Source organism: Quercus lobata, chromosome 6 (genome assembly GCF_001633185.2).
Source record: "Quercus lobata isolate SW786 chromosome 6, ValleyOak3.0 Primary Assembly, whole genome shotgun sequence".
Taxonomy (NCBI): Eukaryota; Viridiplantae; Streptophyta; class Magnoliopsida; order Fagales; family Fagaceae; genus Quercus; species Quercus lobata.
In genome coordinates, this window is record NC_044909.1 from 49,277,291 (window position 1) to 49,349,006 (window position 71,716).

Below are 71,716 nucleotides of genomic sequence, written 5' to 3' on the forward strand. Positions count from 1 at the left end.
AGCGGCAATGTATTGGCAACCACCTTTGGGTCAAATAATATATTATGGACTAATGGTATGTACAGGGAAGATATCAAAAGTTTAAATTTCCATTCTCCACTTATATTTATCTAATGTTGATTGACTTTTCGAGATTAATTTTGCTTCCAATTTTGCTCCTAAACTCAAATTTTGACTCAACTCCTCTATATATATAAATAAAATAATATAATCTTCATGTAAAATCTTTTTTTTTTTTTTTTTGAATCTAATATGTATATCCTAATTTATTTTTTATACTTAGGTTTTTTTTTTTTTTTTTTTGATATTTTCAACCATGGTTATTAGGATGTGTTTGGATATCACTTATTTTGCTAAAACTAAAAAATTATTGTTGAGATAAAGGTAAAAGTTAGTTGAAATAGTACAGTGGGGCCCATAAATAATATCAAAAAGTGCAGTAGGGCTCATAAATAGTAGTAAAAATAAGCTGAATAGTAAAATAATTTTCATTTATAATCTCAATCCAAATGCACGCTTAGTATCCCGATCTACATCTTAGGATCTCATCCTTAAACCGTCCTAGATTTCACTAGAATCTCTACTAAGGTCAAATCCATGTGGGATCCCGATCCAGATCTTAGAATTTTATAGGATTCCGATCCATAGCGATACTGAAGATTCTATGATAAAAAGGAAAAAAAAAATTTTGGGCCTCCAAATGCCCCAAATTGATATAAAAAATATAATAAACAAATTAGCCAACGACCTTAGAGCATCCACACCAGTTCATGTAAATTAATCATCTATTTTACACGGAAAAAGCTACTTTTTCTATTTTACATTATCACATCTCTAAAACACCCATATCAGTTCATATATTTTACAAATCTATTCTAATTAAATAATATTATTTATTATTTTTTTATTATTAGATATTAAAACTGTTTTTCTCTCTTTCCTCACCCATTCTCTCTTTCCCTCAACCACTCAGCTCACCCGTTTCTCTCTTTCCACTCCCAGCTTGCCCGTTTCTCTCTTTCCCTCACCCATTCCCAGCTCGCCGACCCAGCCGATCCAGCTCACTCCCAGCTCGCTGCCGTCGCTACCTCAGCCACCAGTCGATTCGGCCTCCCTTTCGCTTTCACCCTCCCGACCCTTCGCCTCCCATTTCCAACCGACGACAGCAATGGAAGATCCGGCGATAGCAATGGAAGACCCAACGGCAGCAGTGGTAGCAGATCGGGCGGCAGATCCGGCTCCGTTGGGCTGGGTTTTCCGGTGGGTGTGTACTGTTTTTGGGTTGGGTTTCCCGGTGAGTTTTAATTGATTTTGAGTTGGGTTGATTTTTGGGTTTTTGTTGATTTTGGGTTGGGTTGATTTTTGGGTTTCTGCTGATTTTGGGATATTTTTCTGTGCTAGGTTGCGGTGTTTGGTGGTGGCACTGGGTTTGGTGGTTGGGTTTGTTGTAGTTTGGTGGTGGCGCTGGCGCTGGCGCTGGGATAGTCTTCTTCCTTGCCGCGCTAGTTTGTTGCGGTTTGATAGAGGAGAGAGAAAAAAAGAATAAAAAATTATTTACACATTGAACAGTAACCGTGCATATATGCACGGTTACTGTTCATATACACATCCGAGTGTATATTTTACACATCTTTACACCCACTGATGTGGGTGTTTTTTTGCCTAAAATGTGTAAAACTTGCACCTTTTTCTATTTTAGAGGACTTTACATGAGCTGATAAGGATGCTCTTAGCCCAAAATTGATAAAACTTTAAATACAAACTTCCTTTCTTTTTTTTTCTTTTTTTTTGCTAGGTGAAAATGATTAAAAAAAAAAGTTCATACTATTAGTGATGAATTTGAGTTTGGTGATGCCAATGAAAATGTAGTGGATGAACCCCCAAATGCAATATTAAGAGATTTTGATGATTATCTAATGGATGATATGGGTCATGTGGCTACTAACAATGATGATAATGTTATTTATAATGATCAACTGCACTGTTGCAAAGACCTATTGCAACAAATTATAGCAACAATATTTTTTGTTGCAATAAAATATTATTATTATTATTAAAAATATTTTATTGCAACAAAACTCTATTGCAATGAAAATTTTGTTGCAATAGTCTATTGCCACAGACTTTATCGCAATAATGGGCAACAAAATTTTTTCATTGCAATTGAAGTTTATTGCAACAAAAAATTTCATTACAATAAGGCTTTTTTCTTGTAGTAATTTGTAATTTGGTACTTTATTAGTAATTTCACTAATTTGTGTCAAAAATTACCTTTTTTTCAATATTTCTTTAATGTATATTATGAATTATAATTATGGATATTTTTTAGTACTTTTTTTTAATCGAAAAGTAGGATCTTACGATCCTTGTGCTGATACTATGATTTGATCCCTAAATCCTCTCACCGATCTCGTGTAGGATCTCGATTCTTATGTCGATCCTATGATCTGATCCCTAAACCCTCTCACCGATCTCGTGTAAGATCTTGATCTCAATCCTGATAACTTTGGTTTCAACTTATGATGTTCGCTACTGATGATAACTTTTTATTATCTGACCAAGACACCAATAAATTTTTATACCTAAGTTGTTAAAATTAAGTATAGTAATATATTTGAAGAGTTATATATTACATCATTGTCTTGATTGTTTTAAATAATTACGTTGAATTATTGATTTTGTCTTTAATACTACTTTTCAAATTACATTGTCAAATATTATTACCAACAAATTACCTCCATTTAATGCTTTGTCATATTATAAATGTACACCTAAACAACCACCAAAGTCAAATAGACATTTAATACAAATAATAAATTTCCATGTTACTATAATAATTCATTAAAAACCAAAGAATTTATTTTTTCAATTAATTAATATTAAAAAAATAATATTTTTCACCATTTTTCATTACATGATTAGAATAACATTATTTTCACATAAGTCTATTTACTGAAATCATTTTTACTTTTTCACCAATCACAACATATCATATGTAAAAAATTGTGAAAATAATGGAGTTCTACACTTACTAAATTCTTTGGGTCATAATCCAAAATTTTACTCAATTAATTTTTTTTTTACCCAAAAAAAAAAAAAAAAACTCTTAAAAAACCATGGGCTAGGCTAATAAAACACAATGAAGCCCGACCCAAAATATCTAGGCCCAAAAATTAATAACAACTCATATTGACCCCTGCACAGCTTGGCAACCCACGTGATCTGTGGCGCCAGCAGCAAACAATGGGTAGTGTCAAACCTTGTTTTTATATTTTATCCATTTATTATTGTTATTTTTTTCTTTCTTCAATCTCTTCGTCCACTCTCTCTCTCTTACAGTCTCGAACGAAACCCTCATTTCCTCTTTCAACTCACAAAGAGAGAAAAAAAAACCATCCGAACTAACTTTCCAAACAAACCCTAACGATTCCAACACATAAAATTAAAAAACAAAACACAAAGCTCGTCTCTACGAGTCGACGATGGAGAGCGAATCGCTGAGTTGAAACTCCGCCGAGTTGAAAGATCTGAGAGTTCTGAGAGATAGAGAGATATATATAATTTTTTTCGAAGAAAACAACAAAGAAAAAGTCATCGCTCGGTTTTTGCAACGCGCTCTCATGGGTGCTGCGGGCTCGAAGCTCGAGAAAGCTCTCGGAGACCAGTTCCCTGAAGGCGAGCGCTACTTCGGTCTCGAAAATTTCGGCAACACTTGCTATTGCAACAGCGTTTTGCAGGTTCAATCCGAATCGTTTTGCTTCTTTTTTATAATTTTTTTTTTCGTTTTGATTTTGTGGTTAGGGTTTCAATTTCTAATGGAATTTGTATTTCATCGCGAGCTTGAATTTTTCTTGTTGGGTTGCCTTATTTGCAAAGTCAATTTTGGTTTAGGGTTTTCTTTTTCAGGAAATTTGAGTTGTTTGTTTACTCATTTGTGTGAATTAGTTCTTGTTCGTGCAAATTTGTGTAGCTGAAATGATTAGTTACTCTTTTCAAGTTCTTGGTGTGTTGGATGGTGGTGTTAGAACTATTTGGAAATATCGTCCGGGTTTGATTGCGTGCTTTGCTTGGTTTCTCTGGCAATTTGTATTTAGAATTAGAGGAGTGAGAGGAATTATGCTTTTGGAGTTATGTCAAGATATTTAAAGAAATCTTTTTATATCTTTCAACTACTTTTTGTGGGTATGTATGGTTCAATGGTTATTTTTATGGTGGGCATGATTACTTGAAATGTGCTTTAGGCACTCGTTTACTTTGTGTTTGGTTGCTTGAGGCAGTGTTGATGAAAGACATGAGGTTCATTCAAATACAAGTCTATATTGTATCTTTGGTTCCTATGTGCTTGAGCTTTGTAATTTAAAAGATTGATTTTTCTGCTCTCCAAGTATACCATTGGCGTACACAGGTGTTTCCTTTTTGATCAATAAAATTTCGTTATAAAAAAAAGTTCCTATGTGGGATCTTCAATGATTGACGTGTCTGTGCACGCTCTTGTTGGTCATATTTAGTGGCACACTTAGTGTTTTGATTTGATATTTTGATAACGTATCGCAAATACTGTTGCTAAGGATGGATGCCAAAGAATTTTATTATATTTGATTGTCATTTTTTGCGTGCAGGCACTTTACTTTTGTGTCCCATTTCGCGAGCAACTTCTGGATTATTATGCAAATAACAAAAGCATTGGTGATGTGGAAGAAAATCTGTTAACATGCTTGGCAGACCTATTTTCACAGGTGAATATCAGTATGTATTTTGTGTGTGTGTGTGTGTGAGAGAGAGAGAGAGAGAGAGAGAGAGGGAGGTTTATGTACAAGATTTCAATAAATAGAAAAAGGATGCCCCTCCCCCCTCTTAAATAAATAAATAAATAAAAAACCAAGACACACGTATGTATGTAGGATTTCTTAAGAAATAATATGTATAATTTGAAAAAGTTGGTAAACTAGCTTGTTTCTTTGCGATGTGATATGATTGGTATTGTGGAAGAGCATGGCTCAGACTAGATAGTAAAATCTTACCTAGAAATAGTGGGAAATCATGTTTTAGTGGTCTTTATTATGTTATATATTATTCTTGCAAGTTTTTCTTCCTGTGCATTTGTTGGAATACAATTTCCATAAGTTATTTCTGCTATTTCAGGCACTATTTTGGCATTTACTTATATTTGATTGGCAGGTTTTACTGTTGTATCTTGCTTCCTTTGTTGATAGCCTCATCTGTCTTATAGATGTCTATATATTTTGTGTTTTTAGAATTAACATAAAATGTTTAAGGGACTTATTTTGGGACATCACTTTTAGGTTTTCATGCATCTGATAAAATTTTTTAGAAGATTTTTGTTTTGTATTGTTAAATATTCACTGCAGTTTTAAGTATCCATGCTCCCTCTGTGTCATTTAAAAGTTTTAACTAGAATCTTTTTTCCTTATGCCATGACAAATATATGCAGTTTACTTGTTAATTTTTTCTGTCATGATAGTGGGGCCAACAGTTCATTGTTGCCTTTGTGTAGATAAGTTCTCAGAAGAAGAAAACAGGCGTGATTGCTCCAAAGCGCTTTGTACAGAGATTGAAGAAACAAAATGAGCTTTTCCGTAGCTATATGCACCAGGTATGTATCTAATAGAAATATGAAGGAAAATGATCTTTGAATTGGGAAAGTAACATATATAGAAATTTCTTCTTAAAATATAAAGAATCTAATTTCTGAAAAATACAGGAAATTGAATTTTTTCTGCAACTAACCAAAGCATTAGTCCCAAACTTTGGGGTTGACTATGAATCCTTAACAAATTAATCAAGAAAATTGTCAGCTAGATGTTCAGAAAAGTGATTACTAGTAATTTAATTGCAGTGCTTGTTCAACAAGGGTTTTTTTTGTAAGGGAGTGGAAGGATGACAAGAAATGCATGTGTATGCACCTCTGTTTGCTAATGTGCACACACACATGCATACTGCAATTTTTTAGTGTGGAGTGTATTTAGAGATGCCAACTTATGGAATATTTGAGATGCTAACTTATGGAATATTTCGAGCAGTTTAGAGAAGCTGAATTTTTTCTATATTTTATATATCATTACTTGGGGATTGTAATGTATACTTGGTTTTGATCAATCTCTTTATCAGAATAACTAGATTTTATGATTGGAATGCCAGTTTTTGGATTTTTTTTTTTTTTTTTTTTTTTTTTTTTTTTGCATTGGTGGCAATCTAATAACAGTTGGATCGTGTTACCAATAAAAAAAATTAATTGGATTGTGGAGATTCAGATGACAAATTGAGAATCCTGGTACTTTAGAGATGTTAGATGTATAATATTGTAGACTGGGATTGATTATCCTTATTTTGCGCTTTTTCCAGTGTGCAGAGGCATGTTGCATCTTGGCTTATACTATATTGTAATGAAGTCTGGGGCTTCCTTACCCTTTTTAAAAAATATACATATATCTTAGGTGAAAGATTGAGAATGTGATCATGCATAGACATCTGATAACACGTTGTAGGGTATGAGATGATGTTTACCAAATGGGACAAAATACGTAATCTTATAGAAAGTTGATGTTCCATGGTTTAATATCAACATCTGTCTCATTTTTGCATCTATGCTAAACCTTTCTCTTCAATGGTTCAAATTATATTGGTTGAATTTCTTCAATATTCTATAATACAAAATTTATAAGATTAAGAACAGATTTTCTTTACTATATTATGTACATAACGTATATATTTTCTTTTTGTAGGATGCCCATGAGTTTTTGAATTTTTTGCTGAATGAACTTGTTGACATACTGGAGAAAGAGGCCCAAGTTGTGAAAAGTGATCCAGAAACTTCATCACCTTCTGATAAAATTGCAAATGGGCCAAAGAATGCACAGGCTAATGGTGCTCTAAAGGAGCCTTTAGTTACCTGGGTGCACAAAAATTTTCAGGTGACTTAGCTCTGCCATATCATATGTTATTTCAATAAAGTTATTTGCTTTTGGTAAATTGCCAGGGAAGATGAATGACAAAATTACTCCAAAAAAAAAACCAGTTTTTGTGTTCTTCCTATATTGCATGCATTTCTCTTCATATCAATTACTACTGATAGTTTATTTGATGATCAGTTATATGATTGATATGTTGCTGACTCATGGTGATTTCACAGTTGGTCCAATTTTTTATTTCTGTATTCTCTTTTCCTGTTTTATTCTTGTCACCAATGAGCACCCTGCCCCCATTAACAAAGGAAAAAAAAGGAGAGAGAAATGGAGGACATCCTACTGTCTGTGAAGCATATTTGTTCTCCTTTATTTATTGTTTAGCAGTGATGGTGTAAATACTTTTCTCTTCGCTGACTCTTGTTAGATTCTCATAACTTTCTATGGCTATTTGAGTCAGGGAATACTCACCAATGAAACAAGGTGCCTGCGATGTGAGACAGTGACAGCAAGGGATGAAACTTTTTTTGACTTGAGCCTCGATATTGAACAGAATAGTTCAATTACAAGTTGTTTGAAAAACTTCAGCTCAACAGAGACATTGAATGCCGAGGACAAATTTTTCTGTGACAAATGCTGTAGGTAGGCAGCTTTCATTATTCTGTCCCCTCCTTCCTTTTCTCTTTTCTGTTCACCTTGTTATTAGTTGTATGATATGAATACCATATGATATGTGCTTCGATTACATGTTTCTCATAGTGATTTGGATTGTACATTTTATTGAACTATTGTATACTTAAGCTGCCATTTTTCTCAGCTTGACACTCAGTGCTTGCCCTTAGGTCTTAGCTTACCAAAGCACTACAAAATGGAATAGCAATCATATGAAAAGTTCTGTTAATTTGTCTATGGTATGTGTGTGCTAATAGATTTTATTGATTGCTTATTTAGCTAAAATATTTGTTGTTTCTTTGCCTGGTATAGCAATCATGTAAAGGTTATCAATTTATTGACACCATAATCTGTTGATGGCAACTTCCAATCAGAGGTAAGGGTTCAAGATATATGGGCACCATAGGTTAAAAGTAATGAATTCACATTATTCTTTTACAATTCTCTTGTCCTCTATCGCCACAAAGCTCTTTTGCTTTGATATGTGAAAACAATTATTGACTTGATTCCTAAAAGTAGGTGATGATTTTCACATTTATGAAGGTGATTGACACCATGTGGTTATGGTTCTATCCTCTGATGATTTAATATTGTCTTGTGCATTCAAATTCAATGAGTGCAGCCAACTCTACTAGTTTCTCTTGGGTTAATTATTTTGTATTAAAGCAACACTCAAAACATTTTATGCCATAAAGGGTCTTCTAGAAATTATTCTATAATAAATATTATATAAAATATTTGTTATATTTTATAATACCTTTTCGGCTGATTAGTGAAAATGGATCTCATTCTCATGCAGTTTGCAAGAAGCACAGAAGAGGATGAAGATAAAGAAACCACCTCACATTTTAGTCATCCATCTGAAGCGGTTCAAATACATTGAGCAGCTGGGTCGGTACAAGAAACTGTCATACCGGGTTGTCTTCCCACTTGAGCTGAAGCTGAGCAACACAATGGAAGATGCAGATTCTGAGTATTCCCTGTTTGCAGTAGTTGTTCATGTTGGAAGTGGGCCCAACCATGGACACTATGTAAGCCTTGTGAAAAGCCATAACCATTGGTTGTTTTTCGATGATGAAAACGTGGAGATGATTGATGAGTCCGCTGTGCAGACATTCTTTGGGTCAGCGCAGGAATATTCGAGTAATACAGACCATGGGTACATTTTATTCTATGAGTGCCTGGGCAGCACCAGTAACAAGAGCTGAGAAGAGGGACTTTTGAATTTACCAAGGTTAGATAATTTAATTATTTGGACTCATTTTTCTTCTGTTTTTATTTTATGTTTATTATTTTTTTCCCTTTTTCAACCTATGGGAAGGAGATGTCAAATATCAATGAGATATTATGGGTTGTGAAAAATGTATACTTAGGTGGTTGCCATGTACAGTGGATGGTGGAAGCACACCGTCCTTTGGTTTTTCACAATAAGAAGAAAAAGAGCAGTGTATATGGTGTGAGAGAGTTTCACAGAGAAAGTTTGTATTCTTCATGACTAAGAATGTTTAATTGACATCAGAAATGCAATGCAATCGGTTCTGCTCACGACGGTTCTGTAACATTGTATGCTTTGTTTTCCTCTTTTTTTGAGTTTTTAGGTTGTTGGAGGCAGATATTAGTAGTAATATTTGGTCATCACAATAATTACTTTTACAAAAAAAGAAATGTCATCACAGTAAAGCTTATATTGTGCCCTTGAATTTTGGTTATCTTCTACCCACTTTAGTTCCTTGCAAGTTCTCTCTCAGTCTGTCTCTCTCTCTCTCTCTCTCTCGCTCTCTCTCTCTCTCTTGTAATGGATATGTGTAACATCATTTTTATATGTATATGTGGTCCACCTATATGGATCTGCATGCTTGTATTATAAACTATTAAAGATACCTTTTGCCAAAAAAAGAAAAATTCCTTCAGTAATAGATGGGGTTATCTTATATGTCCTATTTTATTTTAGGCGGAAATACTATTTTTGTTCCCATATTTTCATCCTATTTTCACTCTGGTCTTTACTTTTTATTTTTACTGCTTTTAGTTTCCAAAATCAAAAGCCGTTCCATTTTTACTTCTTTTAGTTTCCAAAATCAAAAGCCGTTCCATTTTGGTTCCTACTGTTATCTCACTAATGGGAAAAAGCCTATGTGGCAAATGGAGTGCACTGTTAGCACATTAAAAGTTGAGGTGACCATTAAAATAATTATAATAAACGTTATTTGGCATTAAAAAATGTCACGTCAGCATCCAAAAGTTTAAAAACTAATTTATCAATTTTAACTAAAAAAATTAAAAAAATTAAAAAAAGAATTAAAAATCAAAAACCACATGAATCAAGATCTAAGTGCATCTTGAACAACTTCATCACCTAAAGGTGATTCTTCAATCATTGCAACTGCTTCCTCATTAGGATTTTCATAGCCCACCCAATCATCCATTTCGGGCTAGTTACCGTTCAAAATTTGCTCCTCACCACATGAAGTGAGATCCATAACAATATCTTTCTTGATATCCTTATGCCTCTGCTTTTGATGGCGAGCTCAATCGGTGATACTGTTATACTTGTACAACTTTTGTTACCGGGTCGATTCTTGAGTGAGTCACTTTTAATCTCGATCTGGAGCTATTGGTTTGAGAAGTTACTATCATTGAAAGTGAACGCGAAATCAACATCTATAAAAGCCAATACACCACCTCTGGTGAAACTCCGATTCCATCCCCATTTTCAGGTCAAACATATCCGTACCCATATCCAAGTTCCTCATCCCCTCTCTCTCTCTCTCTCTCTCCAAGAGCAAACAACAAAGACAAAAGAAAGAGAGAACAACAAAAATACCAACCCATATGTTTCTCAAAAGAAAAAAGGTTTGGATCTAAGGTTTGTGTCTGGTTTCTCAGAAAATAAGAAAATTTGGGTTTTGAGTTTTGTGTTTAGGGGTCGAAAATCTGGGTTTGATTTTTATGTTTGATGCTTTGGTGATGGGGGGGTTTGAAATATGGTTTTGAGTTTTGTGTTTCAGCCAATCTGGGTTTGAATTCAAATTTTTTGGGTTTTAAATTTTGTGTTCATCTTCTCTAAATCCATGATTGATGACCCATGGCCGAAACCCCATGGTTGAAGATCCATGGCCGGAACCCACCTTGACCGAGATCTCATCTTCTCTCTCTCTAAACCTAGATGGTCATTGTGGTTTGGTGTATTTTATTGATGAGGATTGGCTTTGAGTTTTGATATTTGTAGTATTGTGTTTTTGATCTAACCGTGTATTAGATTTTGTTTGTTTTATTTATTTATTTTTTGGATTAAGTGTTTTGGGTTTTGTTAGTGTTGAGGGCCATTTGTGAAAGCTCAGGCAGACAAAAAGAAAGCCCAATAATAAGGGCAATAATGAATTGACAAAATAGATAGCAAAAAACTATTAGATCCAAGCGACAGGAATAATGAATCACAGGCCTAACAAATAAACAAATGGGTCTTGAAAACGCAAGTGGGCTCAAAAAAGCCCGGAAAGAAAGAAATGGCATCCCATGGGCAGTGTATGAGGTAGAAAAGCGAGAAAGAGCCGCCACAGGCCTAAGGCAATGCAAACTAAGAGAATAAGGGGTTTATGGCAGGCCCATGAACCCCAAGGATGAGAATAAGGTTATTGGGTCAGGGAAGCCCAATGAAGTTAGTAAAAAGCCCATGGGAGTCTGGAATTAGCAAATGGGCCGAGGAAACCCAAAGAAAGCAAAAGGGCCGTGGATGCCCAATGGAAAACCCAAAGGGACATAGGAGCCCACAAGTAAAAGCAAAATAGTGTCCATGATAAGCTATTGAGAGAAGGAATAAACGGCTGGTCCAAAAGAGACCCAGCAGGATTAAGTTATTACGGCAGGAATAACAGTACAACGTTGCAAGAAATAAAGAAAATCGAGAGTGAACCAAAGAAATGTAAGGCCTATCATCAGACAAAGCCCAGCTCTTAAATGGAGCGGGAAACCAAAGAAAAGCCTACATAAAAGGTCAGAAAACACAGACACAGAGTCTCCAGATCATGGCAAACGCATAAGCAGCAGGCAGACTCTTGGACGTATCTTAAAGGGAAGCACGCGCAAGGTCCAGACACCACCAGCCTGTACCCAGCCAATATAAGACATGTTGGGGCCATGGACCAGAGGTAAGAGGTAAAGGGGGTATGGTTTGGTGGTCGGGAGAGGGGAAAAAATCTATTTTGCGGCTCCTGCTCAAGCCCTTTTGTGAGGTACGTCCTGTTGGGATGACAGACCACCCAAAAGAGGTAAGGTTAAGGGGAGAACCGTTAGGTGCATGCCTTAAGGGAAAGAGAGAGAAAGCATTTATGCCGTGGCAGGAAAAAGTGCTACAGTGGATTGAGGAATGAAACAAACCTTGCCTTTGTCTAGCAAGGGTGAGTGTCACACACCTTTGGTGGTCAGCAGGTACGCACAGACCAGAAAAAGGCGGTTAAGGGGCAAAGTGATAAAAACTGACCACGGCAGGCACTATAAAAGGACCCTTGCCGTACCCTGAAAAGAGGGTTGAAAAATAGAGTATTCATGGAGTAAAAAGAAAACAGAGTAAATGAAAAGAAAAGAGATAAGAAAGAAAACAGAGAAAAAAAGAGAGGAAATTGAGGAAAAAAGAGAGATAATACAATGCGCATGCACCAGTAGGTCGGTTTCCCTCTCTCCCCCTTCTAATTCTACTCTCTTCCAAAACGTAACAAGGATTCCTTTTGGGCAATAACAATTCAGGTCCGACTCCCTCAAAACCATTAATCCCCACGACAGGATCTTTTCATGGGAGATTATTTGCATTGAGAGGAGGCGTTTTCCCCTCATTAGCTTTGCTTCGACGGACCAAACTTAAAACTTGATTTATGCCCATTCTTGATTAGTTCATATTGTTTTCTTTCTCCCTTACTTTCTCTATAAATGACATTATCACGACTGTAATCATGTTTTATAAGTAGGAATTACTTGGCCATTTTATTTAAATAGTCAGAGTGCTCTATTTTGGTTATTATTATTATACTTGCCTGCCATAACTCATCTGAAACAGTTCTGCTTGCCGTAAGCCTACTCCTGGCAGACAAGGCATAGTTTGTGCACAAACCGGCCCAAGTTAAGTTACAATTAAACCGGTTCCAACTCCCTTACTCAGAAACATTCGGGCCCATTACCGCAGGAGGCAGCCTAGCCTAACGCACAATACGCTAAAAAGGCCCCTACAGTTAGTTGATTGTGTTATAGTATTTGAGTTTAATCATGGTTTTGTATATGTTTTTGCTTGTTTAGATGCTAAGAAAATGCAATAAAAGAGAAGAAAATCTTGAATTTCTTATTTTCTAGGCAACCATGTTCTTGGGGGAAGAACATGAAGAACAATTATTATTTAAATAATTGAATGATAACTAAAATTTTATTTTATTTTAAAATAATGAAAGAAAAGGAAAAATAATGATGTGTCTTTTTTAATATCTAAAATGTTGAGCTGTGTATTCTGTTTGTCACGTAAGCTATTTTTCGTTAGTGAGATGACGGTAAGAACCAAAATGGAACGGCTTTTGATTTTGGGGACTAAAAATAGTAAAAATAAAAAGTAGGAACCAAAGTGAAAATGGGATGAAAATTTAAGGACGAAAATAATATTTTTGCCTTTATTTTAAAACTACTTGGGTTCGAATGTTGTAATTGTTGCAAGTTTTCTCCTTAACCCTATGTTTGGATGAAGGGAGATGAGAGGAGAGCCCATCTCCCTCCATTACAAACATCCCTAAGGCTTTTAGCCTTCAGGGTTGTGTTCGTTTTGATGGCCTTTTTTTCCCAGCTTGTGTTGATCCAGTGCTTAAAACAATTTTAGCGTAAAAGCGAACCGAAAAGAGCCTCATTTAAACCGGTTTTGCTATAAGCCTTGATTATTTCTAATCAATTTTATAATGTTTTGACACTCTTAACAAGGCACTGCAATAAGATGAATCATTTTTGAGTTTCAGAATTGGTCGCTAATTATTAAATGGCGGCAGGAAATTCCTTACAGAAACGTTAATGAGATGTCGAATTTACAGTGTGAAGTCTTTCAGCATCTCTGTAGATCAGAACCAAAAAACATTATTAGTTTAATAAAAGAGAATGCATTCAGTTGCAAATTTTTAGATTTATTGGAAAATTATTTAATAGATATGACGCATGATCCCAAAAGGATAGAGGTTTAAAATTTAAACTGTCAGTGTCAAAATGGAGGCCAAATGTTCGAACTTTTTGTTTTTTTTTTTTAAACCGACCAAGGAAAAATGGAAACATAGCTACCAATAAGGTGCTATGGACTACTATGGAGGCCTGTCAATCCATCCTTGACAAGATTCGGACTAGATAGGATGGCGGAGAACTCACACAACTGAGAGGACGCATCCAAACGACCTTGAATCAATCTTTCTTCTTTTCTCTTTTCCCTCTTCTCTCTCTCTCTCTCTCTCTCTCTCTCTCTCTTTTTTTTTTTTTTTTTGATGCGGCAAGTTATTGATTTTCACATTAATCCACCACCATTGGCACTACCTTCTAAAGGTTATGTTTTTATTTAACCAAAAATTGCTATTAGAATGCTATTAATATAATAATATTATACATTTTTTTTCTTTCCTCTATATTCCTTTTCGTTATACAAGAATTTTTACAAGAGACGAGAATGAACAAATATTTATACAAGAATTTTAGCAAACCTAATTGATAAATAACATTCCCACTGCCACTAATAACAAATATTTTACAAGAGAAGAGAATGAACCAGAGGTTCAGGCTGAAGGCATGTTAGTGCCTTCATCCAGGAATGCTTCAATATCAATCAGGTCATTATAATCAGCCATTTCATCTGAACTGCTTGGAACCCCATCACCCACAACCTGCAAAATCAACAGCAATGAGATAGAAAGACTTCGACTATAAAACCAATCAGATGAAGAATATTACAATATACCAACAAACTCCATTCTATTTTAGTGGTCCATTGAAGATGAAATCCCAAGTGGACAGCATGCTGCATGCCTACTGCTATAGGGTAACAAGTGATATTAATGCTGCATTCCCAGGATTAATGGCGTATGGTCAACACTAGCATTGATTTACAAGTATTTTATCCCGCTTAGAGTTCAACCTAGTCCATTCATCCTCGGTTGTGTCATTCACTTAAAAACTAATCTAACCAAAAAAATGTTAAACTGGAACCATTGCGAAGCTCACTATGCTAAAATGATTTGATTCAGAGCTATTTCAGTTAAAAGGAAAACAGATTATGTTCCTAAAGGAAACACAATGGAATATTATTATAACATGGAAAATTGAGAAGAAAAAATGGAGAGAGAGAGAGGAGAATATCAAAATAGTAATAACGTACCATGGATCCCTGAATATTAGTCAGAACGTTCAGCAGCCTATGGTATTGATCTCTTGCCTCTGCAGACTGAGCCATGGACTTCACTGTAGCATGTGCTTTTTGCAGCCTCTCTTCTGTTTGCTTTCGGCCTTCTTTCAGGAAGTCATAGTCATCCTCTGAAGATTTATCTTGCATTTTGTGGCCCTCAGCAAGTGCTTCTGCTTTAAACCCACGCAAGCCACCACTTTTTCGTTTCCAACGCAAAATTACCTTTTCTACAATCCCTACTGACCAGATAATTTTTATATAGTTCTTCCTGACCTGGTGTTGTCTTGCTTGTGCCTTTCATTATGAAAGCTAAATAATTAGTATTCATGAACTTGGCTCAACTGAGGAAAAAAAATGCTAGTAAAACAAACACAAGAATAAATGATAAGAGTAAAATAGGAGCCTCAAAATCAAGCATGCAAAAGAAATAGTGACAATGCACCTGAATTTCAACCATTCTCTGCTTGATTATCAAAAATTCTCTTCTACCCTTCCAGCTGCGGAACTTACTTTGTATCCGGATTGCAGCAGCATGCACAGGTAGATCATGTTTTCTTGATTTGTTTGTCCTAAGAGCAAGAAGTGAAAGAGCTTGTGCATCTGACATTCCAAATTTATCATCACCATACTCTTTTAACTGCTTTTTTTGAAAGGACTTCACCCTGTAATCTTCATGAATACGAGCAAAAGCTTGGCTGGCATTACAGACAGCAGCTAATGAATCCTTCAATGAATATGGTAAATCCCCATCACTGACTGGAGTTGCACTTTGTTCTGAAACTGTTTCTACTGCTTTTGCTCCAGAAATCCCTGCAGCATTGCCTTCCCCAGTTTCCAGCGTAAGAGATGAAAGGTGGCTGTTCAGATGAGATTCTGCAAGATAACCAGCAATTCCTTTGTGTCCATTGGCAGAAGCTAGGTCAGCAGCTGTTCTGCCTGAAGGATATTTGGAACATGGATCAACTAATGCAGCAGGATCCGCACCAAGAGAGACAAGGAAAGCAACTGTGCGCTCTCTGATAAAGCATGTTCAAACAAGAAGTCAACAGAAAGGTAAAGAGAAGGAAAAGGAATATCACTTTCTTTTCAGGTGTATCCTTGTCAATTAGCCATTTTTAAACCTAAATTGAGTTTATAAGGATTTCAATTTCCCTCTCATGTACAGAGAAGGCTTTCATGGCATACATAGTTCTCTGCAATATATTCATTATATGAAATAGGTGTTTTTCCCTTTTCTTCTAATATGAGATTCAGCCTGAATGTGGTGTCCTCTAAACCGGAAGGCAGATCAAAGAATAGAACAGAAGTATCCAAGGAAAAGTTTACTACAAAGAAGCAAGCAAGAAATCGTAAGTGCTCACCTGCCACAAAATGCTGCCCAATGAAGTGCAGTCCATCCATTCACATCACGGAAATTGACACTGACACCTGCAATAATAGTTGGTTCTAGGGCCCAATCATAGCCAAGAGAAGCTGCTAAATGTAGCACACCTTGGCCACCCTCATCTAATACAGAAGGGCCTTTTCCATCTTCTGCTTCTTTCTGAAGGAGCCATACATGCAACTTCTCTTTCAGTAGCTTTTTAAGGAGCTTTTCCTGTACTTTTTTAGAAGAGAAATCCTTCTCAGAAGCAAGCTCTAATATTTGATGCCATTCTTTTTTTTGATTAATAATAACATTTAGCATTTGATCCCTTTCTTCATCTTCCCCTTCTAACAATGAACTGATTTTACTCCTTACTTCAGATTTCTTGCTCACACTAATGAAATCAGCACTTGGAGGGCAGACAGAGGTCAGAGACAATAGTTTTTCAAATCGCAAAAGAAAAATACCACTCACTTTGCCACTATAATTATCTGTAGTATCTGCATATTTATTATGTTTGAATAGGCATTCAACTTCATCACTCATCATCCATTGGTTTAAAATGGCAAAATCTATTTTTCCCTCTAGGGCCGTTTTGCATCCATGATCTGCATCTGAAAGCTGTACTTGAAGGTTATTTTGCATAGGATGAATTTCTTGATTATCAGTCTGTAGAAGGCAAGACTTCTGAAAGTTGAATTGTTCATCCAAATTAACATCTTGTTCATGAAACAAAGAAGTGGCACCATACTCTGATTCTGCATGCACATTCTGATTTAAGGGCCATTTACCTTCAGAAGTCTGTTTACAAGGAAAATTAAAACCTCAACACAAATAGTTGAACTTGGACAAGAAAACAGTTTATGGCCCTATGAACTCTTAAACCAACATATTAATAATTATGCACTCTGCTAGTTAATTAAAAGGTAATTACTATGTTACAACAAAAAATTTAGGAATTTAAGCCACCAGCCAGAAACTCAGTCAATTAACTACATCAATATTAACTAATAGCAGTTACACCATTGCCCCAATGTTATATATATATAGTGAGAGAGAAATATAGTAAAGACTTCAAAGTGATGTAGGATAAATTGGGGGAATCGTCTACTTGGGAGGAATTGTGAACTTTCGGTTTAGAACCTTTAGAATGAAGAATTAGAGTTCAAGAATGACTATGGTTTTTGTAAGGAATATAAAAGAATTGATTTAGGGTTACAAAGAGATAAGAAGAAACAGAATTCGAGTCTGCACATAATCTGTGAACAGTATCATGAACAGCACATATATACTGTTGTGTGAACGGTACCCATGAGTGGTACTAATAGCGACAGAATATTAAAGAGAAAGGAAAGAGATATAAGAAAAGAAGAAAAATAACAATAAGGCCAACACTGTGCGATACTTTATTGATCAATTTTACTTATATTGACCCTAAATCTAACTTTTCCTAATAGAACTAGAACCCCTCCCTTAACAAATAAATCAAACCCTGATTGAATTGAACCAAAGACCAGTTATAAAGATCTATAAACTAAATAAGACTTACTTATTAATAAAAAAAACTCAAGGCCCACAGCAATGGCCCATAACTAATAATTATAGAATTACTAGAATACCTAGACCCTAGGAAAACCTAATAAATTACTAACAACCTAATTAACTACCATGGACACTTCTTGGAATTTACCTTAACCTTATGGTGTGAAAATACATGCAAAACAACAAAAAAGCAAGCACAAGACACACAAACTCCATGGGATGCCAACCAAGCCTAACTCCATGGGCAATGCCAACCAAAATTCACTGTTAATAATGGGAATTACAATCACACAAACTCTCACAAAAAACTCTCAACAATAAACTAACCCAAAATCACAATACATCCAAAGGTAAGGTGCTCTGACACTAACTCACTAGGCAAAGCTAGCCTCTACCTCTCTCACAAGACAAACCTTTGCGCCTAACTATCCACACAATAAAGCTACTCTACCACTTCTTTTATAAGGGTGGGGCACACCTCCTTGCTAATTCTCTTTTAAAATGTGGGACTATTTTTTTAATAGAGCAAGTCACCTCCTTATTATTCCTCTAACCAAAGTGGGATTTCAAAACGAATGAGGAATTCTCTAAACACTCCTATCATTGGCTGGACTCAACACCTTAGATTTCCAAACAATATATTGTTTCTCTCATCATGGTTCTTCTATCATCAATAACATAGATTTTCACCTAATCAACCTCAACATGCTTAAACTTAACTAACATGGTAAGTATTACAAATAAATGACTCAATTTTGTGATAGATAATGTACAGGTGCCAAATCTAAATATGCATCATCATCTATACTTTGATAAAATAACTATGCACAAATCTCATAAGCATCTAAAAGTGCACCAACAAAATCTAAGAAAGGATGCAACTTTCCATCAATGAGGCATCAACATTTTTTTGGGGGGGCCCCCCGGGGGGGTGGGGGGGGGGGTTGCTAAGTAAGTCATCACCACAATTTAAGACTAGTAGATAGAATTCTTAATATATGTTATAATCATAAAATTCCAAGCAATAACTCTAAATGCATCATCCCATATCTTGATTGAAACTTCCTTGTTCAGCTTGTAAAATAAAAATAAAATTAATTTTCCAAACATAACATGATACTCGACAACAAACATGATAAAGTGTTAACAATTTCACACAAAAAAAAAAAAAAAAGAAAAGAAGAAGCAAAAATAAACATACATGATACCAATGATACATAATTTTTTTTTTTTACTTGCAACAAGTGGGAGGGGGAATTCAAACCCAAGTTCTCTTCTTGGGGGAGACCAAGCATTACTATTGAGTATTGAGCCATAGGGCTCTTGGCACATACTCTAAATAGTAAATAACTCTGTACCTGCCACTCATTTTGGATTTGAGGGTGACTACTGAATTCCCATCTCTCAACAAAGTTGCTGGTGAAATGCTGCCTTAGTACCAGATTTTCTCGTTCAAGAAGGAATCCATTGGTATCAGGTTGTGTTTCAGGAAATGATGGCCAAAATGGCACAGCTTGATTGCCAGAAGTACCATTTCCCAAGTCATCATCTGACGGTGGAGAATCAAGGATTTGCCTCATATTGTTGCTGTATTTTGCTTTATCTGCTTGAGCAAGTGAGCCAAAATCCACCCCCAAAACGGTTGAGAATTCTCCTTGATAATAATCTGCTTATTGGTTAGAGTATAACGATGAAGTTTGTGTGCCATGTCATTTAACAATCAGTGATATTAAAATCCCTTATGTATTGATGATGCAAAATAGATTGAAAAACAAAGCAAACAACTTTACTTGGAATTGATGCAGGCAGAAAAGGATCAGAGAGTCCAGGATTCATCTTCTCCACCATGGGTTGTTGGAATTCGAAGGACAAATGGAATCCAGAACTTGCTTGGTGATTACAGACTGCACATTTCACATTAAGTTGCAAAGATGTAGGAAAACAAGATTTTGAACATGCTGAAAATAAATGATCAATGGATACATCATCCTCAAACCTGTATAGAATCTTCTCTGTGAGGTAACTTTAGCAGCTTATAGCTAAAACATAAACCCAGGCATAAATACAACAAATCTACCTGATTCAGCATCCATGTGTTCTAATGCCTGAGCACTGTTGAGGCCTGTTATATCTATAGTTTGTGAAGTTACTTGGGAATTATTCGGATGAAAACAAGAGGACACATAGCCATCCATCTCCGAATTGGGTTCAGTTTCTTGGAAATAGGGAAAAGCTTCTTTAGTCTCTTTAATACAGCTATCATTTGTCCTATTGCCCTGAACTAGTTGGAAAACACAGAAAAAATAAAACCCAATATATAAAAAGTTTGAGATAAATTAAAATTTAATATGTAACAGAAATAATCAGGAGATTAAAATCTGTTTCCAAACAATCAATAAGGAGCTTCAAAGCTGAACTTAAGTAACAATGAGCTTCAAAGCTGAACTTAAGTAACAATGAGCATACGACACCAATAACAACAAATATGACAAGAACTGCATGAGCATCCTATTTAAGATCACTAGCACACATGAACTTAAGAATTGAATGCATGATATAAGCATCAAGAACAGTATTACCTCCATGTATTGTAACTTTTGTTAGGATTTTTAGTGCTGGCTAATTCCATGACGAATTTATTTGTAATTTTGGGTTTTGTAATTCTAATATGAACAGTTGCAACGAGGGCTAAAGGCTGAATCTTCTTTTCACTATGCCAAACTAAAGATCTTGGACCGGTCAAAGTTCAATCGTTTGAGATTGGTGATTCAGACAAAAACTCTTGGTAGACTCTCGATTGACTGAACCTTATAATAGAAATTCTGAGATTTGCTTCCAGAGCTGTGTTTGTACCCACTGCAAGCCTAAAACCTACTTGTATTTAAACCCTATATCAACCCCAATTTCCAGAGAACAAAGATGGCCATAGAAAAAAAATAAAAACCTAGAGAGAGCTATTCTTTTTCTTCCACCCTCTCCCATTGAACATCTTTGAGGGGTTGATTATTCCAAACACATAGATCACCATACTTGTATTGGACTTCCTGTTTGAAACTAGATCGAGACAAATCTTCAAGAAGCCTTGGAGTGATTGAGTGATTGATTTTGTGGTCAGTGGATTGACTTCATCAAGTGGATTTCAAAGCACAAGGTAGGAGTCTGCACTTGCTAGCAGGAGCAGGAAGCTCTGGTACGGTGTCTATCTACTTGTATGGGAAGTCTATATAGTATAGTATGTATTGCAAGAACCTTCATAGTGATTTGATGAATTGGGCTTGGCCCTGGAGTGTTTTACCTTTTAGGTTTTCACTTCCTGAACAAATCCTTGTGTGTGTGTTTGTTCTCTACTATTGTGCATGCTATTATTCATATTGACTACTGTGCTTGAATATTGACTAATTAACTACCCAGGGCACAATTGAATTAATTGGTTAAAATTAGTAGCAAGCCATACTAGGGTTCTAAACAACATTTTTCAATTGGTATTAGAGCTTTGCTTCAATGCTGTAGGATTAATTTCCTTGTGTGACCCTTGATCCTAGTTTTGTCATGGATAAAGTCAAGAGTCATTATACTCATGATAGTGATGATGTTATTTGAAACAATTCTATAGGAGTTCCTAGAATTGCTGGTAACAATCTCTTTAGCAAAATTATCAAATCCAAGAAAGACTATAAGAAATCACTTAGAAATTGAGCAAGATTGAACTTGAAATAGGGGTTTTACATGTAAAACTTGATGAATCCAATAAGTTGATTATAATTAAAAAAATGTTGAAAAGTACTTGGAAAAATTAAAGTAGTTTGAATATATTAAGGAGACCTTACGTGTCAAACTTGAAGAAACCAACAAGTTGGTAGATGGAGTCAAGAGTAAGAAATTGAGAATTTCTCCCTTAGGGTTAAGGTCGAGTTTTTGGAAGAAGAACTTGCTGAATATAATTCCAAATTGGAAAAAGTATCTAATTCCAAGATTGATGTAGAGCCCGACTCTGATAAAACCAACCTAGGACATATGAAGATAGGGTCTTCCATTCCAACAAAGCCTTCTGGCTCTAAAGGAAAAAATGTGTACATTCCTCCATTTAAGATGAATCATAAAGAAGAGGTAAAAGACTAATTTTGCTAGGTTAGACAAACATAAGAGACCAAGTGCCACACCTTGAGGATGACAAATTTTGCTAGGTTAGACAAAGAATAATTTCTCTGGACCCTACTTATGGAAACTCTATAAATTCTTATATACTTGACTTCCATGAGGCTTAAGGAGGCAGAAACTAAGTGCCACGCTGAGAAAATTATAGCCTCCATCAGTGAGTACAAAAGAGAGAATCATTCTAGTTTATATTCATACTTGTGATCCAAGAGGTTGAAACCACAGAGTCTTCATCAACTCATTGGCTATCAAACCTTCAAGGAGGTGCCTTGAAGTAGGTTAGAGGTGCTGATTCATTGACATGGACAGTTCATTCGTGAAAGGGTCCATATATGATAAGTTTAGACTCTTTATAGTTCTTAAGCTACTATGATTCACAACAATGAGTTTGTCTACTAAGTTGAAGTCTCATAGAGTCTAGACAGCAAAAGTTCTGTTTTAAATTGTAAACTCCTTCTCATATAATGGAGTGCCTTAATTGGGATACATTACCCCTGAAGTAGTTTTTACTTTGAAGACGTTCTCTATTGATTTTCCACTTCGTCACCATATCGTTATCTAATGTTTTTATTGCTTTTATTGTTGCGCTTACATATTTGGTGACTTGCTGTTTTTCATGGTTTATATCACTAGAATTGTGATCACATAATTGATATAATTGGTAATAAATTGACAATTTTCTATTGCGTAATAAGAATTGGGGTTAAAATCGGATTTAACAAGAAGTACCGCTTGAGTTTGAGCTCATTTGCATCCAAGTTGAAATATTATTTGGAATTACCTAAGAATTTTTTATCATTAAAAACCTGAGGCTCTTTAGAAGAGTCTCTCGCGGTGAAAGTTTGAAATACCACCATAACACATAAACCACAACCACCAACGTGGATCAAAGAAGCTGTGTAACGGAAAATGTTAGATTATATATATCTTAGAATAATCATTTACATACTAGGAAATAATTTTTAACCTAAATAATTTAAGTTATTCTTACAATTTACCTATTTTTGACTTATTGGATAAAAAGGGTAAATGGATAAGGGGTTACCTTTACTTCCCGATAGTGGACAAGAACCACATGAGAGAGCTCCCTGCAGTAGTACTAGTAGTGAGTTTGGTAAAAAGACATAAGAGAAACACTCAGCCACAAGCCATTCCAAGAATAGAAAGTATAGGAAACAAAAGTTGCAATAACTTCAGCAAGCCATATGGCGTTTAGTTAGAGTCAATAAGATTACCAGCTGAAAAAGACTGGTTGATAACTAGAAGTGAAAATATTGCTAATTCCTTCACTCACAAACCTACAAGTACAAGTTGATGAAAAGTAGAGAACAGAGACTTGTGAAACTCCTCCCCTCCCCTCAAATTTTAAAAACATAGTAAAATTTTAGCATAATATTTTCATACATAACTTAATTTTTTGTTTCTCCAAAAAAAAAAAAACATTTAGGAGAATTTAATATTTTCCTTAACTCACATACCTACTTTTATTTTTTTCTTTTCTTTTAACAATTTCAAATTTTTTTTTTTCATACATAACTTAATAATTTTAGGAGCATTTAAAACATATGTTATAAAAACTAAATAAATAAAAAAGAGTAAAATTTTTTTAAAAAAAACGCATTCCCCAGTATTAGGTCCACGCTGAAGTGATCCTTCCAAGCAATAAATCGTTGTCATTTATGCAAATGCGATGTCACTCGATTAATTTATTTATTTTTATTTCTCCTATTTTACACCCTTTAATAACTGCCTCCATACCTTCACTACTTCTTAAAATCAATTTTCATAAATTAAAAATAAATAACCACTCACCACAAATTTCTCTCTCCTATCTAACTCTCTGCCATGCACATCTGTTCAACTCCTCCGTTGCCTCTTCGTCACTCCGCCGCCGAGTCCGTACGTAACTCGGACGAGTCACCAATCGAGTCCGATTCCGAGTTCTCCCTGCCCGGGTCTGGTCCATCCGAACCTCTTCACTTAGACGGGCCAAGGTTCGATACATAACAGCAATGGGGAAGAACAAGAACAAGATTGGAGAAATACACTTTTGTATTGGTTTCCTAAGATCGATCAAGATCCAGCTTTGAAGTTTCCAAACGCAACAGCAGTTCAAAACTACGTCGTTTCTCCTCCTCTCCTCTTCGATTTCATCCGATGGTTTTTATTTTATTTTTTTAAAATCGGGTTTTAAGAAGTAGTGATTCCAACCGTTAACGGTTAACCGTTAACCCGTACAGAAAACGGGTATGGGTGATGGGAATCACAAGCTCCTGTTTTAAGTCTACGAGACTTGTGTTTCTGAGTCCCACACAAATTGGTGTGTCCTGCTCCTTAATGGGAATTGCAAAATTAATATTAATTTCAATTTAACATATAAAGTCGTCAATCGTATTTGAATGGGTCAATTATTATTTTTAATTAGTGTTGATCAATTATGTTTCTATTTTAGGTAAATTAATTATAATATCAGTATTTTAGTATTGAGTTTTTTTTTTTTTGGAAAGAGTTTCTACCTATGGCGTGAATTGAACTACAAATCTCTTATACAATTATCAGAGACTTTACCAATTGAGCTAACTGGAACCCACATTTTAGTATTGAGTTTAAATTAGAACCATTAACAATTTATTGTGAAAGTGTTGTAAAAGTACAAACTTTTAGAGATATTACTCACTCTTTTTTGATGTTGAATCCAAACAAGAACCGGAGAAGTGATTGGTTGACAATTTTACCCATTATTATTTAATTGTTGAATCATTTTGATTTTTTCCAAAGTCAAATTTGATATTAGAGCAAAAATCCGTTCTTAATTTTTTAAAATCCTTTGGGCAACCAAAACTGTAATTTACTAAAAAAATTAATTATTTATAACGTCAACGATATGACTATCAATTTATCTGGTTGAATTAGAGAACCAAAAATCACTCCCTTTTTCATTTCTTTGATAAATCATGTTAGGTGACTCCCAACATCAAACGTACCTAAAAAAAAGCCAAAACAAAACAAAAAAGAAAGAGACCCTACAGCCATTGAACACCCACCATCACACCAACAACAAGAGAGTCAACCAACCCAATGCAATCCCAACCTCATCAACTATAAACCCATACCCACCGCCCACCAGCCATATTGCACCTTGCCCAAACTGACAACCCACCAATAGCTGCACCAAACCGCCAGTCTTTACTCTTATCACCACTTGACCCAATTCTCAACAAAAATGTATGCTTTCATATAAAATAAAATGAAGGAAGATAATACATATGACCTATCCTGATTAATTTGTCAAGCATTCATAGCCAATCTAAAAATTTTGAGATTAAGGTTTTGTTATCCTTATATACGAAATAAAAATTAGGAAAAAATCTCAAAATAAAATGCAACAACAGTTACATAATTTTCTTAAAAAAAAAAGGCTTCAGTCCCCATACTTGATACTAACAACAAAGTTTAAACAAGTCCAAAAAGTGGGAACCCAAGATAAGCTATAATATTCTAAGATCAATTGAATGAATGTTTCATTATCTTTAATCTTCAATTAACAGAACAAAGAAGATCGACATTTACATCATCTAGTTTTCTATGACACATTGATAGGAGCTTTATTTGTTGTTGATGATGGCATGAGTAATGAGAGTGCTTGTGCAACATTGGGCCAGTCACTTGGCTTCATGTTTTCTCAACACACTCATAGCTTCTCATGCCAAATTAGTAATGCTCCTAAGGGCTCTTTGAGGGGGAGCTGCCCAATCTCCCTGCTCGGGTTGGATCGATGAGCAGGATGAAAAGGCAGCATGTGGAGCAAGGAGCATGTGGAGGCACCTTGCTCCACATGATGCCTCAAGGCCATGGCAAAGGAGGGCCATGGTGGGCAGAGATGGATTTTGATGTTGGGCAGCAGCAATTGGTGCTGACCCTATGTGGTGGTGCATGGCATTGGTGGCTTAGTTGTTGGTTTCATGTGCGTAGGCTTAGTAACTTAAGTGCAAGGTAGGGTCGGGTTGCTGTGATGATCAAATGCTGTGTGCAAAGCATTGGGCTAGTGGGTGTTGGTTGAAGGCAGACAAATGCTAGTAGGCTAATGACAATTACTTTGTGTGCTACATGTGGGCATGCTATGTAGGCTGTATTGCTAATGGGAGAGGCCTTGAGCATGGGTCAAGCCTCCCAAAATGTGTAAGAACATGTTGTGTGGGCTGCTAGATGGTGGGCAGAAGCCCCATGACTTGCTGAGACATGGGTTGTGCATGTGCAGCATGTGCAGTGGTAGTTCCTGGCTTTCCTGATGACCAGACCTGCTATATAGGGGCTAGAAATGTGGAAAGCAGGCCAAGACAATATCAGTTGAAGGTGTCCTAAGTCAGAACACAAGTGGCAAGTTGTCTAAGACCTAGGTAGTTACTAGGCAGTAACTGCCATAGCAATTAATTCTGTATATTTAACCCTATGGCTGTTGGGGGTATCAATAGTAGAGTGTATTTTGGCCTTGGAAAAATTCTGTGTAATTCTCTAGGCTTGTAAAAGGTTTCCTTTGTACTTGAGATTAAGTAATAAAGATTGGGGGTGGGTTTCCTGTAAATATTGTGTATGCTATGTGTGTATACGTCCCTATATAATCTGTTCTAAGTATTATTGCAGTATGTATGTATGTGTGGTGCTGGCTAAGACTAAGTCACGAACTTAGGGCCATCACAGGCAAAAAATTTGAGTGAAAAATTTGACCCTGTGACACACTGATGCACACACAAATCATATAGTGCAAAAAAGCTAAAATTGAAACAAAAAACTTGGTAAGCAACACACAAATAACTCTCGAGACACTTACCCTTGGAGCAACCAATAACTGCGTCTTTGTAAATTTTTATTTTCTTCACAGCGGGCATAGTAGCAGTTCAACACCTCAATGCCTCCCACCTGAAAGGAAGTAAAATTTTCTCTACACAATTAATTATGAAGCACAAAGAATCTTTTAACATATATCACCCCCTAATTGAGAAAAAAACATAAGCATATGATTTAGTAAACAGCCCAGAGCAGCATGATTAATGTCTTTCCTCGAGCATGATGTCTATTTCCTACCTTGAGCTTCTCATGAGCTTCCATCACAGTCTTTCCATCCTGTTTCTTCGTCCAATTATAGCCATCTTTTCTGAAGCATCTCAGCTCCTTCCGGTTAAAAAGAAAAAATGAACCACCTGAAATTGGAAATACATGTTACGTGAATATATGTTCTAAAGTATACTTCAGAAAAATTAAGGAAAAAAAAGTTCAAACAGTGCCTAATTTTTGGAGTAGATGATGTCATGAAATGTACCTAATATTACAAGAAATGTTAATATTTAGAAGCTAATATAATCTATGTTTTATAGCAGAAGCTTTGGTACCAATGTGTTCAAGTTCAAGCTTGAGATTAGCAGAAGTACACTTAAATAAAATATTAAATCAAACATCCACACAAGACAACAAGATTTAATGTAGTTCGGCAACTCCATGCCATCAATCATGGGATGGGGATGCAAAATACCTGAACATTTGCAAACCACATTAAAAAAACCAATCACAAACTTCAACACAAACCCTCACCAACATAAACCAACCCTCCCATTGCACCCAACTGAAGACTCAATCTCAACTTATAAACTTAATACTTTAACGAGCTCAAATCTTATTACATCTAAATTACACACAACTCACTTAGGCAAGCATCTTTCATCCCTAAAAGCTACCATACATCTTTTAGATTCCAAACGATACTACATTATGCATATGTTTCAACACGGCATATTTTTGCCTTAATAGCAATACCTATATAAAGCTCCAATTGTAATTCATTACCCTCTTCTTAGCAATGTGGAATTGCCACCATTATATAGGATGCTTGCACCTCCTTCATCACCTATTCTTCAATGAAAATTTCCTAAATTTGAAAATTGAGGTAATTTTTCCAACATTCTACATGTGCCTCTGGCCCTCTTGAACACCAGTTATAGTCAACAAAGGAGACTCAAGGTCATTACAAACAAAAAAGGAAAAGAGAGGAAACTAAATTATAAGGATAACTAAGAAGTGAGACATGCTTCTTAGTTCAACAACAGGGTGTTCTGCGCAAGCCACAAGACCTTTGATGTGAAAGAAAAAAAAAAAAAGGTGCTGCAATTCTTTATAAAGCTGAACTAGCGAAACGATAAACAAACTCCAGAGGAATGAATGATAAATCACAAATCAACACCATACTTCAGGCCTAGGTCTGAAACCAGCATTCACCATAATGGGTTTCTGGAAGACTTTGGGCTACACATATCCAAAAAAATCATAAGTTGGGAAAATAATGTCTGGTGCAAATAGAAATTATCACTTTTAATTGTTAAATTCAATGGGAGAAAAATTGGACATGGTAAGTAGCAGAAGAATGAGAAAATAGATTTCATTCACAAGAAGCCTGCAACAGAAAGGTTTAGAAAACTGATAACAATAGGGTAATGAAACATATACTATAGATGATACCAGAGAATATGATACCAAAGAACTGATTAACCTCACAGATTTTGAGGAATTATCATAAATTAAACCAGTTGCAACAGAAACTGGAACTCAGCTTTTTTTCTTTCATTCCTTCCTTATTAGTGAAACATAGTCTCAGATATAAAAGAGGGAGGGGTTTGAAATAAGAAAAACAAAAAGTTCATCCAGATATCCAGGTCAATAATAGCAAACCAAACAATGCAGTTAAGAGTCATACTTGGAGGCATATGCGCCGGTTCTGCAGCAAGAGGAAAGTTCTTATAATTTTGAAGAATTCCACAAATTTCAGCTGTACGTAGCCATCGTTTTTGTGCTTCTGTGACTATATGGTTAGCATCTGCATACCACCGAATCATAGTCATAAAAAAATCCATATAGTTAATTCTATCCTTGGGAAACATCACAATATGTGCAGCTTCAAAGTAACAAGTAGAAATAATTTTACACAAATATTACTTAAACCGTCAAATTTATGCCGATGCACCTTCCATTTTTTCAAAACAACTAATATAGGGCCTTGTAAGAAAGGGTCAACTGTCAAGGACTACTATAGACTAAATGGCGTGACACTCTTTACACTGTCAAATCTAGAAAATAAAATCTTAATTGTGAAATGGAGATGATCTTGTTCCCATTTTCCAAGCATCACTAAACATTAAACAAGACCAAGATTATCTGTGAACTCAGATAGCTCGATTTTGAGCATTACTCAAGCATTGATAAATAACACTCCTTAGTCCTTATGATCATATCTAGAAAGTGGAAACCTTCACAAATATAACCCCAATAAATCTCAACTCATTTAAAATCCCAGCACACAACTTCCACCTATAAATAGTTAACAATCAAAATTCAACACTAATTCCAAAGTTTTTCAAAATACAGAGATAGCATAATAATCAGAAGGAGAAGAATATCTGATATGGATTAAGAAATGATATTGATGACAAGAAGTTTTGCTTTTGCTCTCATACCATGTCAAAATATAGGAAGTAATAAATAGTAACTGTTTATATAAAATAAAAAAAAAATAAAAAAAATAAAAAAAAAACTAAACTTACTCATTCCTGAATAGTTACAAAAATCATATGTGGAAAGTACAAATCACACGTAGAAAACAAAATACAAAGACTAATATACAAGACTACAATACAAATTCTAATACCCCACAACACAAAGTACAAGCATTTCCGTAGTGAGTCTCATTAAAACATGCAAAATCCATGATAAATAAAACAAAATAAAATCAAAACAAAAACAAAAACAGTTAAAACCCCACAATTCTACAAAACACCAAAGAAGCAAACAATTCTTGATAATAATAAAAATATATATATATTTAAAAAAAAAAAAAAACCTCACTTATTAGTGGGTTACCAAGACCACTTAGACCAGAGTGCCTGCCCTTCGCCATGAACTCGTTATGGGTCACTCACCACCCGACTCAATACTCAGAAATCAATCTTCAGAAAACACTACTATTTGTGACAGATAAAATAGTTCTTGGATTTGAAATAGGGTTGAGATTTAAAAAGCGACTTTTGATTACAGAAAAAGTATGTGAAGGGTGAGTGATTGTCCAAAATTTGACACTAGTTTAGGATATTTCAATAGAGAGGTGTGAGAGAATTATTCGGACAGTAAAACATTAACAAACAACCTCCAGTTATTGCCAAAGATGGTTAAGAACATCTTTATGATGAAACGTCAGGAATTTGCTATGACTTATATATAAGTAGAAAAAGCTTTCTTCCGCGTCTTTTTTTTTTCAAATATATATATTTTTGGTTGAGAAGTGACGGAGAAGTTTCGTTTTTCCGCGTAATACTTTTTACGTCGGCAAAAATCTTTCTTTTAAGCTATGACCAACTGACCTGAATCAAATATTTAACGGTTGCTCTTATCGAAAAATAAAAATATTTAACGGTTGGAAAAGTGGAAGACTTGGACTTGATAAAAATTAAAAAAAAAAAAAAAGTTTCATGTTTGGTTGTTTATTTACCTTCATTTTAGACTTATTTAATAAATAAACCGAGCCTAAGCAAAAAAAATAAAAAATAAAAAAAGTTCATAAATAGACTCGTGAACAATAGGGCTCAATAAAAAAAAAAAAATTTTAAAAAAACTAAGATTGGTTTATGGGCTTGGTAATAAATTTGGTATAAGTTCGAAAAATTAGCTCATATCTTACTAAGCCTTTAATTTAGTAGATATTGAGAACACTCATCCGAATCAAATGAGCTTAATAATATGCTTAATATGAACTTGGGTAATGTATTTGTATTGGATTTTGATTTCAATAGCTTGATATTGAGCTTAAGTTTGAATTTGATATTTAGCTCAAGCTCGACTTGACTAATAAATCAAGCCAAGTCAAGTCGAGTTCAAACATTTAGACTTTCTAATGAGCTCTAGCTCAAACATTGTTTGTAGGAATGCTTCAAACTCAAATTAAGTTTGAACATTTTACATTTGTTGTCGAAGTGAGTTTGAACTTTCAATACTTGACAAAACATGACATGTTTACAACCCTACCATCAAGTGTCAAGTCACGAATGATAGGTTTTTAATATAAATAAATAAAGAGTTGGGAATGATAGTTTGATAAAGTAATATTAGTGGTGATTCACATCATAACCAATAAAAATATTTCAACTTAAATGTTGTAAAAAAAATGATATAAAAATCATTATATGCATAATAACTTGAATCTTTAATCCATAGAATTACGTTATAGTAATATAAGATTACGGCATTTGATTCATTAGTTAGATTTCCATTATTATCCAAAAATGAAAAATGTAGCATTCATAGATTTGGATGATAATATGTTCAGGAATAATTACAATTATAGTAATAAATTGATTGAAAATAGTCTCAATACCTAAAAATATCAAAATTTCCCCTGGACCTCAAAATTGACTAAAAATAATCCCAAAACTTATAAAATGACACAAATATCTTTGAGTGTTCAAATTGACTAAAGTACCCTCACAACATCCAAAACTATCAATATATTTTAATACCATTGTTACCTCAGCTAATGAAGAAACTATAAGATCCCTATGGTAGATAAGTGACGTGGTCCATTATTCCACTAAAAAACTCCCACGTTTAAAATTATTGAGTTAGAAATTTTTTTAAACGGAAACTGATTATTGACTTAACAATTTTAAACAAGTGAAAGTTTTTTAATAGAATGGTAGACAAGTAACTTAATTCATCATAAAGACGGAATAATTTCTCCTGCTAATATGAATTCTTGACTCTACAAGAGTCAAGGTATACTAGGAAGTTGAGTTCCAAGAAATTTGCCACCTCACAAATATCTTCTTCTTTTTTATAATTATTTAATTTTTAAAATCAACAAAGGAAAATTGGCAACATAAACTACCAAAAAGATGCCATGGACTAAGGAGGCCTGGTAAAACCATCCTTTTTTTTTCTCTTTTTTTTCTGATACCATGATAAAAGAGTTCACAACACTAGAAAGTGGCAGATATCGATCCAGGAAACAAAAGATGCTCAACAAAAACAGGAAACCAATTTCACAATCCATCCTAACTGCTAATGTAATCGAAAGACTGCATTGGGTTTTTAGAAGCATAAACTAGCTTTGTCCTGGATACTTCTCAGAATTTTTATTGGGAACTGCTTTAACGCAGAGTCTCAACTCTCAATCCTTACTCCATGTTGCCCCAGGTGCTACATTCTCAGAGAATAGCTTGGCTTTTGCCATTGGCTTTGCTTTCTTCTCTGCCATGATTGTTCTTTCTCTTTACTACTGGTTAAAATGATGATTTGACTAAACCCCATATTTGTCTTCGAGGACTGCTTCCCCTATTGCCATTTTTCCTGCGCTCTTTGATTCTCATCCAGTTTAGTACTGCTGCATCCCTCAAAAATTCTTTGACCTGATCTAGTGATGGCTTCATAACCTTTTTTTTTTTTACAATTTATTGATATGGCAGTTTATTTTTATTATTATTATTTTTTAACCAAATTGCTAAAGTGTTCATTAATTAGAATGCTATTATTATTATTATTATTATTATACATAATTGATTTGATGATGCAAAGGGTGTTCACACCACAAGTTCACAACCTTGCAGACGCAGCGGCAGCAATAAGGCAAGATAGCAAAGATGCTTTATAAGATTAAGTTTTGTTAAATGAATTAGTAGGATTTTTTTATTTATACAAGTATTTTTAGCAAACCCAATTTGATAATACCACTCCTACTGCCACTAATAACATTATTTTACAAGAGAAGAGAATGAACCAGAGGTTCAGGCTGAAGGCATGTAAGTGTCATCCTCCAAGAATGCTTCAAAATCAATCATTTCATCATTATAATCAGCCGTTTCTTCTGAACTGCTTGGAACTCCATCACCCACAACCTGCAAAATCAACAGAGTGTACAGAAAGACTTTGAATATAAAACAGATTAGAAGAGGTATATTACAATATACCAACAAACTCCATCCTATTTTAGTGATCCATTGTAGATGAGCTCCCAAGTCAACAACATGCTGAGCGCCTACTACTATAGGGTAACAAGTGATATTACATTTTCAGGGTTAATGGCATATATAGTCAACACAAGCATTAAATAACAAGTACTTCAATATTTTGAGATTCTAGATAATATTTTTCCAGCTTAGAGTTCAACCTAGTCCATCCATCCTAGGTTCTCACTGGACTAATAAGTACTAATCTAACCAAAAGAATGTGAACAGGAGGCATTGCAAAACTCACTATGCTAAAAGTCCCCATGGACTGATAAAATGAGTTGATCCAGAACTATTACAGTTAAAAGAAACACAGATTATGTTCCAAAAGGAAACACAATGGAAAGATATTGTTACGTGAAAGATTGAGAAGAAAAAATTCAGAGAAAGAAAGGAGAAAATCAAAATAATAAAGTACCTTGGATCCCTGAATATCAGTCACAACGTTCAGCAGCCTACGATATTGATCTCTTGCATCTGGATACTGAGCCATGGACTTCACCCTAGCAAGCGCTTTTTGCAGCCTCTGCTCAGTTTGCTTTCTACCTTCTTTCAGGAAATCATAGTCATCCTCTGAAGATTTATCTTGCATTCTGTGGCCCTCGGTAAGTGCTTCAGATTTAAATCCACGCAAACCACTTCCTTTTCGTCTCCAACGCAAAATAATCTTCTCTATAATTCCCACCGACCAGGTAAACTTTTTATAGTTCTTCCTGACCTGGTGGCCTCTTACATGGGCCTTTCATAATGAAAGCTAATAGTTAGATTTCATGAACAGGGCTCAACTGAGGGAAAAAGATAGTAAAATAAATACAAGGAAGAATAACTGCTAAGAGTAAAACAGGAGCCAATAAATCAAGCATACATAAGCAATAATGGCAATGCACCTGAATTTTAACAATTCGCTGCCTGATTATCAAAAATTCTCTTCTACCCTTCCAGCTGCGGAACTTATTTTGGATCCGTACTGCAGCAGTATGCACAGGCAGATCATGTAGTCTTGATTTGTTTGTCTTAAGAGCAAGAAGTGAAAGAGCTTGTTCATCTGACATTCCAAATGTATCATCACCATACTCTTTTAACTGCTTTTTATTAAAGGACTCCACCCTGAAAACTTGATAAATACGAGCAAAAGTTTGGGTGGCATTACAGACAGCAGCTAGTGAATCCTTCAATGATAATCCATATGGTAAATCCCCATCACTGACTGGAGTTGCACTTCGTTCTGAAACTTTTTGCACTGCTTTAGCCCCAGAAATCTCTGCCGCATCACCTTCCCCGGTGTCCAACTTAAGAGATGAAAGGTGGGTACTCAGATGAGATTCTGCAAGATAACCAGCAATTCCTTTGTGTCCATTGGCAGAAGCTAGGTCAGCAGCTGTTCTGCCTGAAGGATATTTGGGACTTGGATCAGTTAATGCACCAGGAGCCGCACCAAGAGAGACAAGGGAAGCAACCGTTCGCTCTCTGATAAAGAAAGTTCAAACAAGAAGTTAACAGGAAGGAGAAGAAAAGGAAAAAGTTAAAAGTGATTATTAGAATTTGACAAGAAGTTCAAGGGAACAATTGCTGTTCAGGTGTATCCTGGTCAGGTAAGCCATTCATCAACCTAAACCAGGTTTATATGGAATTTAATTTTCCTCTCATAGAGAAGGTTTTCTTGACATACATAGTTTTCCTGCAATATCTACACATGAAATAAGTGCTTTTCCCTTCTCCTATGAGATTCAGCCTAGAATGTAGTGCCTTCTACACCGGAAGCAGAGGAAAGAATAGGCTAAGGCAAAGCCTACTACAAAGAAGCAAGAAAGAAATCTTAAGTGCTCACCTGCCACAAAATGCCGCCCAATGAAGTGCAGTCCATCCATTCACATCACGGAAATTGACACTAACACCTGCAATAATTGTTGGTTCTAGGGCCCAATCATAGCCAAGAGCAGCTGCAAAATGCAGTACACCTTGGCCATCCTCATCTACAACAGAAGGGCCTTTTCCATCTTCTGCTGCTTTCTGCAGGAGCCATACATGCAACTTCTCTTTCAGTAGCTTTTCAAGAAGCTTGTCCTGTACTTTTTCAGGAGAGAAATCCTTCTCAGAAGCGAGCTTTAACATTTGATCACATTCATCATTGTCCCCTTCTAGCAATGAACTGATTTTACTGCTTACTTGGGATTTCTCACTTCCAATGACAGAATCAGTAGAAAGAGGGCCGGCAGAGGTCAAAGACAAAAAATTTTTAAATCGCATAAGAAGTTCATCATTTGTGTTGTCACTATAATCTATAATATCCACATCTTTAATAAGGCTGACTCGGTACTCAAATTCTCGCACTTCACTACACGCTACCCTATTGGAACAAGTCACATAAAAAGGAACCCTTGCAGCCTTATGTACTGGAGTATGACATCGTATAACACCGTCTGCTATAACCTCAGCTGGAACTTCCACTTCCCCAAACATACAGGACCACTTGCAATTTTCTATTTCTTGTTGACTCTTCAAGAACCTTCCAGTAATCAGGACCTGTATAGGTTTTGGGGGAAGAAAAAAAAAAAACAACCAGACCAAGTGAAATGATAAATAAGACGACAAACAGATGACGAATTTGAAAGCTTAGTTGATATAACTGCATTACAGAAGAAAGATTAAATCCTAGAATACCTTAACTTTTGAGCCCTCGTATGCCCAATTTGGTGAGAAATCAATAATACTGAAAAGCTGGTCCTGGGATAGAGAGGGACCAAGAGTATAGTTATCCAAGTGCACTTGAGGAGAAATATTGGACTCATCAGCCCTATTTTCACTTTCAACAGTATCCCAATAGACCTCAGAACTGGACTGCGTATGTGACTCATTTACGTCTCCAAGTTCCTTGCTCATCCATCGGTTGAAACTGTCAAGCTTCTTCAGATTTTCTTCCCTTAGAGAGCCATCTAACTGAGTTTTCTTTATAGTGAAAGAGGAGTTGGGTTTTCCCTCTAGGGCCATATTGATCTCTGGATTTGATTTCAGATAATATCCATGATCTGCATCTGAAAGCTGTACTTGAAGGTTACTTTGAATAGGATCATTTTCTAGCTTATCAGTCTTTGGAAGGAAAGGCTCCCGAGAATTGAGTAGTTTGACCCAATTACCATCTTGTTCATTAAACCTAGAAGTGACACCATACACTGATTCTGCATGCACATTCTGATCCAAGTGCCATTTGCCTTCAGAAGCCTGAACACAAATAGTTGGATTTGACAAGAAAACTGCTTATGGCCCTATAAACTCTTAAACCAACATATAAAGAATTATTTACTATGCTAGATAGTAAAAATGGAACTACCGCATGTACAACACAAATTTAGGAATTTAAGTCACCAGCAAGAAACTTTCAGTCTGCAATTACAACTTGATTATTAACTAATAGCAGCTACACCCTTGCCTCAATGTCATATATTCCGAAAGAGACACATAGTAAAGACTTAAAGATTATAAGATTTTCACATAATCAACCTCAGCATGTTTAAACTTGAGTAAATTGGGAAGCATAACAACCAAATGATTCAATTTTGTAATAGACAAGATACCGATGCCAAATTTTAATATGCATCATTATCTATTCTTTGATAAATTTTACTATGACAGATCCTAAAAATTGATGCAGGAAGTGCAAAGTAGTATTCATTTTTGATAGCTAATACAATATATATATATATATATATATATAATTTGGTTTTTTTCAATTTTGGAGTCAATTGTAATTTTCTGTCAATTTCTTTTTTCTTTCTATTCTAGTAGTTAATTAGGTTATTAGTATTTTATTTTATTAGGATTTCCCAAGTCAATTAGAATTAGGGTTTCTTATGTCAGTTAAAATTAGTGTTTAGTAACCTATATAAGCAAAGAATTATACTCCTATGAAGGGGGATTATTTTGATGAATAAAATTGAAATTGTCACAATAGTTTGGTGGCGACGCTAGCCAACCCTTGGTGTTGACTCCTAGGTTTTCTATCTTTATTTTCCTTGTTCTTTAATTTCTGTTGCATTGTTTTGGTTTGTCCTGTGTCAAAAATGTACCAGCAAAATCAGTATTACTTGCATTGACAACAATTTGTTGTTGGAAGTATCTAAAAAGAAAGAACCTAGAAAATGTCGTCAATAAATATATTATAATCATAATATTCCAAGCAATAACGCAAAATGCATCATACCATATTTCAATTGAAACTCCCTTATCCAGCTTGTAACATAAAATAAAATGATTTTCTAAACATGCTACGATCCTCAAAAACTACCATGATGAATTGCTAACCATTTCAACACTATTTTAGCAAAAACAAACAAACATTATACCAATGCTACATAATATATTGCTTACAACAAGTGGGGGAGTGGGGTTCAAACCTAGGTTCTCTCCATGAGGGAGACCAGGCATTAGCTCTTGGCACACACTATAAATAGTAAATAACTCTGTACCTGCCATTCTTTTTGGGCCTGAGAGTGACTTCCAATCTCCCGCTTCTCACCTAAGTTGCTAGTGAAATGCTGCCCCAGTATTGGGTTTTCTTGTTTAGAAAGGACTCCACTGGTATCAGGTTTTGTTTCCAAAAATGATGGCTCAAAAGTCACAGCTTGAGTGCCAGAAGTATTATTTCCCAAGACATCCTCCCACAATGGAAAATCAAGGATTTTTAGTGCAGCATTGTTGCCGTCTTTCGCCTTATCTGCTTGAGTAAGTGAAGCAAAATCCACTCCTGATATGGTTGAAAATTTTCCTTGATAATCATCTGTTAATTGTTTAGAGTATTACAATGAAATTCATATGCCATGTCAGATTAAAATCAGGGATATTAATATTCCTTTATATATTAGTGATGCAAAATAGATTGAAAAATAAAAGCAAACAACTTCACCTGAAATTGGTCCAGGAAAATAAGGATCAGTGAGTTCGGCATTAATCTTCTCCACCATGGGCTGTTGTAATTCAAAGAGAGAATGGAATCCAGAACTTGTTTGGTAATTGCAGGCTGCACATATCACATTGAGTTGCAGAAATGTAATTAAACAATATTTAGAACATGCTGAAAATGAACAATCATGGGATAGATCATCCTCAAACATGTATAGAATCTTCTTTGTGAAGTAACATTAGCAGCTTATAGTTAAAACAAAAACTGAGGCATAAAAACAACAAACCTACCTGATTCAGCATCCTCATATTCTGATGCCTGAGCACTACTGTTGAGGCTTGTTGTATCTGTATTTTGTGAAGTTATTTGGTTATTATTCGGATGAAAGCAAGAGGACCCAGAGCTATCTATCTCAGAATTGGGTTCAGTTTCTTGGGAATAGGGAACAGCTTCTTCAGTCTCTTTAATGCGGTTACAACTTGCCCTATTTCCCTGATCAAGTTGGAAAACATTGAAAGAATATAAACTCAATGTACAAATATTTTTAATGTAAATAAAGATTTAAGGAATAGTACACAAAACCCCCTACAGAAATATGGAACCCCCTGAAGTTTTGAGTTTTAACACTTAACCCCCCTGGGCATTTTTAGTATAACACAAAAACCCCTACGGTATTGTTTTATGTGAAAATGTAACTAAGTTACACTCAAAACCTTAAAGGGATTCCGTGTTTTAAGGGAAAACAATAGGAGGGTTTTGTATATATTTCCCAAAATTTTAATATGGAACAGAAGTAATTAGGAGATTAAAATCTGTTTCCAAACAATCTACAAGGGGCATCAAAGCTGAACTTAAGTAATAACAAGCATACAACACAAAAAATAGCAAATATGACTAAAACTGCATGAGCATCGTATAGGCAGAGGAAGTGCCATTAGAGATAGAGCTCATTGGCAACCAAGGTTCAAAATATTATTTGGTATTACCTATAAACCTCTTGCTATTGAAAAGCTAAGAGTCACTAATAGTGAAAGTTTAAAAAATAACACCATACCACACAAATACCACAACCACCACCATGGATCAAAGAAGCTGTGTAATGGGAAAGGTTAGATTATATCTTTCTTAGAAGAATCATTTAAATACTAGGGAGATAGTGAAGTTAATAATGTCACAAAGGACTATATTCACAGTTTACCCATTTTTGACTTTACGGGTATACAAAATAAAGGGTAAAAAAAATGAGTTACCTTTACTTCCCGATAGTGGACAAGCACTATGTGTGAGAGCTCCCTGCAGTTGTAGTGAATTAGGTAAGCAACAGAAGAGAAACCCAAACCAAAAGCCATTTCAAATATAGAAACTATAAGAAACAGAAGTGGCAATTATTTATGCAAGCCTTATGACATTTTGAATCAATAAGAATACCGGTGGCACAAGACTGGTTGATAACTAGAAGTGGAAATATTGTGAATTCATTCACATGCCTTTAAGCTGAAGACCATTGATATAAATCCATGTTGGGGGAAAAGTAGAGAAAACTGAAAAGATAGAAAATAAATAGTAACATGGCTAGAGGCTTGGCAATGCTAGAATAGCTTCTCTGGATTTTGCAACAAATGAGTGGAAAGCCAAAAGGAAAAACAGAAAACAAAGAGGAAAATTGTTGATTGTCAATTGTCGTAGTCAAAATTTGTTAACTGTGTCTGGACTCAATACAGATTGTAGGATTTCTTGAGTATTTTTTTTTTCTCCAAGTGTCAGGAAGACAGCCTTTCTTGTTTCCTACTTTTAGAGAGCACAGAGGATTTCTAGGGTGGAGATCTTGTTGTTTTTGCATCTCGTCCTCTTGCAGCTTCCAATGTTTTGACTTCCCCTTGCATGTGAAGAATAATCCAATTTGCTGCTCAAAGCACAGCTTCTAGTTATGTCCATGGGTTTTTTCAGAAACTGTGGTTGATTTTGGTAGTAGTTGGTTCTCTAATTTATTAGGAATTTTTACAATTTTGCTTAATTTCCAGCTTTACTTTATTAGTGTTTTGATTTATTATGAGTGATTTGGAGCCTAGTTAATTGGAAATGGAAACAATCCACTAGATGTTAAGTTTGTATACTTGCACAATCAGAGGGTCTAATGGTGATTTTATTTGAAGCAAACAATTGATTTTGACTTTCTTATTACTCACTTGATTTCTCTACTTGCACATCCTTTTTCCATCCTAAATGGCATTAGACATAAAAAGAGAAAAGGAAAAAATAGTTATCATGGAAGCAGGTATAGTGTGTCTGCTTGTGTTTTATGTGTACGTGTGTTATGAGAGAGAAAGGGAGTTTGGATTGAGGGAGAGTGAGGGGGAGTAGAGTAGAGTAAAGTTAGCCGGAAATTAGCCTCAATCCAAACAAGCCAAAAGAGAGTACAGCAGCGAACCTTACAATTTTTTGTTCACTGAATAAGCAATTCATTGCAAGGCCAGAAAAAGAATAACAAAAAAAATCCTCATCCGAAACCCCCAAATTAGGAAAATTTTTCTCAAAATAAATGCAACAAACAGTTCTATAAATTTTATAAAAATAAACTTTGGTCTCTCAATGATTAATACTAATGTCAGAGTTTAAACATAAGCCAAAAAGTGTGAAACTAAAACAAGCCATAATATTCTAAGATCAATTGAGTGAACATTCCATTATCTTTTAAGTATTCATCAAAAAGCAGAACAAAGAAGATTAATTATTACATCATCTAGTTTGTTACGAGACACAGATAATTACATACAGAAGATAGACCGATAGAGCAAAATGCTAAAATTCAAACAAAAAATTTTGCTTAACACCACGCAAATAACTCTTCAGATACTCACTCTTCGAGTAACCAATAACTGCGTCTTTGAAAATTTTCATTGTCTTCTCCATGGGCATAGTAGCAGTGCAACACATCAATGCTTCCAGCCTGTAAGGAAGTACAATTTTCTCTACACAGTTAATCAGGAAACACAAAGAATCCTTTAACATATATCACACCCTAAATGTGAATGAACCATAACCCTAAGATTTAGCAAACAGCAAACAAAACCATGATGTCTAGTGCCTACCTTGAGCCTCTCATGAGCTTCCTTTACTGTCTTTCCATCCTTTTTCTTCCTCCAATTATGGCCATCTTTTCTGAAGTATCTCAGAACCTTCCGATCGAAAAGAAAAAGTGAACCATCTGAAATTGGAAATACATGTTATGTGAATATATGTTCTAAAGTATACTTCAAAAAAATTAAGAAAAAAAAGTGTTCGAAAAGTGCCTTTTTTTTTTTAGTAGGCCTTAAAATGTACCTAAAACTACAATTAAAAAAAATGTTGATTTTTATGAGCTAACATAATCTACGTTGTAATCATGGAAGATACCATCAAGTAAAGCTTGAGATTAGCAGAAGAACACCCATACAAGCAATTAAATCAAACATCCACACAAGACAACAAAATTTAACATAATTCGAGACTCCATGCCTACATCCATGTCATGCCAATCAAAATCTATTATCATCAATAAGGTTTACTATTGAAGGAATGCAATGCCTGAAAATTTGAGGACATTGAGAGACCTATATAATTGTTGAAGTCTTTGCTAGCTAAGACTTTATTTGAGTGGTATCGTATTTGGGGTTTTACGCATTGTATTTCCATGTCTAATTTCCTTATTTCTGTTAGCTCTTCCAATTGATTTGATTGTATTCGTTTCAAGTGCAGTGAGTTTACTATTGTAAATACATTGTACTTTTCCTATCAATAAACCTGTCAAAAAAAATCAATAAGGATTAGTATTTTTTTTTTTTTTTTTTTGATAAGTATCAACAAGGATTGCTAATACTTGACTAACATTCACAAACCACGTCATAAACTTAAACACAAACCCTCGCCTACATAAACCAACCCTCCCATTACACCAAAGTCAAGACTCAATCCCAACTCACAAACTTAATACCATCACGAACTCAAAACTTATTACACTTAAATTACACACAACTCACATAGGCAAGCATTTTCACCCCCAAAAGCTACTATGCATCTTTTAGCTTCCAAAGAATACCACATTATGCATATGTTTCAATGCAGCATATTTTTTCCAAAATAGCAAGGCCTATATATAAAGATCCATTGTGATTATTACTCTCTTCTTAGAAATATGAAATTACAACCCTTATATAGGAATGATTGAACCTCCTTCATTCCCTACTTTTCAATGAGGAATTCCAAAATTTGGAATTTGAGATAATTTGCATTGTTCAACATGTGCTTCTGGCTCTCTAAAACACCCATATAGGCAACAAAGGAGCCTCAAGTTCATTAAAAAAACCTGGAAAATAGAGGGAACTAAATTATAAGTGATGAGGAGATATCACCTTGGGGAGACTCAAATTGAGATACTAATATAACATATAGTAACACCATTTAACCCAAAAAATGTAAGTCAATGGGTTTGGGCCAAATTATATTATATTAACCACTCACTCTTATTATTATGTGAGATTCACTACTTAACTAATCACACAACTCACACATGAATATTACAGCTCTGTTTGGATAGCTTTTTTTTGCTAGCTTATTTTACTATTCAGCTTATTTTTGTTACTATTCATAGGCCCCATTGCACTTTTTGATACTATTCATGGGTCTCACCGTACTATTTCAGCTAACTTTTACCCTTATCTACAGTAGTTTCAACAAAAAGTTTTCATTTTCAGTAAAATAAGTGGATCCCAAACAGACCCTACAACTCCCTTCTAGCAAATCACTTATGGAACAGTCCAGGTGCCTTGCGTTACCATCAAGTCTAATGCAATAGAGTGTCATTTACTTAATTTTGGGTGGAGCGAACCTAACAGTCTTCCTTGCACAACTATGGGAGCCATTGACATGCACAATCACCTTGACTCAACACTAGTAGAGCCTTTTACTCAATCATGGCTAGAGATAACATGGGAGTCTTTCATTCTACTTGCTGGGACCCACTAACAAACACTAGCCCAATCAAACCATCAGCTTTAATACCACTTGTTGAGGAGACTCAAATTGGGAAGTTAATATAACATAGAGAGACGTCACTTATCCCAAAAGCTTTAGCCAATTTTATGTATATTAACTACTCAGTCTTGTCATTATTATCCAATGCGGTACTTCACTACTTAACTAATCCCACAACTCACACATGAATATTTCAACAATAAGGATAACTAAGAAGAGAGATATTTCAACAACAACAGGATGTTCTGAACAAGCCATAAGAACTTAAAGGTGAAACAAATAAATAATGTGCTGCAATTCTTTCAAAACTGAACAAGTGAAACGAGAAACAAACTCCAAAGGAATGAATGAGAAATCACAAATCAACACCATACTTCAGGCCTAGGTCTAAAACCAGCATTTATCATGATAGGTTTTTTCAAGACTATGGCTTACACATGTCAAATAAACAAATAAGTTGTGAAAATTATGTCTAAAGTAAATACATTTCCAATTTTAATTGTTATAGGCGATAGGCAATTAGGAAATTGTTAATAAAATGTACACCGTAGATGATACTGCAGAATATGAGTTGATAGAAGGAAACCAATTTGCATATCTCAGACTTATTTAATCTATATACTGACAGTGTGGGAGGGTAATATTAGTTTCGATTTAATTGTTGATTGAGTAATGCTGAGATATGTGAGATGATCATGAAAGAAAGTTTACAAAACTACCCATCATGCTAAGACACTTTTTTTTTTGGGTGGAAGGGGGGTGGAAGTGGTGGGGCTAGAATAGTAAGGAAAGTTCACCAAATTAGCATGATGGCATCACATGTTACCGTAGTTCAGATAAGTGATTAGGCTCACAAATATAGAATTATAATCACTTAAAGCAGTTGCAAAAGGAACCTGATCTCAGCTACCAAAAAAGGGACTTTTTTTTTTTTTTGCAGTCCACAGGATCACGCAAATAGATGCAGAAACAGGAGGTTAAAGCTTATGTAAAACTCTCCAGAGGACTATCATTGTTTATATATAAATCCTGTAATAAATTACTTATCCAAAAAATATATATATATCTCTAGAGGACTTCCCAAAAAATAAGAAAAATGTAAAGTTCTTCCAGACCAAGCCAATAATGTTATCAAGATAGCTATAGTTATTTAGTATAAGTAATTTCTCAAAATTATTATGTGCGATATCAAACAAATCCACTGCAGTTAAGAAGAGAAAATGTATTTCTAATTCAACAATAGGGCATTCTGAACAAGCCACAAGAACTTGGATGTGGAACAAATCAACAATGCTTCAATTCTTTCAGAACTTAACAAGTGAAAGAAGAAACAAAATCCCAAGGAATGATTAACCACAAATCAATACCATATGTAGTAGAATCAATTCAAACAATTTTATTTATTTATTTGTTGAGCAATGAGATGCCACATAGCTTAGGAAGTAAAGCCTGTGCCAACATATTTCAGGACTGGATCTGAAACCAGCATTCACCATAAAGGTTTCAGGAAGACTATCAGTTACACACATCCCAAAAAAAAAAATCATAAGTTGGGAAAAGAAGAATGAGAAAATTGTTGTAATCAACGATTTTAATTGTTGGTTTCAGATCCCATAAAGGTCTGAAACCAGCATCTCAATTTTAATTGTTGTAATCAACGAGAAAATTGGACATAGTAAGTAGCAGAAGAATGAGAAAATAGATTTCATTCATATGAAGTCCGCAACAGAATGGTCCAGAGAAACTGATAACTATAGGGATGAAACATATAGTATAAGTTTTATCAGAGAATGTGATACCAAAGAACTGATTAGCCTGACAAATGTTGAGGAATTATCATCAATTAAACCAGTTGCAACAGAAACTTGATCTCAGCTATATAACAGTGAGGGGTATGAAATAAGAAAATCAAAAGGTTCATCCAGAAATCTGAGTCAATAATATCAATGAGATAGCTGTCTATATCTGGTAGAAGTAACTTCTAACTATCGTTCCTGATATCAAACAAAAGCAATGCAGTTAAGGGTCATACTTGGTGGCATGTTCGCAGGTTCTGGAGCAATACGAAAGTTCTTATAGTTTCGAAGAATTTCACAAATTTCTGCTGGACGTAGCCATCGACTTTGTGCTTCTATGAGTATTTGCTCAATATCTGCATTCCACCAAATTATAGCCATCAAAAAACTGTATTGTTAATTGTATCCTTGGGAAACATCAAAGTATGGCCGGCTTCAAACTAACAAGTATAAATACTTTTACACAAATAGTTACTTAAACCATCAAATCAATACCAATGCATCTTCCATTTATATCAAAATAACTAATCTACGGCCTTGTAAGAAAGGGTCAAAACTTTCAAGGACTACTATAACATGTGTAAACTGCTTCCCTAGCATAGTGCTAGTGCCAAAGAAAAATCTTCAATCCACGTATGCAGAGTATATGCACGTCCATTATTCAGCAGGAATTTTAAATGAGCAAGTGACTGAAAATTTTTTGAATCTAAGTTGGGGTATGGACATTCATTTATAGATTATTTAAGCAGATAGACAACTCATCTCCTCCTCAAAATTTAACTCCTTTTTACTACAAAAAAATACTCGTCATTTAGTATAAAAGATTAGTTTCTGATCACAATCGCGTCATCTGCACGGTTCCAACTTAGTGTCTTTCACCGTGGACAACCCAATCAAGACTAAACTAGTTCAAGATTATCTCTAAACTCAGATAGCTCAGTATTGAGCATTGCTCTAGCATTGATAATTAGCCGCGCCATAAAATTTTGGAACTTAAATTGGTTATTGTTGCTCTAGCATTGATAAGTAACACTCCCTTGTTATCAAGTGCAGACAAGTGGAAACTATCACACTACACAGATTTAACCCCGAATAAATCTCAACTCATTAATAAACCCAGCACATGACTACTACAGTACCACCTATAAATCGTTAGCAATCGAAATTCGAAATCTAAAATCTAAAAGTTCCCCAAAACACCAAAGTACAAGCATTTCACTAGTGAATCACATAATAACAAGCAAAACCCATGAAAAGTATACATCAAATAAAATCAAAACAAAAACAAAAACACTTAAAACCCCACAATTCTACTTTGGGGGGAAAAAAAAACCCACCTAGTTGGTTTCCAAGAACGTAGCGCCTGCTTTCCGCCATGAACTCCTTCTGGGTCACTCAGCCTCAACTCATTACACACAAAAAACCAGTCTTCACAAACACTACTATTTCTAACAGATACACAACTCTTTGAATTGAAAAGGGGATAAGGTATATGTATAAAAAGTAGTTTGTCTGATTTGAAGAGGGGATAAAGGGTTGAATTGAAAAGAGAAAGCGTGTTTGTGTTTGATTGACAAAAGATTGTGTCAACAATTTTGACAAAGTTTAAGATTCTAGTAGAGAAGTGTGAGAGAGATAGAGAGACAGATTTGAGAGAGCATAGAATTTTTAGAAAGGAACCTACGGAGGAAATAGGAGTTGGCAGCCGAAGTGGAATTCATACTGTACTATAATAAATTATAAAAAGAGTAAAAACAACAACACAAACAAAACAAGTTCCATATTTCGTACATGTGAAAATTGTATATAGTTCAGTTCAGTAGATAAAAAGAGAAAAAAAGAAAAAAGAAAAACAAGATAAAAAAGAAAGTAAAGTCAATGTGACAACGTCTTTTCCGGTCTTCTTGACGTGAAACCCGGGCTGGATATTGCCAGGTAATGCGAAAAAAAAATATCTACTTTACGCGTTTTAATGCCCTTAAACGTTTTTTTTTTTTTGAGAAACACCCTTAAACTTTGTGGCCCTTGTGGGCATACACTACTCACCACTGCAGTAGTACACTGTTTGTTTGCGTAGTTTAAACCATTGTTTTTATTGTGTAGATAAATATCAGACGTATGTTCAAAACACTTTTTATTTATATGTATTTTTTATAATATTTAAATAATATTATTAGAATAAAATTATCAAACAAGTCCTTAATTTTTGAAAATTATAAATGATTGTGATAAGGGGTGCCTTTAAAGTATTTGTTTTTTTTTTATCATTTAGACATATTTTAATATCATTTTCATGAAAAGTATAAAAAGAAGTATTATATCTATAATATATTCACAATATTTTCACAATAAATTCTAGGTAATAAATTTTTACTTGTTTTAATTTAAATCTACAACTTAAATTACATTTTTATTTACACATAACAGACTATAACAACTTGTCACTTAGTATTTTCCAAATTGTTGTGGACATAATATTTTTCATATATAAAGAGTTACAAAAAATTAATATTGTTTTCCATAAAATATTTCTAATTGTTAAACTAATATACTTAATGCATTTGTTAATTTTTCTCAACTATAAAATTGTCCAAAGTAGCCTAGGATGCTGTGATCATGGTAACGGATGGCTCACTAATCACTATTGTCAAAAGTGGTATTGATATTTATAATTTAAAAAAAGAAAAGAAAAGAAAAAAGTTAAATTACTCCTTTTTACCATTACTTTTCACCCAAAATATAACGCCCCAAACTTTTTGATTTTACATTACCATGCCATTTTGAGAGATTTGATACAATGTTTACTCTGTTGACTCTTTTTGACTCAATTTAATGACATGACGAAAAAAAGATGTAATCTTTCTCGAAAGGCTAAATCACGTGAAAAACACGTGACCTTTGAACCCACAACAATAGTTGAAATCCAAAAGAATATATATATATGTAGGGAATTTAACCAAAAAAATTCTCAATTTGTGAGAAACAAAACAAATAGAAAAAACACACGCCAAAAAAAATAATCACACGCACAAGATAATATTTACGTGGTTAGGCAATTTACCTATGTCCACGGAGTTGCAAGGATTTCATTATTATCAGAGAAAAATACAATAGTGCACAAGAACACTCTCAAGAAACCCAAATCCCAATTACACCCTAGCACTCTCTCACATAAAAAATAAGAATAGAAGCTGGCTACATCTCTTTTCTCTATTTTCTCTCATGCGGCTGCTCACTAGGTTAATTAGAATTTCTCTCTAATCAATTCTCTGCAATATAGCCGCATATAATAAAGCACATATATATATGTTACTTTATGAAAGTTGGCTGAGTGGGATTCCTTTTTCAACTTGTATTAGGTCACTTTTATGGCCGGATTGGGCTTGGTTGGGCCTTATGGGCTTGTGGCAAAATTCAAGCCACACTAACAAATCTCCACCTTGGCTTGAATTAATCAAGCTTCATGAGCAAACTCCTCCATCAGCTCCACCTTAGCCCTTAAGGGCTCACAAGCTGCAAACATTAGCCACAATCCTCCATAACACAATCCCTCATCCCTGCAACTCATCCTCCTGTCCTCAAGCTAGAAGACCAATTGAAGCTGCGCACAGCTTCAACTTCTCAATAGTGACACCCTTAGTCAACATGCCTGCCGAGTTCTTAGATCCACAAATCTTCTCAAGCATTACCAGCTTATCTTCAATAAGGTAACGGATAAAGTGGTATTTTGTCTGTATGTGTTTCGACTTTGAATGAAAAGCCAAATTCTTGGCAAGAAAGATTGCACTCTGACTGTCACTGTGTAGAATGTCCATCTCCTGCTTTTTACCCAATTCATCTAAGAAACCATGTAGCCAAATCATCTCCTTTCCAGCTTCAGTTGCTGCAACATACTCAGCTTCTGTACTAGACAAAGTAACAATCTTCTGTAGATTTGAAGCCCATGATATTGCTGTACCACCCAGAGTAAAAACAAACCCTGTAGTACTCTTTCTACTGTCAATATCACCAGCAAAATCAGCATCTACATAACCCTGCAGTTTCAAACTTGCACCTATGAAGCAAAGACATGTATCTGATGAACCCTTCAGATATCTCAGAATCCACTTGACTGCCTCCCAATGCTGCTTTCCAGGCCTACTCATGAATCTGCTCACAACTCCCACTGCATGTGCAGTGTCTGGCCTTGTACACACCATAGCATACATCAAGCTGCCAATAGCTGAGGCATAGGGCACCTTGCTCATGTGGTCCCTTTCTTCTTCTGTCTTCGGTGATTGTTCTTTGCTTAGTTTGAAATGACTACCCAAGGGTGTGCTCACTGGTTTAGCTTCATTCATGTTGAACCTGCTGAGAACTTTCTTCACATACTCTGACTGTGAAAGTTTCAATGTACCATTAGCCTTGTCTCTAATGATTCTCATACCAAGGATTTGCTTTGCAGCTCCCAAATCCTTCATTGCAAACTATTTGGACAATTGCTTATTCAGATTATTAATCTCCTCAATGCTAGACCCTGCAATAAGCATATCATCCACATACAACAGTAATATGACGTAAGAATTGTCAAAAAACTTAACATAGCAACAGTGATTAGCTTCACATCTCTTGAACCCAATTCTATGCATAAAACTGTCAAATTTCTTGTACCACTGTCTTGGAGCTTGTTTTAGGCCATACAGGCTCTTTTTCAGTTTGCATACTAGATTCTCTTGTCCTTGAGCAATGAACCCTTCTGGCTGAATCATGTAAAGGTCTTCCTCCAAGTCACCATGAAGGAATGCTGTCTTCACATCTAACTGCTCAAGATGTAAGTTTTCTGCAGCCACCATTCCCAGTACTAGTCTGATTGTTGACATCTTCACAACTGGAGAAAATATCTCTGTGTAGTCAATGCCTTCCTTCTGCTGGAACCCTTTAACAACTAATCTGGCCTTGTAACGTTTGCTACCATCATGCTCAATCTTTATTCTGTATACCCACTTGTTGTGCAAAGCCTTCTTTCCTACTGGCAATTCAGTCAGTTCCCATGTCTGATTCCCCAACAAGGAATCCATCTCATCCTTCATGGCTAACTCCCACTTGCTTGAATTCTCATCTTGCAAGGCTTCATCATAACACTCTGGCTCACCACCATCAGTCAACAGGAGATAATTTAGAGTGGGTGAATAACGCTGTGGAGGTCTAATGTTCCTGGAAGATCTGCGGACTTCAGCTACAGGTGTACTCAGATCTACCTCTGAATTTACATTCTCTTTATCTTCTTCACCCCTTTTCTGGACAGTACCTTCAGTCAATTCATCTAAGTTGACAAATTCAGATTTCTTTTGATCTATCTCTGTAACATCTGACACTACAGTTGACCTGTCCTTGTACATAACCTATTCATTAAATATCACATTTCTACTTCTGATGATTTTTCTGTTTTGTTCATCCCAAAACCTATAGCCAAATTTCTCATCACCATAGCCAATGAAAAAACATATTTTAGATTTTGCATCAAGTTTACTACGAGCATCAGAATCAATATGAACATAGGAAACACAACCAAAAACTTTTAAGTGTGAAAACTTTACCTCTTTACCGCTCCAAACCTCCTCAGGAAGTCTGAACTCCATGGGAACTGAAGGTCCTCGGTTTATCTGGTAAGCTGCAGTGCTAACAGCATCAGCCCAAAAAGTTTTTGGTAGTCCAGCATGCAACCTCATACTCCTAGCACGCTCATTGAGAGTTCTGTTCATGCGCTCAGCCACACTATTCTGCTGTGGTGTCCCAGGAATGGTCTTCTCCATCCTAATTCCCTGTGCAGCACGATACTCACTGAACCCTCCATCTATGTACTCTCCTCCATTATCTGACCTCAAACATTTTACTTTCAAACCTGTTTCTGTCTCAACCATGGCCTTCCACTTCTTAAAGGTTTCAAATACATCGGATTTATTTTTCAGAAAATAAACCCATACCTTTCTGCTTGAGTCATCAATGAAAGTGATGTAGTACCTTGAACCTCAAAGGGATGCAACCGGAGAAGGCCCCCACAAATCAGTATGTACTAACTCCAATTTTTCAGCCTTCGGTGTCCTGCCAGTTTTCAAGAAGCTCACCTTTTTTTGCTTTCCTAAGATGCAACTTTCACACATGTCAAAATCAATGGACTTCAATTCTGGTAGTTTTCTTTTTGACAGCAGCATCTTCATCCCTTTCTCACTTATGTGATCAAGTCTGCGGTGCCATAGGTTTGTATCAGTACTTGCATCAGCAACTGCAATTGTGTCTCTTGGACTTGAGGTCATGTACAGAGTACCAGTTTTCTTTCCACGAGCCAATACCCTAACTCCCTTTGTAACCTTCCAAGTACCACCAACAAATAGTATTGCATGTCCTTCATCATCAAGTTGTCCAACAGAAATCAGATTCCTCCTCAGGTCAGGAATATGTCGAATCTTCTCCAGTAACCAAACAGACCCATTGGGCAACAATATTCGAACATCTCCCATACCCACAACATCCAAGGCTGAACCATCAGCCAAATACACCTTACCAAAATCACCTGCAACATAATTCTGTATGATTTCTCGGTGTGGAGTGGTATGAAACGAAACTCCTGAATCCAAAACCCAATCATCAAGTGGACTGTCTACTGCAAGAAGTAATGCATCCTGTACCTCTTCTGTTACAGTATTAGCAGAATCATCTTCATTCTTCTTCTTAGGACTTTTGCATTGATTCCTAAAGTGACCTGTTTTCCCACAATTCCAGCATTGTACTTGTTGGCCTGATCTAGATTTACTTCTGTTCCGATTAGAATTTCTGGATTTTGATCTGCCCCGATTTGAATTTCTGTTATTACCTCTGCCTCTTGTCTCAAGGTTTAGGGCAGAACCAGATCCTGAGGATTCACCTGCATCTCTTCTGCGAATCTCCTCAGCCAGAATTAAATCTCGTATATCATTGTACTTGAGTTTTTCCTTTCCTGTAGAATTGCTTACTGCCATCCTCATTGCCTCCCAACTGTTTGGCAAAGAAGCCAAGACGATCAGAGCACGAATCTCATCATCAAAATCAATTTCTACAGACGACAATTGATTTGTGATAGTATTAAATTCATTCAGATGTTGTGCTACTGATGCATTCTCTGCCATCTTCAGATTGAACAGTTTCTTCATCAAGTGCACCTTATTGTTTGCTGACGGCTTTTCATACATACCAGACAAAGCCTTCATCAGATCTGCTGTGGCCTTCTCTTTTACAACATTGTGTGCAACAAACTTAGACAGAATTAACCTGATAACTCCTAGTACCTGTCTGTCAAGAAGAGCCCATTCCTCAGCCTTCATAGCCTTAGGTTTTGTCCCCAAAAGAGGAAGATGCAATTTCCTCCCATAGAGATAATCTTCAATCTGCATCCTCCAATACGCGAAGTCTATGCCGTCAAACTTTTCTATTCCAGACGCCTTTCCTACTTCCTCTGCCATTGCTCCCACTCAAACCTAACCTGGCTCTGATACCAGTTGTAGGGAATTTAACCAAAAAAATTCCCAACCTGTGAGAAACAAAACAAATAGAGAAAACACACGCAAAAAAAAACAATCACACGCACAAGACAATATTTACGTGGTTCGGCAATTTGCCTACGTCCACGGAGTTGCAGGGATTTCACTATTATCAGGAAAAAATACAATAGTGCACAAGAACACTCTCAAGAACCCAAATCCCAATTACACCCTAGCACTCTCTCACAGAAAAAATAAGAATAGAAGCTAGCTGCATCTCTTTTCTCTATTTTCTCTCATGCGGCTGCTCACTAGGTTAATTAGAATTTCTCTTTAATCAATTCTCTACAATATAGCCGCATATAATAAAGCACATATATATATGTTACTTTATGAAAGTCGGCTGAGTGGGATTCCTTTTTCAACTTGTATTAGGTCACTTTTATGGCCGGATTGGGCTTGGTTGGGCCTTATGGGCTTGTGGCAAAATTCAAGCCACACTAACAATATATAAATATATATATATATATATATATATATACTCACACTACTCTTGGCAATGTGAGTATAATTAATTGATTATAGTCACGTGACTATGGGCAATGTGAATATAATAAAATCTCACATTAACACATATATTAAAGTAAATTCCTCACCATGCCTGAAGTGCAAACCCTCTAAACAAATGGAAACAATTGGCTCAAAATGAAGGTACAAGAGACTTGAGTTTAGGATATATCTTAGAGGTAGGGGTAAGCAAAAAACCGATAAATTGAAAAAACTGGCCGAACTAAGTCTAATTTTTCAGTTTGCTTTCGGTTTGAATTTCTTCAAATCGAAATATTTCAGTTTCGATTTTGGTGCTGGATTTTTTCACCCCGAAACCAACCGATATATATTTATGCAAGTTTAAAACATAATAGAGTGAGTAGCTTAGTGGAATGACACACATGTTTCGGCCTCTTATTCACAAGTTCAAGCCTTCGCGCTACCTATTTTGAGTTTTTAAAAATTTGTTAAACCATAGCATATTATAAGTTATAAACTTATAACCCTAATAGTCTACAACCCTCATTCCAGCCGCCCTCCCCCAATTTTCTCTCCCTCTCACAAACACATACCTTGCATCTTTTTCTTTTTTTGATATCCACATACCTTGATCTTATTTTTCTCATTTCTTCCAGCACTGATTCTCTCTCTTGGTTTCTTGCTATGGGTATGTCTTCTTGATTTTGTTTCTTCTAGCACTGATTCTCTCTCTTGGTTGCTTGCTATGGGTATGTCTTCTTGATTTTGTTTTAAAGAAACTTTGTAGTTGCTACCTTTTGTTTTAAATGGTGGCTTAATCTTAGTTTGTGTTTTATGTTTTTGGCTATGTTGCTCTGTATTTTGTGTTGAAAATAGGGTCTATGTTGGTTTTGCTTTTCTTGTTAGTTGTTGCACTATGATTGTGTTTCAATTATATCTCTATTTGATGAAAAAAAAATTCCTTTTTTTTAATTGCTTTTGTTTCTCACATCCCAAATACCGAAACTTGACTGAACAGAACCGAAACCGAATGTAATCGGTTGGTTCGGCATCCCTTCCTTACAAATTAGTTATGGTGCTCAAAAATTAATACCGAAATTTTTGGTTCGGTGCAAAAATTGCATTGAACATTGATTGAACCGAAGCAAACCGATTACACCCCTTACAAGGAAGGATAAGAAATGTAAATGCGCAAAGGGATATACAAAGCTTGTGGTTAAGGAATTACAAAATCCTCAAAAGTGCTTACGAATCATTGATGAGTGTGAATTTGTAACAACAGTCAATCATACAAATGGACGGTCAAATAAATGACATTTAATGCAGGTATTAATTTAGAACAACTGTCCACCCAACAGATGAATGACCTTATAAGTATCATTCAATGCGGTGATAGCTAAAGAGTAACATATAAACTCCAACGAATGAATGACTATTGAGAATACCAAGCACCCATAACCATCCTTCCAGCATTGGGGGTAAGTTGTGCGAGGGCAAGGTCAAAGAAGCCTAAAAAATCTCTTGCGAATGGATGCAAAGGAAAGCATGCCCCAACTTGAAATGCCCAATTCATGAAAACACACCCTATCGTTGAATGAGGAACATGCAAATTCGTTCGGGGAAGGAAGCCTAATAATTATAGTTGTATATGAAACTTAGATCGTATCCTAGCAATGTCTGTCGCCCTCAAGGTATTGGCACATAAAGGACAAAGCTTGGAATGGACCATCATTCCTTGCCCCTTAAGACCCAATGGGAACATTCATAGATTCCCCACTCATCCACGATTGGGATAAAAATTGATGCACTAAGGAATTTGTAAGTAAAATGGTCACATCTTCAACTATGAAATAAAAACGAGAAGAAGACGAGGATAAAGTCAACAACCTGAAGGCCACTATGACCCTCACTCATAAAGAAACACAAATGAATAACAAGAAATTGAAATCCAATTTTGCGAAGTAAAGAACTCACTTGAAAAAGAAAGAGTTCTACTGAGAACATAGCTTTGGCCTTTGAAAATTCACCAAAAATTAAGGAGGGAAAAGAGCAAACAATCCACATTCTAACAACTAAACCACCTCGCCCATGATCTTTAATGTGGGACACATGTTACAATAGGGTTCATTAGCCGTCACGTGAATAATGAACATGTGTTGCACGTTCATGAGATGGAAAAAGTTCATTGAGCACGAGTATGGGAATAAGAGCATAATTGATGGTGCATAAAATTGTCCATCGACAGATAACTTACCAAGGGTAACAACAATATCCAAAGTCAAGGCACCAATTTCAAGCATTGACATCCTTATTTGAAAGTCAAAGAAAATAATTGGTCTCCCGGATGTGATCATGCAATCATGTCGCCTCCTCACAAATGGAGAATTAAGGTGATTTACTATAGTCAAGGGTCAAATATCAGCAGAATCAACACCCCAAAGACCCAATAAATAAAGGATCCTACCAATCATTCATGGTATGAGAAAAAAAACCTAATCTTTGCACACATGAGTAAAGGAGGGTGACTCTAATTTCACTGTCAAAAGATCTTAGGGCAAGCAGCACACCAATGTCGCTTAACTCTTTTGTTACTTTGTTTGTGTGTGTAGGATACTAAAGTTAAGCTCTACCTAGTCTACAATCACCCTACAATAACTGAAAGTCGGTTTTCAAGATGCCTATTGATTGATGCTACTAAATCCTTACTACAATTGGTGTTAGATGATAACTATACACATATGGTGAGTTTCAGTTAGTTCAACTGATAAAGTCTTTAATAGTTGAATAAGAGATTTGGAGTTCAATCCCTGCCTATACAAAAAACCGATTGGTATATGGGTTTAATAATAAATAGCATAATCATCAGAAGTGAAAACTATAAGATGAAACTCTTTCAAAAAAAAAAAAAAAAACTATACACACATGAATTTTGTGGTCTCACTCTCACATATCTCTTTTCCCATCACCATCTAGGCTTCTCAACTACTAGTGTTTTAGAAGGTAGGGTTTTGTCATGATCACATCTAGACAAGATCTTCCAAGTCTAGATGCCATTACGTTTCTTTTTTTTAATATTTTTAAAAAAGTATTGAAACTTATCACCTAGTACACTCAATTAATAAATCTTAATGTTAAAAAAAGGATTTGTGACTTTCAGCTACAGTTAAAATTTGGTATATATCTTATCAAAAAAAAAAAAATTGGTATATATATATATATATAGCTTTTGGGGAAAAAAAAGAAGTTGGTATCTTGGTTTAATATAAAATAATAAATAACAGAAGGACAAATTTTTTTAATTTTAAAAAGGACACAATCCAAAAGGGTTTTATCCTTATTGTTATTACTTATAACCTTTTTTTTTTTGATTAATATAACCAAACAATTGATTATTTCTTAATATATAAAAAGCAGCTATGTCACTACAGTGTGCACTTAACGTATTTCACTGTGTAGCACTATAGCTGCAACAGTGTTCTGGTTTCGTGAGTTTTTTATTTTTTATTTTTTTTTCAACCCTTTTGTTTAAGTTTTGCACAGTAGCTACAGTGCCGCATAGGAGTTGCATTTTTTAGTCTTTCGTTTGTATTTTTTTTTTATTATATATATATTGTTATACTGACACAACAAATTTCACAATATTTTCTCAATTATTGAGGTGTCAATTTCTTATAAGTCAAAATAAAATAATAAAATATGAAACTGTGACCAACCACGACTGAAAATAAATATTTTGTGAAAATGTATGACATTTGTTAGTATAATATTTTTGCACTATAGCTACAATACCGGCACTGTAGCTACCGTGCCTATATATATTTTTTTCCTTTTAAATATTTATGCAAACTGATATATATATTGTTATACTGATACAACAAATTTTACAATATTTTCACAATTATTGACGTGTCAATTTCTTACAAATTGAAATAAAATAATAAAATATAAGATTGTGACCAACCACAACTAAAAATAAATGTTTATAATAAAAGTGCGAATGCGCGCATAGTGTCTTGGCACTGTACATTTAGTGTTTTTGCACTGTGCAGCACTATAGCTACAATAATGCTTTGGTTTAGTTAGTCTTTTTTTTTTTTTTTTTTTTTTTTTTTTTTTTTTCAATAATCGGTTTTTTTTTTCTTTTAAATATTGATGTAAGCTGACATTTATATTGTTATACTAATACAAAAAATTTCACAATATTTTCACAATTATTGATGTGTCAATTTCTTATAAGTCGAAATAAAATAATAAAATATGAAGCTGTAGCCAACCACAACTGAAAATAAATATTTTTAAAAAATGTTACAACACTTATTGTTTTTACAATATTTTCACAATTGTTGAAATCTCAGTTTCTTACATATCAAATAAAAAAATGCTAAATCCACAACATTTTAACATTAATTTCACAACAAATCATAGGTAAGCTATTATTGATGGATAGCACTGGAGCTACAGTGCTTTTGGTTTATTCAACTGGCATTGTAACTACAATGCCTAAAGTTTTCAGTTACAATGCCTAAAGTTTTCAGTGACCAACTACAATTGAAAATAAATGTTTTGAGAATAATAATAACAATGTTATCAGTTTAAAACCAATAATAACTTGTCATTTAGAATCTGTTCTAAAAATGTTATGAATGTAGCATTTCTCTCAAATAAAAAAAAAAAATCTATTCAGATTTTAAAAATAAAAATATTGTGAAAATATTGTAATATTTTATTATATTCTTAAATTTTTTTTTAATATAATCAAATTAGATGAGTCAAAATTTACGATTTCACACAACATTTATATTAATTTTCTCACTATTAGGACAGCACGTGCCTTGCTCGTGCAGCCAACGCTAGTGAAAAGAAGAAAAGTGGTTATAGAGGAACAAAAAAAGAAAAAAGAAAAAAAGCAAAGCATGTGCAGTAAACAACAGTCCTGGACGAAACCCATCTCTGCAATGTGTATATATAGATGAAAAGACCAAACTAACCAAATTCCAAAGCGTCCCAACAATAGCAGATACAAACACAGGCCTGAGCCGCTCGTAATTTTAGTTTTGTCCTTCTCTTTTCTACTATTACCTCTACCAAGAGAAGGAAAGGAAAATCAAAAGCATCGAAGGCAGAGCGAGAACACGAGCAAGAGCAAGAGCAAGAGAGTGAGTGAGAGAGAGAGATGGCGGTGGCCGGACCAGGCCAGCTGAACGTGGAGGAGTACCCATCATGGGGTTCCAGAAGCGTCGACTGCTTCGAAAAATTGGAGCAGATCGGCGAAGGCACATATGGGTATTTCTCTTTCTTTTTCTTTTTTTGAATTCTTTGTTTTTTTAGTTTGAATTTAAATTTTTTATTGTGGGGTTTTCTCGTTTTTCAATTTTTTTGAGTAAATTTTGGATTTTTCAACTGGTGGTACTAGTGGGTATAAATTCTAAAAGATGAAACTTTAGTCTAGATTTTTTTTTTTGGGTATTTGGTTCTGTCGTATCTCTGTTTTGAATCGTGATTCTGTGTGTATCAACAACTAAACATGGATAAGCAATCCTTGTTGAGAGAAGAATTATGCGTTTGGCTTTTTTATGAACTAGAAGCTGTTTTTGTTTTTGTTTTTGTTTTTTTTTTTTTTAAATTTATTAGTACTGGTAAAAAAAGGAAGTAGTAGAGACCATGAGTTCAGATAGAAATAGAATAGAATGGCAGGAAAGAATACTTGTGGCTGGGTTGAGAATCCATAGCTGAGCCCCTAAAAGATGGGACTAAGGTTTGTTGTTGTCGTTGTTGTTTAAATTACTAGGAGAAGACGCGAAAGGAAAAGAAAAATATGCTTGAAGAGCCACTCCTTTACCATATGCATTATTTTCCTCTTTTTTCATCCATTTGTTTATAAATTTTCAATCTTGTAGTGATTTAGTGAGGTTTGAGTTATGGACAATGATTAATTTTTTTCATCCAGGGCTTTTGTTCTCTATTAGGTCTAATAATGATAACAATTACCATATAGGTTACTTATATGAAAAAAAATTACCATATAGGCAGGGAATGTTTTTGTATGTGCTTGTTTCCATGTTTCATGGAATCAAGGGTTTTAGGGAGGGAAAAGTTTGAGTATACATGAAATGGTGTAGATGGTGGCACATATTCGAAGCAAAGCTATGGCCATTGTGGCAATGACTAATTGAGTTACTGCAAAATTTGAGATTCTCTTCGGTGTTGGCAAGTTAAAGAAGACAGGAAAAGAGCTATAAACAATGTAGTATGGTCTCAATATTTATTTGTAGATATTTGTGATTTTTTAATAAGTTAATAACTGTGATGTGGCACTATGAGTTTTCATATTTGTTAATGAAAATGAAGCTTTTATCTCATTAACTGTGGAATGCAGCAGGGACTAAGTTTCATGCAAGGATATTACATAATTTCCATGTTTTTTTAAGTTTCTGTATTGTCTCTATGCTCTAGAGAATGATATTTTTCTTAAACTTATCCATCTGGATTTTTCTGGATTATAATTGAACTCAGTTCGTTGGTTTTTCTGATGTCTGAATTTTTTTTGCCTGTGGTATTTTTGCAGTCAAGTTTATATGGCCAGAGAAATCAGAACTGGGGAAATTGTTGCTTTAAAAAAAATACGCATGGACAATGAAAAAGAAGGGGTAATTTTTCTTTACATGTACAATGTGTTTTTATTTATACAGATTACAGTCCAGAAAGGTTGATGAAGCTGTTGTTAGCTAACAATACATAGGTGTGTATACATATGCACACAAATTCACATTTCCTTTGAACAATTTGTCTGGCCTGTTATGCAGTTTCCTATAACAGCCATTCGAGAGATTAAAATTCTGAAGAAGCTTCATCATGAAAATGTTATTAAGCTGAAAGAGATTGTGACCTCTCCAGGTACTTTTAAGTTTTGCCTGCTTTGGATACTGTATCTTTGGTAGATTCTTAACAGCAGTACTGAATCTATTTTGCTAATACCTTCTGTTTTTTATTATTGTTATTGTCTCTAAGGTCCTGAGACAGACGAGCAAGGGAATCAAGGTGAGAGAGTTGTTGTATGCTTTCAAGATTAGTTGGCTTCATGAGTTATTCTTGCTTGCCCCTCAACCCTGTGTTTGACCATGTTGTTTATAAATGTCCCTGATACCTAAATTCTGCAATAGTTGGTAATTTCTAACATGAGTTGCATGTTTTTGGGAACTGCAGATGGTAATAAGTTTAAGGGCGGCATATACATGGTTTTTGAGTACATGGACCACGACTTGACTGGCCTTGCTGATCGTCCTGGGCTGAGATTTACAGTTCCCCAGATCAAGGTATTATATTTTTAAAAATCAAAAGTATATGTTTTGTAGTTAAACATCTAATGTGTAGTGATTACTGATTATTATTATCATTTTTCCAGTGTTATATGAAGCAACTACTAACTGGCCTCCATTACTGTCATGTTAATCAAGTGCTTCATCGGGATATCAAAGGTTATCATTATGTTTTCATTATTTGAAATGATATATTTTTATTAAACGTTGTTGTTAATATTTTGTGATTGGGGCTATGCTTGAGTAATACCTTTCTTGCAGGTTCTAATCTTTTGATAGATAATGAGGGAAATTTGAAGCTAGCAGACTTTGGGCTTGCACGATCATTTTCTACTGACCACACTGGGAATCTTACGAATCGTGTTATTACTTTGTGGTATAGGTAAGTTGTTACATTACACCGATTATACTTAAATGTTTGAGTGTAATTCTCCCTGTACTCGGCGTTCAATGTTTTCAAGAATATCCCCAATTTCGATTTAGTTGGTTCAGATTGTTATGGTTTGGGCAGGCCACCAGAGTTGCTGCTAGGAGCCACAAAATATGGCCCAGCTGTTGACATGTGGTCCGTTGGTTGTATCTTTGCTGAGCTTTTGAATGGAAAACCAATCTTGCCTGGGAAAAATGAGGTTAGATATGTTCCTGAATTTTTGTCTGATAATTAGCATGCAGAAGCAGAATGATGTGCATAAGCAGGCTCTCTCTAGTTCATAGTTTACATAGTGTTGTTGGCGGTGTAAAATGGTAGTGAATATGGCTGCTTTGGAATTCATTTTTGGATTGTTACAACCTGCCTTTTCATAATTTTTTTATTATTGGAATTTAGTTTCGTTTTCCCTTTTTCTTGACAAATATGCTTTTGACCGAATATAGTTTTAAACCAAAATTATGTGTCAAGGTTAAAACCAGAATGTTTGTTAAAAAGACATACTTGAAAATCACTTTATTTTTATTCTTTGGTGAACATGAAGTTGATATTATGATAGTCAATGATCACACTCTTGACAGTCAATTGATTAGTATATGCTGTGAGAAGTACTGGATTATTTTTTCTTAATTGCATGAAAGATGTCTAGTAATTACATTACGGTTCTGGAGATGCTTCCCTTCTGCTTGGGTTCAACGGTTGGGCTTTTCACTATAAAAGATTTGCTGACATATGCAAATGAACACTAGTTCTAGTTAGTTGATATAATCACACGAGTCCATCAAATTGTGATTTGGATCTTATTTTATTTTAAATTAGCTAACTAACCATTGTTTAGAAGATGGTTTTATGACTTTTGCCTACTGTCAGGTTTGAGTTGTTCCCAATGGGATACATGTGTGTGTGTATAATATGAATCAAGGAGGGTTAGAGTAACTATGCCTTTATGGTTTTTAGTGTCATAATTTGTTTTACACAGCTAGAGCTGTACAAGAGTAGACAAAAGAGGACTTGCGGTATGTTGACAGCCAGCATAAACTTAGTAATGTCTTATAAACATGATTTTGAAAACCCGAAAGGAAAAAATAGTTGGGATGATCCATGTAGCTATATCCAATTATCTTGGAAAAGGATTCATGTAGCTAATTCCAGTTAGTTGGGATTAAGATTTAGTTGGGTTGTGAAGAAAGAGACATTACGTGTATTTATCCTTGGCTCCTTATTCCTCTATACTCTGCTAAGCCTTGAGAAGCTAAATAGTAAATACTCAACCTTCAGTTGAGGACTTTACTACAACTAAGCATGAGCTTGTTGGTTTGTAGATGTGAGATTATTAAAACATAGAAAGTTAGTGAGAGAAACCTGCAGGAAACCATTGACCTTAGATGAGATTAAATGATGATACATAGCATTGCGCTTCTCTATCTAGTAATTCTGAATGATGATAATTTTTATCTGAAATAATCTCTACACAATTGTTGTAGCCTGAGCAATTAAACAAGATATTTGAGCTTTGTGGGTCCCCTGATGAGCTCAACTGGCCTGGTGTTTCAAAGATGCCTTGGTATAATAATTTCAAGCCATCAAGACCAATGAAGAGACGCATCAGAGAGGTTTTCAGACAGTAAGTAAACAGAGACTTATGTTTTTTCCTTAAAACAAATCGCAGTTACAAGATACTGGAGTACTTGTTTTCTAAATCTGATATAAAATTTATGGTTTACAGTTTTGACCGCCATGCTCTAGATTTACTGGACAACATGTTGACTCTTAATCCAGAAAAGGTATTGATGAAACTCTAGATTCGTTCCTTTCATTACTATAATAGATCCTTATTTTATCATGGTTACTCACTGGATTTTGAATATTTTCATATAGTGTTCAATCTTTTGCCAAGTATTCTGTTGCCGTTTGCTTAAAATATTCTTTTGCAATTCTTCATTTAATTAAATTAATTTGAATTGTTTTTATATACTATGAATTTGCAATTTTCTATAGCTTTGAAGCTTTAATGAATTACTTATAAAAAAAAAAAAAGAGACTTTTCTGTAGCTTTTATTGGGCTGGCTCCCAAGAACCAGATCTACCAGGTGGTTCTTTGTATTTGATTAATGGGTTAAACCTGCTGCCAGCCTTTTCCATAGCAGTTGCAAACTTGCAATGAGTAGATAGTATAGAGGATTTAATTTTCTTTCATACAAAAGCAAAATCAAATGACCCTTGTTGTTATTGTTATTTATTTTTAAAATTTTAATTTTTTAAAATCTTTCTGGGCTGGAGAGGTGATGCTAAAAGAACAACACGAAGTGCAAAATATACTGGGTAACAACCCCTGTCACTCGCTAACTAAGAAGCAAACTACAAAAAGCTAAATAAATGGAAAATTATGTAGTATAAACTCTAGAGGAAGATTCTGAGTGCTAATACCCATCTCTAGTATTGGGATTATCCTGTTCTCCCAAAAAAGATACCTTCTTGCTAACATCCTAGACAATTTTCTTCATCACCTCACTGTTACCTTTGTCATTGTTCCTTTGCCTTCTTTCTATGTACTGATCTCTTGCTTATGCAGAGAATAACTGCCCAGGATGCACTAGTTGCAGAGTATTTCTGGAATGATCCTTTACCTTGCGATCCTAAGAGGTATGATTCCCATCTCTATTTTGTGCATGCCTCTTATTGCCTACAAGGATTTCTGAGGTTAATTTATACACATATCATTCGCATAAAGAGTACCGTGGGGAACAACTACATTTGTGTGGTGCCACCTGTAGGAAACAATTTTTGGATATCTCTCCTGCGCTTTCATGGACGTTTCCCTTTGTGCTTGAACTCCTTTAAAAATTTCCATAATTTTTTGTTGTTGTCTGCTTATCAAACATGTGATCTCCCTTGCATGCAAGTAAGTCTTATACTGTGTTGAAATATGCTCGTCTTTGGATCATGTAGCCTGCCCAAGTATGAATCATCACATGAGTTCCAGACAAAGAAAAAAAGGCAGCAGCAGCGACAAAATGAAGAAACCGCAAAGAGACAGAAATTGCAGCACCCTCAGCAGCATACCCGCCTGCCTCCCATTCAACATACTGGCGGGCAAGCTCATCCGTCTCATTGGCATGGGCCTAATCATCCCATTAATAATCCACAGCCTCCAGTGTCTGCTGGACCTAGTCATCACCAATATGGAAGGCCACGCGGTCCTCCTGGAGGTCCAAATAGGTACCCTCCTAGTGGAAACCAGAGTGGGGGGTATAACCAAAATCGTGGGGCTCAAGTTGGAGGCTACAGTGGTGGGCCATATCCACCGCAAGGCCGGGGACCTCCATATGCGGGGAGTGGAATGCCAGCTCCTGGTCAAAGAGGAGCTGCTAGTGGTTATGGAGTTGGCCCTCCAAATTATTCCCAAAGTAGTCAATTTGGAGGTTCAGCTGGTGGTAGAGGTCCAAACCCGATGGGTGGTAACCGTAATCAACAGTATGGTGGTTGGCAGCAATAACAGTTGAGAACCAGTGCTCGGAATGGAGATGATATTTTGACGGAATAGATATGATCCAGAAGAGAGAGACAAAAATAGGGGGCGGGGGGGTTAATTTTGGCCTCCTCTCATAATGCGATTGCAATTGTGCAAGGCAGAAGAACTCGTAAGCTTTGGAGTGGCGTTTTATAGTAATTATTTCTTGACCCTAATGCTGTATATTCATTTTTTAGTGAGCTTTTCGTACGCCTTTGTTCCATTAGTGTGGTAAAGTTGTAATGCTGGTGAAAAAGTTGAAATTATGACAATTTCCCAATGGGGTTTTTCTTATTCAATGAATCAATATGAAACTGTCATTTGGCTGTTCCGCATTTTTCCAATCTTTGTATCACCTAACTATGAATCATGATTAATTTTTTATTTATTTATTGAGTAGCAGTTTTCAGCCAAGAGTCTATTCAGAAATCCTAACAGACAAGATGGAAAAAAGTGGTGTGAATGGTCCATTTTGGAACCCAATATATTTTTGGGTGCTTCCAGCTAATTCGATGGTAATTGTTGATCATTGTTCTTTTCTTATTTGGAAGAGATACCACTCAGATTGAAAATTGGTTTGAGAAAAGAAATAAAATAACTGTGAAACAAATATTGCTTTAAATAGAAGTCGGTCTTAGAACTTATGATTGCTCTTGTTTAATTGTCAAGCGAGTGTACCAAATTGTAGCAACTTTATAAATATACGCAACTTAATTGTTCTTAATAACTCTTCTTGTACCGTTTTATTAATTCTTTGGTTAGACAAAAGCTGGACGGTTGGGATCATTTTTTACCCACTTATATACAGTTTTTTTATGGGATAAGAACATCATGGTTTATTTTGCTTCGTCTAGCCTAACACTTTTTTTATTTTTATTTATTTTTAATTTTTAACTAACAACTATTTTTATTTTCTGGTTGTTGTTGAATAACTTGAATGTGATTGAAACCATGGTTTTGAAATTAAACTGTTTAAAGAACCAAAAAAGAGAGAGAGGTTCAATATTTTTTGAGGTTGAACTGGAATCGAGATTGAATTGTTATGTGTCATTTAATTTTTAATAAATTTAATTTATAAATTGTCCTTATATATAATAATTTCCCATGACAAAAGGTGTGTGGCCCAATGATTGTTACTGTATTTAAAACTGGCATTTGGGTTGGGTCATACCACCCAGTCCAATTCGAGTTTCACAACCAACATCTATTGCCCTTTATTTATTTATTTATTTATTTATAACGTGCGCGCGTGTGAGCATGTGTGCATGTGTGTGGATATACCCGGTTTTTGTTGTGGGATAGAATTATTTTATTTTTCAATTAATAAACTAACTTTTTTTTTTGGGATATACACGGTTTATAAAATTTTCAAAATTCTCAAAAGTGCCGTCTATCACCATTACAGTTATGTATTTCTAGCTTATTTTATTTTATTTTTGGGCATAAAAGGAGATTCATAATTCATTACCAAAACAATAGAGAGTTTGTACAAATAGGAACAGAGGCTCCATAGAGACACTAGACAAAACAATATAAATAGACCAACAAACTAACAGACCCCTATCTAGGTCCACAACAGCCAACAAAACAAAACAAAAACCAAAAAAAAAAGCTAGATGGTTCTTGTCAAATATGAAGTACAGGAATTTTCCACACTTATTTCTTCAAAAGAAGCAAATCTGTTAGCCTTGAAATCCATGGAGTCCTAGAAGAAGCATTGAAACAGGAATGTTTGGCATGTATCAATAGGGGTGGCAATTCATGTTTGTGTGTTGAGTTCATGTCGTGTCAACTCATGAGTATCTGACTATATAGGTCAATACTAACCTGACATATTTATTAGACGGGTTAAGATTCCTTGACCCTAATACAACCCATTTATTGAACAGGTCAGTTGTGTTGACCTGTTTATCAGATTTTATAAAAAAAAAAAAAAATTATGAAAAAACAAACAAACAAATATTTTTATTATAAAATTCAGAACTAATGAGTAACTGCATCACAGATAATCATTCAAAAATAAAGCATATCCTAATATCACAAATAATCAATTACAATATGTTAAAGAAAATAAACTACAACAACTAATAAGTTTATATACTTAGAGTTTGAAGGGTATATTAGTAAAATGTCATTTAATTAAATGGGTTAAACGTACAGGTCAAACGGGTTCTATGTGTTGAACACTAACTCAACTCATTTATTAAATGGGTCAGTCATGTCAACTCGAATATGACATGAACCCATTAAGCCTCAACTTATAACTTGTTAATTTTGTGTCGTGTCGTGTCGTATCTGGTTTGCGGGTCGTGTCCAATTTTACCACCCCTATGAATCATATATAGTAGATATGCTTGTGTTGGAAACTCCTCTCTTTGCCAAAAGATCAACACAACCATTAGCCTCTCTCCATAAGTGACTAGAGTGCACTTCCCAATCTCGGGTTAGTAATGACTTGCAATCCATAATCAAATTAGTAAATTTATAAGGAAATTTTTTAACTTGTGAAGTTATCCATTCTATAGACAATTTTGAATTTGATTGGAGCTAAACATTACATTATCCCCTATCCCATAATATCTTAAGGCCATGTCTAATTGCCCATAATTCAACTATCATACTGTTAAATTAAGGCATTCCTAGCAAGTCACAAACCCCAGATATTGAAAGCAAAGAAAATTCTCTAAGGGATGTGATGGATAGGAACAATTTTTCTTAAGTTTGTTCTACACCATCCTGAATTGGGGATAGGAAAATGTTTTTGAGGAAGATTGTTTTGACCTAAAGTTAACCAAAAGGCTCTAGTGAAAGTATAGTCTCTTAGAGCATGTGGGGATGTTTCTTTGTTACCATAACGAAGACCTAATTAGGCATTTGGGTTTGTATGTCTGAAAATTGTGGCCCCTGTTGGTAATTTGTTGTAAGCACATTTCCAAATAAAAATTCTCAGTTTTGAAGGTATAGGAAGTTTCCAAATCAAGTCCAAGTCCAATTCTCAATTTTATATACTCCAGGTGTTAGTGTCTATCTCCCTCTATATTGCTTTAGGCGCTTAGAGGTTACCACCCTTCCCTCCCACGCATTTGCTTAAAAAAAAAAAAAAAAAAATTCAAGCTGATTTTAGTTTTATGTTCTTCATTCATTAGTTTTATAATAATAATAATAATAATAATAATAATAATAATTGTAGGGATAAGGGGCCCAAGAATATATGTTGGGCCTTGGGTCTTGTCTGAGGACGCTTAGTAGTCTGAGGACAGATAAACAATAATGAAGATGTGAGACTCAGAACTCCATAAGCAAGCTACGAATGAGAGGGCTGGGGAAGGTAGGCTGAGAAGGAATATCTCCTCGGCTAAACAAAGCAGAGATTAGAAAGTGTGTTCTGTCATCCAGAGTGACACAACCCAGAAACCCAAACTCACTGAACCCAGTGAAAGAAAAAGAAAAAAAAAAGAGATGAAGAAGACTAGACCAGATCTAGCGTGAAAGGGAAAAGAAAAGAAGAAGAAGAAGATCACCTAGTGTGAAAGGAAAAGAAAAAAAAAAAAGAAGAAGAAGAACCCAAACTCCCCAAACCCAGTGAAAAGAAAAAAAAAAAATAGAAACCCAAACTCACTGAACCCAGTGAAAGAAGAAGAAGAAGAAATAAAAAAAAAAAGCTTAATGAAGAAGACCAAGACCCAGCGTGAAAGGGAAAAGAAAAAAAAGAAGAAGAAGAAGCCACCTAGTGTGAAAGGAAAAAGAAAAAAAGAAGATGAAGAAACCAAACTCACCGAGCCCAGTGAAGAAAGAAAAAAAAAGGGTCAAAAGTTGCAGCTGGATTCTGACCGTGGGACCTAGTATATAGTTTTAATTACGGAAATGCCATTGAAAATAGAGTTATGAAAACTGAAAACATCTAAAATGTGTTTTCAGTTTTCATAACTCATCACTCAAAAATTAGAGAATTGAGTGATAGAAACAAAAATTGGAAACAAAAACCAAACAGACTTCTCAGCCATGGGGCCCACTATTTTTGAGTTATGGGTGATGGAAACAGAGTTATGAGTTATGGAAACATAAAATCCAAACAGCCCCTTATTGGCGAGAGGTGAGCATGAGAGTTATCTAGGTTGGGGAACGACGATCTTTGTGTTGAGATGAGGTGGTGGATCTCGGCGTTGATTCCCACCGGTTGGGTTGAGTTCGATAGTGGCTAGCTATGGACCTCTCGGTAGTGACTGAAAGAAACAATTATTGACTGACATCAATACTGGGAGGTGGGTCTCTCATTGGAGGCTTTCTTTTTTGGCTAGGTGGTTTGTCAAAAGCCTTACAGACCAAAGATTCATTGGCTCTTATGTCTAGTGAGTTCTTAACATCACCCATTGCATCAGACTACCTATGCCTATGACTTCTAAGTTTCCTTCTAAATTGAAGCTTCTAGCTAGGTGAAGGGAAAAAGACCCAGACTAGGGGAAGGGGAAAAAAGAAAAAATAAATTAATGCTGTTTGTTGAATCATTTCTTTAGACAGATGGCAACAATTTAAAAGGGGTACCTAAGGAACAATACCTAAGGTACTGTATCTAAGTTTTGCCATTTGCATAAATAAAAGAGCCCAAAATTTGGTAAGGATGAGTTGTAAAACCCAAGTTTTACACCATCTAATAAGTGATTGCCATATCAACATTTTAATTAAAATTCAATACATCCTACCACACTTAATAATATCTCAATTTGGTTGGATTTATACAAGGATATTAGAATTAATTGGACATGGTTGTACTTATTCTTAAATATGTGATAAGATGATGTGGTGTGTTAAGATTGGAGCGGTAAAACATGAGTTTTATACTACATCCTTATTGAATTTAATTTATAAATAAAAATAAAAAATACAATAAATTTCATTTCACTCCATTTTAAATGGCATCTTACAATTTGTTATTTCAAATCCATCAATAAATTTTATCAATAGAAAAAAATTCCTTTCCATATTTCATTCAATTTATTTAAGCTAAAATTTAACATCAAAATCTTTCTCTTTAAATACATCTATCCAAATTACAATAAGCACAAGCTTAGATTGTAGGTGCATCGTTTTCTTATAAGTGTTACAACTTTCCATACTTATACAAATGAAGTGATGTGAAATTATTATTATTATTATTATTGTGGGGTACAGAAATTAATAAGGTGATAATGCCACATGTCATACCCAAGGCTAAGGAGGCCAATACAGTTCCGAGGAGCCCATACACTCGAACGGTAAAGCTGGAGAGGCAAGCCATAGCCACGTCAAGGGCACATTACCAGAGGGGGGCCACACTGTAGATGAAGAGTTTCAGAGAAGGGGTTAGCCCTAACGTGATTGGAGGGATAATAGCTGCCACTACATTTATGCCACCACATTTATTGCACTTCACCAAACTCTCTGGCCGCATTTATGTGGAAAAGACCCCTGAACAGTGTTGTCTTGGTTGCCGCAACTCACAGAAGACTGGGAAGGGCGTCTGATGGGATAAGCACTCAAGTAGTGGCCTGCATAATCAACAAATGGAGAGTCAAGATTAGCGAAATGAACATATATAATGTGAGAGATCCTCCAGGGATGGGGGATTGAGAAATCTGTAGAGAAAACACTGTAGCAACAAAAACTAAAATTGTATCCAAGTCTAAAAGAAATATATTCAAGGACTACCTTTCTCGGATTTTGCCGAGGAAGGCTTTCTTTGCATAGAGTTTGTCTTTCTTTACTTTCTCACTATCTTTAATTCACTGTGCATGTTGTTCGATTCATTGAATCTTAGTTTTTAAGCTCTCTCTACAAATTCATTGTGTCAGACTCTTTGGACCCTAATCCAACTACTTCTTGGGCTTAGGATCCAAACCGTGACCCTACAATTGGCTCTGTCTATGGGAAGCTTGAGTTTTAGTGAGATCAATATCTAGCTATGGTAGGTTCAGGGTCCAACCGGGAGGAGTCTGTTCGTTCTCAACGTCAAGACCAATTTCTCAATCTTGAATGAAGGAGGGACCGCGAGGTTAGTGTGCACACCATGCATACTAGTGGGAGCCAGTCTCGAGGCGGGAGTTACATCTTTCATGAGGAGAATACCAGAAGCATGTAGTTGAAGATTGACTGTCTTCGTAGGAGGCTACGCTGCAAGTGACAGAGAAGGACTCTCTCAGATTCTGACCCTTCTTCTGATGATGATAGAGATGGCAGTTACATGCCCAAGTCAAAGACTCCTGCTAGCGAGTCTTTTTCGTGTGATGAGGGTCACCATTACGAGCACAAGAATAAGGGCCCGTCTCGCAAAGGCCTAGGAAACTCTAAGTAGGGCACTGAACTAAATTTCCAAGTCACCTTTTGCACGTAGAATTGAAAGAGGAAAGCTTCCTCGCCGGTTTACGCAGCCAACGTTTACCATGTACAATGGTAGAACTAGGGGTGTCCACGGGTCGGGCCGGGTCGGTTTTGGGCCCAAACCGTACTCGACCCGGTTGAATCGGTTTTTTATATTTGGGACCTGTATTCGACCGAATATCGGGTGGGATCCGACATTTCGGGTAATCGGGTTGTCCGGGTCGGAGTCATCGGTTTCACGGGTCTGGGCCTCAGATTGGGCCGAACTTTTTGCCATTGTTAAAATCACAGAAAATTCACTTTTTTGGGCCTTTTTACTTAATTAATTTTGAAATTTTGAAATAGAACTTCCAGCATAACAAAACTAGACCTATTAGGCCATCAGTCAGGACAAATCAAAAAGGCCCAAATAAGGCTTATTCATTTTATCACCTGTGATCAACACAACACACCAAAAAGTCTCTGTTATTTTTTAGTCACTTGTGATATGAAACAAGAAGCACCTATCAATCCCAATACATAATCTTTCCCACATTAAGAACAAAAAATAAACACAATCAACTAATCTGTAATCTGTAAAACACCACAAAAGGCACCTAGGCAGTAAACTGCTCAACACCCATAAAACCTGCAAACCACAACAAATAATATTTCCAATTTTTCAGCAATAAAATAAATCACAACAGAATACTATACTGCAATATTCCAACAGATATATATATACTTAGTAACATAAAGGCAGTCACTGCAAGTTTTTTGGACAGTAACCCATAAGGCAGAAAACTTGCTAGTTATACAATGTTCCAAGTAATATAATTAATTACAACAATCAAATACCATAGGTATTTCCAAAAAATAGCTTTTCCAAAGCATTGAATGACTACTCTATAGTTTATAAGTCTATAACTAATAGAAAAGAAAACCTATGAACTAAGATTTCTTTTCTATAAGTATTGACAGTTGAGTATTGTTACAAGTTAGAAAAGCAATATGTCCAAAAAAGCTTCCAAAATATCCCAAAATGCTGCCTTCTTTACAAAATAATTTACCATCCTCCTACAATAGACAAAAAAATATTCAACAAACAATACATTAGTATCAACCAACTAGTAAGGAAACCAAGTTTATAATAGTAAGGGGCTATAAAGGCAGAATCATACCAAGTCAGTGATTAATCATCAATGCTAATTAAGGGTCGTTTGCCTGAAGTGGAACCCTTGGTTGAGCTGGTATTTGCTGTTGGTTGTTGATTTAAAACTAGAAAAGAATAGGAAATAAACACAAT

The 71,716-nt window shown here is 35.2% G+C and overlaps 4 protein-coding genes across 7 annotated transcripts; 2 read left to right on the forward strand and 2 right to left on the reverse strand.

The window, feature by feature from the left end:
- The first annotated feature begins 3,291 nt into the window (after positions 1–3,291).
- Positions 3,292–9,280, forward strand: LOC115994791 (ubiquitin carboxyl-terminal hydrolase 3). Its single transcript, XM_031119055.1, has 7 exons — positions 3,292–3,737; positions 4,620–4,736; positions 5,516–5,614; positions 6,744–6,932; positions 7,384–7,565; positions 8,395–8,829; positions 8,969–9,280. Exons 1-6 carry the CDS (start codon positions 3,621–3,623, stop codon positions 8,801–8,803), a joined length of 1,113 nt encoding a protein of 370 aa, XP_030974915.1. The 5' UTR covers positions 3,292–3,620; the 3' UTR covers positions 8,804–8,829; positions 8,969–9,280.
- Positions 9,281–14,192: 4,912 nt separating this feature from the next.
- LOC115994525 (calmodulin-binding transcription activator 3-like) lies at positions 14,193–30,283 on the reverse strand. 4 transcript variants are annotated; one of them, XM_031118716.1, is made up of 12 exons: positions 29,951–30,283; positions 28,806–28,925; positions 27,146–27,261; positions 26,892–26,980; positions 23,109–23,151; positions 19,986–20,184; positions 19,699–19,812; positions 19,267–19,511; positions 16,362–17,167; positions 15,443–16,016; positions 14,974–15,294; positions 14,193–14,482 (listed from the first exon to the last, which is right to left on the reverse strand). In XM_031118716.1, the coding sequence occupies exons 1-12, from the start codon at positions 30,000–30,002 to the stop codon at positions 14,375–14,377; spliced, it is 2,787 nt and encodes a 928-aa protein (XP_030974576.1). In that variant the 5' UTR covers positions 30,003–30,283; the 3' UTR covers positions 14,193–14,374. The 4 variants fall into 4 exon arrangements, with proteins under 4 accessions (XP_030974576.1, XP_030974575.1, XP_030974574.1 ...); XM_031118715.1 differs by having other exon boundaries at positions 19,267–19,574; positions 29,966–30,282; XM_031118714.1 differs by having other exon boundaries at positions 19,267–19,574; positions 29,951–30,282.
- Positions 30,284–32,715: 2,432 nt separating this feature from the next.
- Positions 32,716–46,597, reverse strand: LOC115994106 (calmodulin-binding transcription activator 3-like). The gene is made up of 13 exons (XM_031118134.1): positions 46,140–46,597; positions 45,039–45,158; positions 41,086–41,201; positions 40,855–40,943; positions 39,247–39,289; positions 38,287–38,488; positions 38,000–38,113; positions 37,563–37,873; positions 35,761–36,318; positions 34,928–35,622; positions 33,987–34,566; positions 33,518–33,838; positions 32,716–32,988 (listed from the first exon to the last, which is right to left on the reverse strand). Exons 1-13 carry the CDS (start codon positions 46,177–46,179, stop codon positions 32,878–32,880), a joined length of 3,300 nt encoding a protein of 1,099 aa, XP_030973994.1. The 5' UTR covers positions 46,180–46,597; the 3' UTR covers positions 32,716–32,877.
- An 11,153-nt stretch (positions 46,598–57,750) lies between these two features.
- LOC115994782 (cyclin-dependent kinase C-1-like) lies at positions 57,751–64,412 on the forward strand. Its single transcript, XM_031119045.1, has 12 exons — positions 57,751–58,106; positions 59,389–59,470; positions 59,627–59,717; positions 59,832–59,861; positions 60,027–60,136; positions 60,226–60,298; positions 60,401–60,521; positions 60,651–60,768; positions 62,051–62,190; positions 62,293–62,350; positions 63,139–63,209; positions 63,516–64,412. The coding sequence occupies exons 1-12, from the start codon at positions 57,997–57,999 to the stop codon at positions 64,060–64,062; spliced, it is 1,551 nt and encodes a 516-aa protein (XP_030974905.1). The 5' UTR covers positions 57,751–57,996; the 3' UTR covers positions 64,063–64,412.
- Positions 64,413–71,716: the final 7,304 nt, after the last annotated feature.

Bases quoted from the DNA above. Each gene is read 5' to 3' on its own strand.
- LOC115994791 (XM_031119055.1), top strand. From the start codon at position 3,621: ATGGGTGCTGCGGGCTCGAAGCTCGAGAAAGCTCTCGGAGACCAGTTC. The intron at 4,737-5,515 runs GTGAATATCAGT...GCCTTTGTGTAG, and splicing joins TGGCAGACCTATTTTCACAG to ATAAGTTCTCAGAAGAAGAA. The intron at 6,933-7,383 runs GTGACTTAGCTC...TATTTGAGTCAG, and splicing joins GGGTGCACAAAAATTTTCAG to GGAATACTCACCAATGAAAC.
- LOC115994525 (XM_031118714.1), bottom strand. From the start codon at position 30,002: ATGGCGAAGGGCAGGCACTCTGGTCTAAGTGGTCTTGGTAACCCACTA. The intron at 26,981-27,145 runs GTAGGAAATAGA...ACTTCCTTTCAG, and splicing joins AAGCTCATGAGAAGCTCAAG to GTGGGAGGCATTGAGGTGTT. The intron at 19,813-19,985 runs GTAGATTTGTTG...TGAAATGTGCAG, and splicing joins ACACATGGATGCTGAATCAG to TCTGTAATCACCAAGCAAGT.
- LOC115994106 (XM_031118134.1), bottom strand. From the start codon at position 46,179: ATGGCGGAAAGCAGGCGCTACGTTCTTGGAAACCAACTAG. The intron at 35,623-35,760 runs GTATTCTAGGAT...AAACCTATACAG, and splicing joins ACGAGGGCTCAAAAGTTAAG to GTCCTGATTACTGGAAGGTT. The intron at 33,839-33,986 runs GTGCATTGCCAT...TCATTATGAAAG, and splicing joins AGCGAATTGTTAAAATTCAG to GCCCATGTAAGAGGCCACCA.
- LOC115994782 (XM_031119045.1), top strand. From the start codon at position 57,997: ATGGCGGTGGCCGGACCAGGCCAGCTGAACGTGGAGGAGTACCCATCA. The intron at 58,107-59,388 runs GTATTTCTCTTT...GTATTTTTGCAG, and splicing joins ATCGGCGAAGGCACATATGG to TCAAGTTTATATGGCCAGAG. The intron at 62,351-63,138 runs GTATTGATGAAA...TTGCTTATGCAG, and splicing joins TGACTCTTAATCCAGAAAAG to AGAATAACTGCCCAGGATGC.